The sequence below is a fragment of the Chanodichthys erythropterus genome, chromosome 22, assembly GCF_024489055.1.
Source record: "Chanodichthys erythropterus isolate Z2021 chromosome 22, ASM2448905v1, whole genome shotgun sequence".
In the NCBI taxonomy this organism is placed as follows: Eukaryota; Metazoa; Chordata; class Actinopteri; order Cypriniformes; family Xenocyprididae; genus Chanodichthys; species Chanodichthys erythropterus.
This window is the reverse complement of record NC_090242.1, coordinates 7,161,019-7,233,107: the sequence shown is the minus strand read 5'-3', so window position 1 is coordinate 7,233,107 and position 72,089 is coordinate 7,161,019. Positions and strand designations below refer to the sequence as shown.

Genomic DNA, 72,089 nt, shown 5'->3' with positions numbered 1-72,089 from the left:
CCCCAATAATAAATAAAACGTTTATCAATTATATTCACTCCTCCTTTGTTTGCCCACTGGCCTTCCATAAATTTGAGGGGTTTCTCTGGATAATTTACTAGTGACTTAGCCAATGTGTCACTTTGTCTCTGCCGTCAAATCTTATAAAATTTACGTTTATCATTCTGTTTAAACAAAGAAGACAGTGTTTAAATTAAGACCCTCAGTTGAATTTAGACAAGGGTTTTTAACCCATGAACGGCAATCTTTAATTCCATAATTCCAATTTATATAAATGTTCTTAAAAATACTAATCCAGAGAATAATTAAAATCAACATCATACATGACAAAAGTCATAATTACCATTCCCATGTTCTGTATCGTCTTTTCATAAGATTCAATCCGAAATATCGGCTTGTCAAAATTTGTCATTTCACTTAACCCATCTGTAATGATAAAACACTCATTACAGAGGTTAATGACATATAGAAACTGAGGACAGATTATTTCCCCAAACTAACACATACAAAACATAACGTTCATTCAACCTCACACACACACTCCCACTAGACACATGAATATGAACCTGCTCATTGTCACTGTTTGCTTTTGGATTTAAATCTAAAAAACGCATTTAAATTTCCCATTTTCCTGTAGGTTTTACTCTTATGCAGTCTAAAATTATGTCTCTTCACTATAATTTGTTTTCAGAAAAGTCAGCTGGGTTGTTTTGGTTCTAATCTCATTGCTTTGTTTAAGCTTTAGCAGGCTGATAACAGACAGAGTATCCTTCCCTCTGCCCCAACAGTCTCTCTCTCTTACTGCACTAATAATCTTTTCAACAGAATAAGTCTGTAACTTAGACAGAATTTAATATTAAATTATTATATGGAAACCTTGGTCATTCACAAAGGTTGAAATGTACATTTTTTTTTTTTAACTTCCAAATAAAAGCCATTATCACCATCTAAAATGTTATGCTTGTAGCCATTTCTGAGGTTGTCTTTAGTTTAAATGCTGAATGCACTTATCTGTCTCTTGACTCTTCAAAATCAGTCTTTATCTTTAACCACCACCATGTCTACGAATTATTCTCTCTGCAGGAGTAAAAACTATAATACAGACACATTAGTTCAAAATCAACACAGCCTCATGAATTCAGGGATTCACAGTACTGTTGAATCTAAAACTTCTATACAGTTCTTGCCAACAGGGCAACCAACATCATGTTAATTTTACTCTGGTCTCCCCAGAAATTACGGACAATCACCTCATGGTCTCAGTTGGCTCTTGAAAGCTCCTTCCCATCAGCTCTTTATCAATTATCTTCTCCTCAGGGTCTTGTCCCCTGGCATAGTTGCATCAAGTTGTGGGCTTGTCACAATGAAAAACAAGCCCTCTCAGGAACGCGGTTTCTGGTGAGTGGTATAGAGGAACATTTTTGGGGCGGACTGCTGTATCTCTGACAGCTCCCCCCTTAATGATGCTGCTGGCCTCACAGACATCCGCTCAACTCTCATACCCATCTCACATAAACACCTCCCTCCAGGGTAGATGCCCAGTGGCGGCGGCAACCCCCTGTCTTAGGTTGTCCTCGTCTGGCCAAAGAGGATCTTACCAGTCATTGAGAAATCACCTCGTGCACACTGGTACCCGCTCTTTCCCATTCCAGTTCTTTGACAGTTTTCTTCACCAGAATCAGGTGTTTTCTGGAGCTTAGGGAAGTTGCATTCAAGAGCCACCAGAGCCATTGGACTGCCTAATAGTGTTAAAACATGGAGACAGGTTAATGACAGCAGTATTTAATCACTAAAATCATTAGACTGTGCATTCTCTCAGCAGCAACATATAAGTGCTGAGATTATTCTCAGTGAATTTAATTCTCACTGTCCATTCAGTGTAATGTTCTGCCACATCTGTAACTGGAGCCATCGGCCCTGCACATGGTGGTGACAAAGATCAGACAAAAAAAAAAAAAATACTGGTCATAGAAGAAATTCATCAAAATAGTCATTTCTATCATTCAAGGTCTGTATTACCATTTTAGAGACCTCTTTATACTCATTGAGTTTTACTTTGACAAATTTAACAACAAATTTAACAACTTAACCTCTTAACCTCTTTATGGCAATCATTTCTTTTCACATCTCTGTGTCCATGATTTTCAACTGAGACACTGTGCTTCACTATAAATAGCTTATTATCACTTATGACACAAGCTCAGATAGCAGCTTTTAGCTGACTTTGAGTGAGAGAGAGACTGAGGATTTCAGGACTGGTACTCTGCCTTTTTATAACTTTTAACATCAAACTTTACCTACTGTCTTATAACTCTGGACCAGCTTAAGACTTTGCCAGAATTGACATTCATTTTCAAATAATCATAATTTTTATATTTGTCTTTCACCCATATATTAGGAAACTTAGACACTGTTACTTCCGATCAGGTTGAGTCTCTGTGACACTGGCAGTCTCATTTTTGCCATTTAAACCTTCTGTCATTTTGACCATCAAAAATCAAACATTTAGAACTTAGCGTCATTTAGTTATTCACATTCACAGTAGTGATGTGCTCATCACAAGAAAACATACTGTTCAAATATTTTTCCATAAATTGAAACTTTAAGAACATCCAATCATCCCTATTTTCATCCTCTACTTACTTTTTATATATTTTTGTAAATCACGTTTTAGATTTGTTTTCAGTAATTTTACATTAACCTGTTTTTGTCTATTTAATATACAACTTATTATAGATTTCCCTTCAAAAGGAATTCCTTAAGACTACAATCTTTTGACCTTATTGTTATCTCTTGTTATTTCTCAATTTCACAAGCTCATTCTCAGACAGAGTGGAAGGTTTTTTTTTTTTTTTTTTTTTTCACAATATTTTACAATATGTCCAAGTTTACCACACTGTCTACACTTTTTAGGTGGGTTTTTACAATTACGGGCGAGATGGCCCTTCTCACCACAATTAAAACACTCCTTGTCATTTTTATCACATTGGGCAATCAAATTGAACCATCCCTCAGTTACATCTGGGATTTTTCCATCAGGGGTTAATGGCACCCTGACCATTTTAAAAATATGTGAATAAGCACAAATGGCTAAAAAGTGAATTTTTCTGGTTCTTTCCTGTTTGTAGCCAGTCAGGTTGTTGTTTAATTTTCCAATCAGAATCAAAACCCTGACTAACCATTTTCTCAATAATCTCGGCCAATGTCTTTGAAGGGAGGGCTTCAGAGCAGAGCTGCTTACAGCGTTTACTCTCTTCTACCTCATTATCTGTATCGGGACTGATCAAGTTACTCAATTTGTCGGCCATATTTTAGTCAAAGTTAATACTCACATGAAATAGATGGAGGCGGCGATCTTTAAACAACACAGCTTTGGCTTCTGCTTGATGAAACTGCAAAGTATACTCCAAAATCAGTTACATATACTGGTCCAATCCAATTAGGGTCACAATTTTCTTTTACTTTTCTCGGAATCGTTCCAGATGCATCCCAGGCAAACAAGAAACCCTATATCTATTTAATGTTTCTTTTTATTTTGTAATTAACTAATAACTTTATCCCTAACTGTCTGAATCACTAAGCTCGGGGGTCCCCCTATCTGATGTGGAAGAGACAGAGTTAGGTTCACGGTGCCACTGGAGCCTCCAAATCCAGTGTCTTACACTCCCTGTAGGGGTACCTCTGTACACCACGCAGTGTTTTAAACACTTTGTGTCCCTGTATTGGAGTGCGTCCGATGCGCTGCCTGCCGTCACGTGGCTTCAGCGACTTCTTATACTATCAAATTCAATGATCATCAATATCATGAAGCTAGTATAATTAGTGTACCTCCCCGGCCTCCAAATCCGGTTCTACGGTACTCCTCACTCACGTCTGAGCGAAGCTTTGCCGTTCTCCTTCCCCAATCTCTTCCACTCAGACAGCCCTAACCAAATAATAAAACAGCTTCCGACCTTGTTTGTTGTTTAGCCAGGGATGTCACCAAAGAATGATTGCCCGCACCCTCCACCATAAACTGTTGGGGATAAACAGTTTAGGACCCTTGAAACCAGATATGTTGAATAAAGACCCGGAGTCAAAGTTTAAAAAAATACTAAATTGAAGAAAAATTTAATGAAGAATAGTTTGCAGTTTCATCAGCAGAAGCCAGCTTCAAGTCTCACAAGGAGTTCGTAGGCCGCTCCGCGTACATTCACATTTCCACAACAATTATACTCTAACAGTGTCCACTAACTACGTCATTACTTCAGGTTGGATGATTCTGATTGGCTAAGGAAAATAGACAAGATTAGAAATTTTCCACACGTGGACAGATAGTAAGAAGCATATCTCCCTTCGTCACGGTGATGACGATGGGGACCCTAGATTTAGGTACCGGATGTCCTTTTGGGGTCATGATGTGGCGTCTGCTGGTCTCAAGCAGAATGCCAGTTGTCCAGTACAAAGGGACCTGCACAAAACACTTAGCGCACATACACAGATACACATGATTCACAGCTTCTTCAAGGCTGAAGTTGATCTGAGCTCTGCTCTGAGCAGGAAACTTTCCCAAAACATACTGATAACATGTTCTTTTCTCTTAGTGAAAGGTACAGAGGAAAATAGATCCTTTAATATACATTGAAGAAGTCATTCAAATAATTTAACAGAAATATAAATGTTGATTTATAACTTAAAAGATATATATTGAAGCGGCAGTGGATTCCAGAATCCACCCCTTCACCACTATGTGTCTGCGGATATCTAGAGGGGTTCAGAAGGGCATCGAGGCAGTGAAGTAGATCCATGCAATCCTCGGGGAACCGATCTAGCAAGGCATCTATCAGATGTTGAACATAGCGTTCTCTGGCTTTTATGAAGGCTTGAATGGAGCGGTCGCTTGAATTGGTCACTTTGACATCCTTGTATGTGCCGTCTTTATATCCCGCCTGGAATGTTTCCTCTTCTGGACCGGGGACATCTCGTAAGTGTGTAAATGCCGAGACAGATGCTTGCACTATTGGTCGGATGCTGGAAAGATTGACGTTGTCTTTCTGAAAAACTAAATTCAGTTTTGTCATCACTGGTAGTAGATCGGCCAGTGCATGAGTCAGGGCTATGAAGCTGTAGGTCTGGATTTGACCAAGCAGCCCTTGTGATTGGGTATTTCTTCCCACTGCCTCTTCATTAATTTCCATGGCCACAGCTGCCCAGTTGTGCTTCATGGCCTCCACAGCCCTGTGTAGGGATAGCCAGCGGACTGCGCACGGCTGCTTGAGGCTGACCATGTCCTCATCACTGAGTGCAGCTGTTAATTGGCGGAGCCGGGCTGTTCTGGTGGCAGAGTGTCTGTAGAAGGAGTACACCGAGGAGATTGTGTTTTTGTAAGCTCTGATGTTTTCCACAGCTTTCTCTGCGTCCAGCGCAGCAAGTGCAGCCCTGTGGGCAACGCAGTGCACCTGGATAGAAAAGAGATTTGCTTGCTTAAACAAAGCACCCACCCCACCATACCTTCCCATCATTACACTTGCACCATCTGAACCCAGGCCAATGACACGGGACAGTGCTATATCCATTTTGCGAAGCACCGCAACAACGCGATCTTAAATGCATCTTGCTGTCCCGGAGTCCACATCGTAATTTCCAAGAAAGCATGTCATCAATTATTATTCCAATGAAGTCACTGTTTTTCAGTTTTTCACGGATCTGTTCCACCACGATGTGTTCTAATGCCTTTTCCATATCATCCACAGATTATTCTCAAATTATTCGACCCTCTTGTGAATCCGTTGCGTCGTCCTGCCTTTTCGCAGCACGAACAGAACATTTTTTCGTTACCATCAACTACCTCACATCTTAGCCATGGGAACTTGTCACTCCATTCCGACCGATACGCCCTACACTTCGGCTTTTTCTCCGGTGGTGGCGGAGCTGTCTGGCTCTGGACATCTGAGGCTTCAGGCGTTCCTGATTCAGTATCCTCCTTCGCGTCTGGCCTCTGAAAAAATCTTTTAAGGCTAGTCTGCCTGGGCCTGGCCATATTTGAAACGTCTCTCTATAGTTCGTGGTTTAGGTCTATATTATAGCCTTTAGGCTTGCGCTTTATTTGAAATGCAACATGCGATGTTGTTTAAAAACTTTCAAACGGTCGATTCAGATTGTGTTAGGGGGGCGGGGCCGGAATTATTAAGGGGCTATTATTAAGGGGCTCGCACACCGGACGCGAAGCTCAGCGCTGCGCAGCGCCGCTACATGTCTTAACATTGTTTTCTATTGTTTTCTGGGTGCCGCGGACAGGCGCGTACACTCATAGAAAATAATGTGTTTGAATTTTAAAAACGTGTCGTGGCGCTGCGCGGCGCTGAGCTTCGCGTCCGGTGTGCGAGCCCCTTTAGGCAGTTTTAATCTGACAATTTGACCGGAGAGATTTAATTTTGTCGGACATTTAATTTTTTTCCCGGCCAATGTCCGGTAATTACCGGACAACGGAAACCCTGATTCTGACACCTTTCTATCAGAACCAGCATTAACTTCTTGAGCAGTTTGAGCTACAGGAGCTCGTCTGATGGATCGGACCACACGGGCCAGCCTTCGCTCCCCACGTGCATCAATGAGCCTCGGCCACCCATGACCCTGTCGCCGGTTCACCACTGTTCCTTTCTTGGACACTTTTGATAGATACTGACCACTGCAGACCGGGAACACCCACAAGAGCTGCAGTTTTGGAGATGCTCTGATCCAGTCGTCTAGCCATCACAATTTGGTCCTTGTCAAACTCGCTCAAATCCTTACGCTTGCCTATTTTTCCTGCTTCTAACATCAACTTTGAGGACAAAATGTTCACTTTCTGCCTAATATATCCACCCACTAACAGGTGCCGTGATGAAGAGATGATCAGTGTTATTCACTTCACCTGTCAGTGTCATGATGTTATGCCTGATCGGTGAACGTACTGTAATTGAAATCTACAGACGCAAATATATAAAGTGCTATAAAAGATACACAAAAGTGTATTTTGGATGTTTTCTTTCCATCAGTCCTCTTTCCAACACTTTATGAAAAGCCAAAAAGCACAAAATCCCAAAATTGACAGGTGCATGAAAACAGTGTTTTTGTCTAATTTTCTGCAGGTTCTGCTTCGAATGGCCCACCCTCTGAAACAACACAAACCTCAGGTAAGAGATAAATCTGATATGTCTTGAATGTTTTACCTTTTGCCTTTTTAATTTAGCAGCTACTTACAGTCTGCTCTAAAATGTCTTACTCTATTAGAATCAGAATTAGGTTTAAAATCCTCTAACCCTGTTTAATATTGCTTATTTTATGTGTGCAGCAACAAGATCTGTGATTTTAAAATATAAGGAGCGGATCTGCAGCGAGTATCAGTGTGTGACCGAGTATAACTCACGGCCTGGTGAACATGTGCTGCTGTCTGAGCGCTACACACAACCTCTGATCCTTCAGAGACATAAAGGTCAAAAAGAGAGAGAAGAAGAGATCAGATCCAGTGGAGAAAGCTTCCAGCAGGTCCTCAGTGCCCGGAGCAGTGATGACTCTGTCCATCTGAACTCTCTGTTTGACCCAGATGGACACGGGATTCGTCCCAGTGCCGTTATACTGCAGGGGAATTCTGGGAACGGGAAATCTTTCACTGTGCAGAAGATCATGATGGACTGGGCATCTGGTGACCTCTACAAAGAGCAGATTGATGTTGTGTTCCACTTTAAATGTAAAGAAATAAACCGCATTTGTGGCATAAAGAGTTTGGCGGAGATCTTGAGCTGCAGTTGTAGTTTAACATCAGATCAGATCTCACAGGTACTACAGCATTCACCAGAGAAGATTCTCTTCATCATCGATGGATTTGATGAGCTGAGACTCACTCAGGACATTAATGACATGTCACCACACACTGATCTGCTTCAGAAAGCCCCAGCTGACGTCATTCTTTGTGACCTGCTGAGGGGTCGAATCCTGCCAGAGTCCTTCCTTCTGGTCACCTCCAGATCTACAACCACAGATACACTGAGTAAACTGCTCAAAGGACCTCAGCGTTTCTCTGAGATCATGGGATTTTCAGAAAAGGGGGTAGAGGAGTACTTCCAGAAGTTTTTTCAAAATGAGGAACTTTTCAGGAAGGCTTACACACTTGTGAAGGAGAATGAAACTCTCATCACCGCCTGTTCCATCCCTGTCGTCTGCTGGATCATCTGCACAACTATCAAGGAACGACTCAAAACCGCTGCAGATGTAACAAGTGGACTGGAAACCACCACCTCCATCTACGTTGACTTTGTGTGCATGCTCTTGAAGCATCACTGCCAGGGTTCGAGTCAGTCCATCCCGACCCTGCTGATGAGTCTGGGTCAGCTGGCAGAGAGAGGGATGCTGGAACAGCAAGTCCTGTTGGATGAGAAAAGTGTTTATGAAACAGTTTCAGACCCTGCTGGCAATCCGTTCCTGTGCAAGTTCCTGTTTAAGAGAAGAATCCGCCAGGAGACAATGTTCAGTTTCATGCATCTCAGCTTTCAGGAGTTCTTCACTGCTCTGTACTATGTCCTTTTGGGTGAAAAAGAGTCCAAGAGAAAATTTACACAGCTATTTTCCATTAATAAATACTCAAGTCGTCATCATTTTTTTCCTTCACATTTTTCAGCTGTGGTGCAGTTTGCATTTGGTCTGCTGAATAAGGATGTGAGACGCACACTTGAGGAACATGGTCTCTTTGTTCATTCAAAAACACAGACTCGTCTGAAAGAATGGATTTTGAAAATGGTTCAAAATATTCACACATATTCAGTTAAAGCACTTTTTTTACCTTCACTGTCTCTATGAACTTCATGAAGAGGACTTTGTGAAAAAAGTTATGAAAACCTGGAAAAGAATTCATGCAGATGATCAATTCATAAGAAGAACAGACTGCCAGGCCCTGCTGTACTGCTCTCAGTGCTGTCAGTGCATCGAAGAACTGGATCTTTTTGTGTGCACATTAACACCTGAAAAGTTCCGTATGATTCTGCCTGTTTATCACAAGTTTAAGAAAGTAAGGTAAGTGCTTTGACAGATACATGATGGATCTTATTAATATCTATATAATTCATTCTATTTTTTTTATATTATTCATACAACACTGATATGAATGTATACATACCAGTGATACATATTTAATACATTTTATAAATGTCATTATGTTTTTATGATTTGTTATTGCAAGTTAACTTGATTATTTAGTCTGTACACTCATCTTCTGGATTTGATTTTAAAGCTTGAACGTAGAAGTTTCATCAGACTCTGATCTTGATGAACTGATAAACGCTCTCACAAGAGAACAGAACCTGAGATCAACACGGTAATGTCTCAAAATACATTTTATACATTTAAAGTATTTAATGTACACATGAGTTATCATCCTTCAGTGTGCTTTTGTTTTATGTTCAGTTCATGAATCTTTTTTCTGTCCTTTGATTTGCAGCATTGATGTCCTCTTCATATTTAGAAAATTTGAGTGTTATCTTCATTTGTCAATCAATGAAAAAATCAGGTGAAGAACAGAAAAAACTGTTAACTTTTTCATCAAATAACTGTTTCTCATGATAACCAGATGAACTTGTGTGACGTTTATATTTTGGATAACCAGTTATATCAAAAAGAGATCAAACAATAAAGTACCACACTATCAACTAATGATGGAGATAATGACTGGTGCTCAAAAGTCCATTAATTAATCATCATTTAAAAAAATCACAAAGAGTTATTCAAAACAGCGACTTGTTGGTTTATAGACACAACAACATTGATGCCAATTCTGTTTATTTTTTTAATTTCTTTTATTATAGTATCAAGATAATAACTTCAACACCTTCGCAGTCGCTCAAACTCACCTCTCAGTGTCCAGAGCCAATCAACATTGAGTGGGCCAAACTTACTCAGATAATTCACGAAGAAGATTCAGATGCATTAATGTCAGTTCTTGATTCTTTCTCTAAATTGAAAAAGATAAACATGTCACTGGACTGTCTAAGTAAGATGTGGACTCACTGGATCCTCCAAATCATCCAGAACTGCTCCAGTCTAACAGAACTCGAGTAAGAAAAACATGTGAAATCATCTTCTGTCTTCCTGTATAAATTTGTTTGTTGTTAGGAACTGTGTAGCACATATTTAAACTCATAATCCATCCAAAAATGAGAAATCTGTCATTTATTTTACTCACCCTCATGTTATGACTTACTTTCTTCTGAGGAACACAAAATAACTGTTGATGTCCCAAACAGTTTTGGAAAATACAATGGAATTCAATGGGAATGAAACTGTTTCTTACCAACCTTATTAGAGGTTCAAACGTGAAGCACTGAAACACTATGGTAATTGTTACATTTTCCAAGGATCATCATTCTCCCCTAAACATGATTGGGCTGATAGTGCTCCTGAACCGTTAGGCCTAGACTCAAAGTGTCTTATATCGTTGGAATCCCTGCCTCAATTTTCAGGTGTTTTGGATTTTTTTTAAAAACTACTTTTGTGTTCTATTCCTAGGTTTTTGACCCAATTGGAACCAATCAAGTTGATTGTAAATAGTTATAAAAAAAAAAAAGAGATGATTACGATTCATGGTCCCTAAGGACCACCAAAACGTTCAAAGTGTGCAGAGCCACTTTTACTAAAATGGCTATAACTCATGAACAGAATGAGATATTTTCACCAAACTCAGCACATCTATATAAGAACTTATTTTCTGGTCACATGAAAAAGACGTGGCGACTGGTCACTTGGTGGTACTATAACATGAAAAAACATGAAAACAGCTATAACTACTTCACCGTTAATCCAATCATCAGGTGTCTTCATCCGAGGGGCCACATTGACGCATCTCAAAAAACATGGCCGACATTGGCCACTGAATTTTGAGCAGCTATTATTATTTTTAGATTATTTTAAAAAACAAATTTTGCAAACTAGGCCTAGGTTTTTGGCTCAACCTGTGACTGCGGCACATTTCTCGGGACCCTTTAGGTCAATAGTATCAAAAAATGTTGAACTTTGGCCTTTAGCAGGGTCATTTGAGAAACCAGCATGGCCAAGTCTACCCAAAAGCCTGTCGTTCCTTAACGAAAACTGAGAACTTCTCTTTATTGTGTGAGCACATGATTCTAAAGGAGTGTAAATACTTATGGACATCAGGCCATAGGTGGGGCTATAACTGTTAAAAAAGTGTAAAATGTTGTATTTCTATGGCAAACCCCATGAAATGGCTGAAAAACATTATATTTTCTATGGTAAATTGCCTGTATTGGCTGTAAATTGTCTTTTCCATCTATGATTTAAATGGTTACATGCTTGCTAAATAAAACATATCTTTTTGCGCAAGTGCTTAAAGGCCTTAAAACGCTTGAACCCTGATAATATATATTTCAAATGATCTTTGTGTTCTGCAGAAGAAAGTCTATCATATAGGTTTGGAGTGACATGATCCTCATCCATTTAAATCATTATAGAATTGTTCAAATGAATTATTCAAATTAGAATTATCAGTCCCTAAAATCTAAATAATTTTATCTGTATAATGTGTATCCATGTCTAGGGTATATGCTTGGTTTTTACTGGAGGAAGGAATCCAGATCTTGCAGAGGTCACGCACAAGACCAGCCTGTAGTGTGACATTTGAGGGGTTTGTATTGGTTCTTCATACATTTTGCATCAGTAAATGTCTTATCAATGCAATTTTAAGCTTTAAAAAGGACACCAAAACAACATAAAAGTTTGACTTGTGCAGCATATTCCATGTCTTCTGAAGTCACATAATACCTTTTTGTGAGGAACAAACCAAAAGTTTGAGAATTGTCATTCATAAATGTATTTTTCTTTACATCTTCCCTAGATCTCATAGCTCATTAGCAGTCAATAACAACTTAAATTTTGATCGGTTTCTCACACAAATCATTGTTATAAGACCCTGTAGTGATGCTGTGATTTGTGCTTTTTGATGAAGGTTCATATGCAAGAAGTCAAAGTCTCAAAAATGCACACGCATTCAGGACCGTCGACTTAGATGCAACCAGAAGGTGAAGATTCATCTGAGTTCCTCTGGCTTTTCTATGGAACCTTTGTGAAAGTAAGTTAGGACTAAGATTAAAGGTGCCATCGAATGGAAAATTGAATATACCTTGGCATAGTTAAATAACAAGAGTTCAGTACATGGAAATGACATACAGCGAGTCTCAAACTCCATTGCTTCCTCCTTCTTATTTAAATCTCATTTGTTTAAAAGACCTCCGAAGAACAGGCGAATCTCAACATAACACCGACTGTTACGTAACAGTTAGGATCATTAATATGTACGCCCCTAATATTTGCATATGCCAGCCCATGTTCAAGGCAGACAAGCCAGTATTAACGTCTGGATCTGTGCACAGCTGAATCATCAGACTAGGTAAGCAAGCAAGAACAACCGTAATAAATGGCAGATGATACAATAAGGGTCATTCTACAGAAACGTTTACTTTTGGTATGACAAAATGTCATAAAATGTATTTCTTTTTCTAACATTTAAACTTATACCACATTATTATTATTACACTTTGACTTTATGAATACACATAAATGACTTTCTATTTTTTTGTGCATTTATTTAAAGATAAATTAAATAAAAAAGTAACAATTTTTTGTCACTGGTGTTACCATACTTCTCTGGCATTTTTAAACGTTTTTATGAAATATTATTTCTCATTTTTTTCAGCACATGCAGTCAGAGTTACAGAATAATAATGATAATGCAAAAAAAAAAAAAAAGGAGATTGTGTTTTTTTTTTTTATTTCAATCAGGTTAGTTAAAAGTGTGATTGAATGATTTTAATTCAATTGCGCAACCATGTATTTGCTATAACAATGAAAATATTTGAAAAAAAGTTATAAACATGTAATGATGCAATCCTTGACATCTTAATTCTTGAGTGTAGCAGAATTCAATGAATGTTTAATTATCATGTCACATATGACAATTTAATGTGACAGACAAAAAACAGTAACACCAGTGACGCAATGAATCACCAGTGACGTACACATAGGACCAAAGATCCTTAATTTTTCAACTACAGTTAAGTAGATGAGACTACATTTTTACATCTTGTATACAATCAAAGACTATCATTGACACTTAGTGAATGTAGTCAGTAAAAGTTCATAAACACATAAAATACACTGTCTGTAAAGTCGTTGCACTGAATTTAGCCAAATACCCTTAATTTAGCCATATCTGCCCAAAGGAGGATTAACAATGAGAAAGGAAAGTTATAATCATGTAATCTTAGTACTATTTTATGCAAAAGATCTTAATGAATAGCTTTAAATAAAGTTTATCTGTAAACGGGTAACACCAGTGACAGTTTTCATGAAAAATACATTTTACAAAATGTCTGCTGCAAGGTATCAATCCACATGTTGCCAATCATGATATATTCACTAAATTAAGTAATTTAATCCATTTGTATTCTAGTTTTAATTCCCTAACAATAAAGTAGGTCATACCAGTGACTTCAACTAAAAGCTTCATATGAAATTATGATTTTCTAATTAAAATTTCTGATAACTGAAAAGAGAAGGACTTTCCATTGGCCTTTCTTCATTAATCTTCAGGAAATAGTAAGAAGGAAGTCAAGAGATGTCATCAGTGTAATTTTTTTTTATTTCAAAATAAGGGATTTTTGTTAAAGGTAACACCAGTGACACAACACCAGAAAGGTTGGTATCTCGTGAACACCTTTACACAATCACACATTAAAAAGTGGTATAAAAATATTTAAATTCTGAATATAATTTTGTCAGTGTGTTAATGTCGACCCGAGAAGCGATTGCTACTTTAGAAAGTTAACTAGTCGCAAGTTTGAAGTAAAATGCACTTGGGTTGTCGATGTCAAAACACTTTATAAGCTGTGATACAAATATTAAATAATGTTATGTCATTAGTTTACTCTTAAACTGAATGTTTTTCTGCTTCAATCCAGATGAGTGGGCTATTGTATAGGGCAAATTTTGTATAGGGTGTGAAAATTGTACAGCTGTGGTATTTCTATAGGGTGTGAATTCTGTATAGAAGATGTGTACGTTAGATTTTTGAAAAGCTGGGTAACACTTTAGAATAATGGTCCGTCATTAATAAGTAATTATGCAGGAAATAATGCAGGACTAATGAGTAGTTCTACATTAACACTTCAGCTACTTCTATTAACTAATATAGAAACAAGCTTAACTAATCAGTAAGTAATATCAAATTTAGAAGATAGTTCCTTATGTCACAGACACGTCAGGTTCCACCTCCCTTCAATACCCACAGACTCAGTCATCAGCACTGCAATCACCACCACCTCAAAAACCCCACACTCACACACAGTCACTGTCCGGTCTCGTTTGTACTGCAACTACATGTGTACTTACCTCAAGGACTCCTACTCTATACTTACCTGTCTCCAACGTATCCAGTGTCTCCAGTATTCCTCGTATGCTTCTCCAACTGTGTGTGAGTGTTCCCTGTCTCCAGTCTCCAGCGTGTTCATCCATCTTCATTCTACGATCAACGAAAAGGACAGTATTATTATTCTGCCATCTACTCTGCTTCAGTAATTGCCTTATACTCACCCATTTCTCTGCTGATATCAATAAATATACCATACTTGCTTTTACATCTGCCTCCGAGCCGTCTCTGTTGTAACAGAAGACCGGACCATAACAACAGGATATCAGCATGAGTCAAGCGGACCCGTTTCAAGAGCTCGTGGACGCTTTGTGCCAAGCACTCACCCCACATCCACCGTCACCATCACCTGCTGCTGCTTCCGCATCCACTTCTTCCATTCCTCCACCCGCGATTCACGCCAGTCCCATGGCCAAGCCAGCGCCCTACTCAGGATCGGCGGAGGATTGCAGCGGATTCCTCCTGCAGTGTGAGTTGGTCCTGGAGATGCAACCACATCTCTAACCCACTAATACTGCAAAAATAGCGTTTATCATTTCTCAACTGCAAGGAAAGGCTCTTCACTGGGCAGATTCTCTCTGGACCCAGAAAGGTTCCGTGGTCAAATCATATGCCTCCTTCGTCGCCCATTTCCGTGAGGTCTTTGGTAAACCCCTGGCTGATTCATCTATCGGTGAGAAACTCTATAATTTAAAACAAGGATCCAAGTCTGTGAATGATTATGCCTTGCAGTTCAGAACGCTAGAAGGCTGACCCTGAATCTATGTCTCTATTGCGGTGCTCTTGGGCATGTAATCTCCGCATGCCCAATTTGTCCTCCTCGACCAATGGTGAGTGCCATCATTCCCTCCATTAAGAAGATGAAACCACTCACTACTGTTGTAAACCTTACTGCTGTTGATGTATCTGTTCCAGTGGTGGCACTCCTCGATTCAGGGTCAGCAGGAAACTTAATCTCCGGCTCCCTCTGTCGACAACTCAAACTTAAAAACTCGCCCTCTCCGACTATCTATCAAGTCCACTCCATCACGGGCAAACCCCTGAGCCGTAAGAAGATCAGCCGCTGTGTGGGCTGCTTTTCCAATTGTTTCTCTGAGTTTCCAGTTCTCAAATCTCCACGTTCCAAGAAGATCTCCATCTGCACAACTTCCATCGAAAGCCCCGTAGAGAAACGTTCTGTGGACATTCCATCCTGTTACGCCCCCTTCAGTGGCATCTTCTGCCCGCAACAAGCCTCCACGCTACCTCCACACCGGCCATGGGACTGTGCCATTGATCTGTTACCGGGTGAGCCAGTGCCTAGGGGAAGGATCTACCCCCTGTCAGTGCCGGAGGAGAAGGCCATGGAGGAATATATCGAAGAGGCCCTTAACCAAGGATACATCCGCCCGTCTACTTCCCCTGCTGCCTCAAGCTTCTTCTTCGTGGCAAAAAAGGACGGAGGCTTGCGGCCCTGTATCGATTATCGCTCCCTTAACAAAATCACAGTCAAGTTCCGGTATCCACTTCCCCTCGTCCCAGCGGCCGGATACGCGAGGGGGACGAGTGGAAGACCGCCTTCATTACGCCCACCGGCCATTACGAATACTTGGTCATGCCGTATGGCCTGGTCAACGCCCCCTCCGTATTCCAGGATTTCATTCATGACGTGCTCCGGAAATTCCTCCACAAGTTTGTACTGGTGTACATAGATGACATCCTTATATACTCCCGGAGCCTGGCCGAACAACGCCACCACGTTGCGGAGGTCCTCCCAACGCTTACGGCAATTCCATCTATTCCTCAAGGCAGAAAAGTGCTCCTTTCACCAGCCCTCAGTCCACTTCCTAGGATACATCATAGATCACAGTGGCATCCGGATGGACGAGGGGAAGGTAGAAGTCATCAAATCTTGGCCCATTCCCACAACCATCAAAGAACTCCAACGTTTCCTAGATTTCGCCAATTTCTACCGCCGCTGTATTTAAAGTTTTTTTTTTTTTTTTTTTTTTTATTTATTATTTGTTATTTGTCATGTTCTTTTCTCAGATTGAGCTCCCTGACAATCTGACAGAAATGTCTTGTTGTTGTTCAAAAATGGGTTAAATACATGTGGTTCATGTATGTCTTCTTTAGTCTGTTGGCTCTATAGGTTTCTACTGGCACATGTCACTTACACATTTTGCACTTACTGCAGAGTGTTGAGACTGTTTACATGTTTGTTCCCATATGTACATTTTATGTACTGGTTTTATTTTTGAATGAATATTTTCTAAAATTGTATCATGTTTTTAAGTTATATTATTTCACAATACTTTTTCTGACCATTTTGAATCTTGCCCCTGACAAATAACCCAAATTACAAAAAAAGACTAAAACTAACACTAAAACTAATAAAAACTAAACTAAACTAGCAAACCCACTTTAAAAACTAAACTGAATTTGAAAACAAAAAGTCACAACGAAATAAAATAAAAAAAACTAATGAAAAATCCAAAACTATAGCAATCTTGGTTGTAACTCAGGCATACAATGTTGGATCTGCCCCAAACTTCACAAGTTTTATTAGAGTCCTGGCCTGAAGACATCTATATGCCAATATTCAGTTGCAGTCATAGTGCCACCTGCCAGCAACAGGAAATGGCATGTTTTACACTGTGATTAACTCCTCAAAGACATTTAATAATAACAACATCATATATGGTCAGTCTAATCTTAAGGGCTTAACGACATTTAATTGCAAAGATCTTGAGTTTTCGTTAAAGGGCGTGTCCGTGGCGGACTGACAAATTCTGATGTTTCGCCATGAAAGAGGAAGCTGTTGTAACTCAAGCATACAATGTCCGATCTGCTCCAAACTTCACATGTGTGATGAGAGTCCTGGCCTAAAGACATCTATTTGACAATATTCAGTTAGTCATAGCGCCACCTGCTGGCAACAGGAAATGGTATGCTTTACACTTTAGTTCACTCTCAGAAAAACATTTTAATATGCCATGATGTACCAAACATACTAGAAATATGTTAAATCATGAAACACTTGGCTAAGTGCTAATGTATGCTATTAAAGCCAAGAAACAGGAAGTTCTAGTAAGTCAGGCATACAATGTCAGATCTGCTCCAAACTTCACATGTTTGATAATAGTCCTGGCCTGAGGACATCTACATGGCAATATTCGGTTACGGTCAAAGTGCCACCTGTTGGCAGCAGGAAGTGTGGCACTTTGAAATTACTTGGCTATATTTCTCCTGTATTTACTCGCTTGCATCCATGCCACCCACTGTTCACTGTTTTCCTGATGCCAACGGGTGGCGGTTAGCTCGGGTGCGGGGGCCCTTTCATCGCTGCTTGCAGCTTTAATTACATTATTATAACCATAAATATTGATCAGAATAAAGAAGCGATCATCCATATTCAGGACACAAATTAGCCAGTGACCATTGTTGCTAAATCTAGATGTCACTACTACACCAGGTGAGTTACAAAACAAAATAGCTACACCTGCTGATCTTGTGGACCCATGATCAAATATAATTTTGTCTCCCATTGGTTTATCCTCTGGTTTTGAATGCGTTTTTTGCAACAAAATGTGCTTTTTCGCCCTTACAAAAGTCGAAAAGGTGTTCTCTCTTAAGCCCCTAGCATTAAGTGAAATGCAAGAAAAAAAAATATTCATAACAAACAACTAGCAACCGCCAGTAAATGTGCAACAGACTTGAAGATAATCAACAAAGAAGCCCAAACAGGCATGGTCCCTACAATAAGCAACAAATGCAGATAAAACATTCAAACATATCTTGGACTTATCTTGGAAAGTTCAAGTCAAAAGGCCTTTTCAAACCTTAAACACAAGGCCCTTAATCATGTACCTTGTGTGCTCAAGAAATTCTCTGTCTGTTGATGTATCCATGCAGCACCACTTCTGTAATATGCACGCTTTCCAGCATCTCTTGCTTCTTTTATCTTTGGCCACAGAGCAGCTCGGGTTTCTCTATCAGCTTTGCAGAGGTCTTCGATGAAGCTGATACGTAGCTCTTTGCAAATCGCGTGATCCTTGGTCATTCTCTACAGCGCATCTTGGTGTAATCTCTGAGTAAGCTGAATGATGATGTGCCTTGTTTTGTTTTCTTCACGTCTCCCTGTACGATGAACTGAGTCAACAATGTGGTTGATGTTCAAGGACCATAAAGAGGAGATTTTCACCAGTAAATCAGCGACCGCTTCATGTATATCTTCACCTTTCTTTTCTTTTAGTCCACGAATCAGAAGATTCAACCAGCGTTTGTATCGTTCAAGCTCTAAGACACGTTGCATCAGCTCTGCTTTGACGGCGAAATATTCATAGAATCTGGGACAGGCCTAGAGAGCTCAAGACATACAACGCACCCGGTCTGCCATCTTGCCCGGAATCAGTTGCACACAAAGTTAACTGTGTCCTATGACAAGACCCCTGTTCCAAGATGGTGGCGGTTTTGACACATGTTTAGAACCCCATGGCGACATCTAGTGTATATATCTATGCTGAGGTCAACCTAAAATCAAAATGGAGAAACAACAGTGCGCTTTTAATTCCAATGCGGCACAGACTCAAAGTTTCGTTGAAAAGGTAAAGTTAATGTGACGAGCAGGGCGGGCCATTCTCTCACGGCTCTTGCCTGCCCTGCTCGTCACACTTAAAGCCTGTTTTATTCAGCAAGTTTTCACCTTCGCTCACTCTCGAAGATAAGGAAATATTTTATCATTAAATTGCAGCACATCTTCTGGGTCCTCCAAAAGTCTCTCCACTATTGAACGTCACTCCTCTTTGTTTTGTATAATTAATAAATGTAACGGCATTCTCGAAGGGGCTTTTACACTGTGATTTTTACCATTGGATTTCAAATAGGTTTGAAGTTAGGACACAAGTGGGGTTGTCCTAAAGTAAAGACAGCTTTTAGTATTTTTTTGTCGAGTTAGGACGCTTCTGTAATACTCGTTTCCTATCCATAGTTAAGATACGATTATGCTCTTAAGAAATGTCATTCTGTGATAGCTTTTGTCCTAAATGAGTTCCTAACTGAAATGATGGTTACCAAACAGGTAAGATAGGATTCTCAAGTTAAGATCTTTCTGTAATATGCCCCCCGGAGTCAGAGTTTAAAAAAAAAAATGTTTAAGAATAGTTTGCAGTTTCATCAACAGAAGCTAGCTTAAACTCACAAGGAGTTCGTAGGCCGCTCTGCGTACATTCACATTTCCACAATAATTATACTCTAATAAGAGTCTACTAACTACGTCATTACTTCAGGTTGAATGATTCTGATTGGCTAAGAAAAATAGACAAATTTGGTAATCTTCCACACATGGACAGATAGTCATGACATGGCGTCTGCTGGTCTCAAGCATAGTGCCATTTTATCCAGTACAAAGGACCTGCACAGAACACTTAGTGCACATACACAGATACACGTTTCACAGCTTCTTCAAAGCTGAAGTTGATCTGAGCTCTGCTCTGAGCAGGAAACTTTCCCCAAACATACTAATCAGATGTTCTTATCTCTCAGTGAGAAGTACAGACAATATTCAAAATTATTTTCTAGTGTTTGAAAAGGAAAAGAAATGCTTTAACATGCGTTGAAGAAGTCATTCAAATAATTTAATAGAAAGAATGTCGGTTAATAACTTAAAATATATATATTGAAGCATCAGTGGATTCCAGAATCCAGCCTTTCAGTGTGCAGTGTGGATCTAACCTACTGCTCAGCTTTGTGTATTTATTTCTACATGTTTTATTGTTTTATCTCTTGTCTCTCTCTCTCTTTCTAAGGCCCTGGTTTTGGGACTAATGGTCCAGCTTGATAACTAGGAGAAAACTGCCAAAGCAGCATCTTTACCTAGAGCTGTGGATGGGAATAAAGATATCAACCAAGAATATCTAAAATCATTTAGGTGTGTTGTAATAGTAATAATCATCTATCAATTTATTTGTATATTGCGTTTCACAGTACATATTGTTTCAAAACCTCTTTACAGAGTTTTATATTAATGCTTAATTGCATGTAACAGTTTAGAGCTGAATGATTGTAGTTTATATGTGAAGACAATATAACCTATCAAACATTTGATATTTGCTTTATAGTGTGACCATGTGAGATTATTGTATGTATGCATGCTGAAAATATTGTATATAGTATATGAGATTTTATGTGACGACATGGAGAATTATTAATCTGTAAGGTTTTATATGATTTATAACAATTTGGTGTACTGACAAGCCTGTTTACTATTTGACGATGTTTATCACTGCCACACATAAATATGTATTAATAACGGTTTAAAATTTTGGTTTTCAAGATTTTTGTCACCCATCTCTAGTTTAACGAAAGGCATTTTACAAAATATCTCTAGTCCTCTAGTGTGCAAGCCAAAGGCGACTGTGGGAAGGAATGAAAAAGTCCATTTGATGTTGGATAATGAATAAAAACTTGGAAGAATCCAGGCTACACCAAGAGACTTCACTGTTGGTGTCTTTTAGAAGAGCCGTATTAGAATCTGCAATTCATGTGTTTTGATTTCACAGTATTGAGACTAAAACACAAACTAGGAGAAGGTGGGGTATCACGTCCAGGAACAGTACACCAAAAAAATGAAAAAAATGTAATTTACACACTAATTTCAAACCTGTATGACTTTCTTCTGTGGTTTACACAAATTTTTTAAAACTTTTTCCTCGCAAGTGTTTCTTTAAAAAAAATTGCCAACTACCGCCACTGTTTTTATAATTAAAATCTATTGCAGCTTCATGCTTTCTTTTTTATCATCACTTTAATGTGGATAAGTTTAATGAAAAATAGCAACATTTGAACAAAAAGCTGAGAAAATGTTTTTTTCCCTCCAAAGACTACAACTTGCATAAACTATTATTTCATTGCTTGTTTCTGCTCCGTTTTGCCTGTGTTTTGATCAGGAGATTCAGTACTCTTTCATATTAATAATAATAATAATAATAATAAGATACAATATAACAGTGAAAACATGGAAAACTGGACAATTCTCAAACATAAAATCACAAACATTTTAAATTAAAACTTACAATTGCCAAAAACAAGCCTTTTCTTTTGCATTTAAATCTTTATACAAGAAACTTGTATAAAGACTTGTTTTTATAAAGAACTTGTTTTTCCACTTCCACAAAGATGAAAGCCATTCATTGTTGTTTTCCTTGCTTTACTTTGGGCAAAAAGCCATATGTTGACTGTGAAACACAGCAGAGTTTAATTATATGCATTTATGGTGAAATTGCTAAATTTTTTGTGTCAATCCATGTTTATTTTTATGTGAACAATGCGCTGTCACTTTAAATCAACGTATGCAGCACTGCTGCAGACACACCGCATCTGTGTGAACAACTGCAACTTTTGATATTTTCTTTTTTATTTTTTTTTAAATGTAGGTATATTATTTTTGCATCAAATTACAAAAAAAATAGTTAACACTGCTGTGAGGGTGTTTCTAATACAGCGGCTGTGGGAGTGACGGTGAAAATGTCATCTCTCTTCTGACTGCCGTTATCTCTATTTTTTCATCTTTTTAAAAGTTGTGAAAACACTGTTGTTGAGTTTTTCTTTTGCTATTTGAGCACATGGGAACATAAAAAATATATTTAATGTATTCTCTCATTCACCGCTATGGAATTTTACCTAACTATGACGACTTATGAGAAACACAGATTAGAACACAGTTTAGCCTGTCATAACAAGACATGTGACAATATCACAATATCACAGCATGCAATTCATACATAATTTACAAGGTGGTTAATTCGTAAGAATTCGTACAACCTCACTCGTATGACCCAGTGATGGGTAGGTTTAGGGGCAGGGTTAGGGGTGGTCCTTCTGGTGATGCTTTTTGAAAAATCATACAAATTCTTGTGAGTGAGGTTGTACGAATTGTACAATATGTAAAATATATATGAATTGCCATAATATATGTAAGTGTGGACTCCTATTCAACATATAGATTGAGATGAATCGCATGTCATAGGATATCAGGTCAGTTTCAAATTAATGTGATATAATTTGCAGCTCAAAACTTTACCAGAAGCATTTATCTTAAAGGCACAATATGTAGGATTTTTGGATTAAAATATCCAAAACCATTAGAACAGTGTTATATATTTAGTTGACTTGTGTACGTACATTATCCCAAATGTCTAGATCACTGCATTTATTTGATGGAAACTGATAGAAAAACATTAGGTTGAAGAGATTCCTTATCCTGTGGCTCCCAGGACAACATTAATATCACAGCCTTTATCTTCCAGTTAGTATCATAAATTCATTAGGAATCCTATTCACCTTCAGTGCTTGAACAAATAAATAACAAAATATCAATATCCAGGAGACCAAGACACTGTCTATTAAACACATCAACATCTAAATGTATCTGAGCTCAAGCTTAGAGTAGGTCTATTATTACTACATAGAGAAGTTAATTAATATTATGTAGTCTCTCTCTTTATTCCTTTGATGTCCTTCTAAGTCAGAAAGAAAAGGAACACAGAAATGACTCCTTTTTGCTGTGAGGCAACAGCTCTACTCACTGAGTGTAATGAACTCAGTTGGTGTTTGAGTTCGGGACTTTTATGTTGAAATGTATTCATGTCTTGCTGTGGCGGTACACACGGGCGGTACTGGCAGTACGCTTCTTTGCTTGGACTCATGTCATGCTTGTTTGTGGATTACTGTGCAGATGTGGAATAAACTGTTTGCATTTAGATCCTCATCTCTCTTTATTTGAAACAACACTGCAGACATTAGACACTGAGCCACCGTGCCGCCCTCTATTGCAGTATGTTTATGTTGGTCGTGGCCTAATGGTTAGAGCGTCAGACTGGTAACCCAAAGGTTGTGGGTTTGATTCTCAGTACCGGTAAGAAATGGCTGAGGTGCTCTTGAGCAAGGCACCTAACGGAAGGTTCACACAAACTCTGTTTGCAGTACATATGCGATGCAGGAGCAGGTCGCTACACACAAGCATTATCTAACTCGGCTCCTCCCGACTACAGACGCAGTAGTACAAGCGAATTTTTCAGTCAATTTCTTACATTTTTCTCCATCTAAATTTCACGCCACCCCGTGACGTCATGTGCAAATTGAATAAAACATTGTTTAAATGTAGTAAACGTGATATCTATGAAAGAGTGAAGCCTGTAAAGAGAATTTCAATGCTGACAATCTATGTTGAGCATAGGCATCGAAAAATACGAGATAATCTCCATTCAGTTTTAACCAATAAGAAGCTTACACAACTTTTAGACAAGACTTTCTTATTGTTTTTTTCGTTTACGTTTCCTATACCCCATGAGGCCTTGCGTCAAAATTGGGAGTGTCTTCTGGTTCAAAGTAAACAAGCTGGACGTGACCTGATTTTAATTAAGAAAGCCAGAATAATAGATAAAGTGCAGCTTGGACTAGTTTAATCAGCACATCCTAGCTTAGTCTGTTGCACGTTAGCTAAGCCAGGATGAGTATGTGAGATAGTTGGGATAAGTGCACATTTATGGCATTCTTAAACAGACCAGAGGATCGATCACAGAATGATGCAAAAATGGATTAACCTATGAGTAACAGCTTCTAATGGAAACATATGAAGAGGTGAAACATTTAATCAGTTTTGCCAACTCATTTTCAGAGGAAGTTGCTAAATGCGGGTCGATTTGTTGCTAAAAGTTGCTAAATGATGTTGTGATGTTATTGTGTGGTGACATCATCACGTAGCCATGACACAAAACCGCGTTTTTGCGTACTATACACATAAAAAAAAATATGTGCAGTAACAGATTTTGAGCAATTATAGTTTTAAGCAGTGTATTGGTTAGTCTTGTGTTACACTCTAAGAAAATTCTGTAAAAATAGGACACAATATGAAGGAATTATCCATGCTAATTTTTCACAGGTATTTTACCTGTGTTTTAAATTACACATGGCATTTTGTGTTTTAGGGTCACAACTTAACAGGTAATGTCTTGGCAGAAAATTACCAGTACCTTTTCTGTTTTTCAAAAAATACATAAATAAATTATAAAATGTCTTACAGTGTACCTAACTGAACAATTATAGATATAAGATAATAACATGCTCCAAATAACCAGTGCTCCACTGAAACCATCATAATTAAGGAGTTTCTTGTCATTTTCACAAATTAACAGTTGTAGTTTATTTTATCTGTGTATTTAATCAATCTCATCTATCTGCTCTCATCTCTTTTATTTAGTTTTTTTTTCTAATTGATTTTATCTAATCTACAATCTGATATTCTGATCCATTTTTTTAATCTATCTAATCGTTTATCTATTTTATCTCTCTTATCTATCTATCCTTCTTAAAGAGCAAACATGTCAAGAACATTTTGCAGGCTGGTAAGTGACTGGATTGATGAAAAAACTACTGACATATTTTGTGCTGATTTTAGCATTTAAAAAAGGCTCGTATTTACACTAAACCATGATTGTAACACAATATATTAATCATTGTTATTTTTTCTCTCTAAAGCTCCTGACAAGTGATGAAAGATTGAAACATTGTGGTCTCCCACCTTTTCATGAATGTCCAGTACATTACACTACATAATTATTGATCCGGTGAAGTGGAACTAGAATTTGGAAAGATAAACACATGTGTTACTGTCACAGACTCGTCAGGTTCCACCTCCCTCCAATACCCACGCACTCAATCACCAGACTATTAATCACCGCCACCTGCACATCATCATCTCCGCAATCACCACCACCTCAAAAACCCCACACTCACACACAGTCACTGTCCGGTCTCGTTTGTACTGCTATCAAATGTGTACTGCTTACCTCAAGGACTCCTACTTGCTACGTACCTGCTTCCAACATCTCCAGTGTTTCCTGTATTCCTCGTGTGCTTCTCCAACTGTGTGTGAGTGGTCCTCGTCTCCAGTCTCCAGCTTGTTCATCTCTCCATATTCTACAATCAACAAAAGGACAGTATCATTATTCCATCATCCATTCTTCTACTTCGAATTGCCATTTACTCTCCATTGCTCTGCTAATATCAATAAATATACCATACTTGCTTTTACATCTGTCTCCGAGCCATCTCTGTTGTAACAGAAGACCGGACCATAACAACCAGCATGATATCAGCATGAGTGAAGCGGACCCGTTTCAAGAGCTCGTGGACGCATTGCGCCGAGCACTCATCCCACAACCACCGTCACCATCACCTGCTGCCGCTTCCGCATCCACTTCTTCCACTCCTCCACCTGCGATTCACGCCAGTCCCATGGCCAAGCCGGCGGAGGATTGCAGCGGATTCCTCCTGCAATGTGAGTTGGTCCTGGAGATGCAACCGCAATTGCTTCTCCAAGTTTCCTGTTCTCAAGTCTCCTTGTTCCAAGAATATCTCCATCTGTACTACATCCATTGAAAGCCCCATTGAGAAACGCTCTGTGGACATCCCAACCTGTTACGCCCCCTTCAGCGACGTCTTCTGCCCGCAACGAGCCTCCAAGCTTCCTCCACACCGGCCATGGGACTGTGCAATCGATTTGTTACCGGGTGAGCCAGTGCCTAGGGGAAGGATCTACCCCCTGTCTGTGCCGGAGGAGAAGGCCATGGAGGAATATATTGAAGAGGCCCTTAACCAAGGATACATCCGCCCGTCTACTTCCCCTGCTGCCTCAAGCTTCTTCTTCGTGGCAAAAAAGGATGGAGGCTTGTGGCCCTGTATTGATTATCGCTCTTTAAACAAGATCACAGTCAAGTTCCGGTATCCACTTCCCCTCGTCCCAGCAGCCCTGGAACATCTCCGCGGTGCCACTGTGTTCACCAAGCTGGACCTCTGCAGCGCGTACAACCTCACCCGGATACGCGAGGGGGACAAGTGGAAGACCGCCTTTGTCACGCCCACCGGCCATTATGAATATCTGGTCATGCCCTATGGACTTGTCAACGCCCCCTCCGTATTCCAGGATTTCATTCATGAGGTGCTCCGGGAGTTCCTCCACAAGTTTGTACTAGTGTCCATAGATGACATTCTAATATACTCCCGGAGAATGGCCGAACATCGCCACCACGTTGCGGAGGTCCTCCAACGCTTACGGCAATTCCACCTATTCCTCAAGGCAGAAAAATGCTCCTTTCACCAACCCTCTGTCCACTTCCTGGGGTATATAATTGATCACAGTGGCATCCGGATGGACGAGGGGAAGGTAGAAGCCATCAAATCCTAGCCCATTCCCACAACCATCAAAGAACTCCAAAGATTCCTCGGCTTCGCCAATTTCTACCGTCGCTTCATAAAAAACTACAGCTCCATCGTCCACCCACTAACCAATCTCCTCCGTCACTAGCCCAAGTCTCTGTCCTGGTCCGAAGATGCCATCAACGCCTTCGAAACCCTCAAGAGTGCCTTCACCACCGCTCCCCTCCTCGTCCACCCTGATCCTGACCTGCCATTCGTCGTGGAGGTGGACGCTTCCACCACAAGCGATGCTTTCACAGCAACAGGGGAACCTGTCGGTGACCGTGAGCTCCTGGCCGTCAAGCTTGCCCTGGAGGAATGGAGGCATTGGTTGGAGGGAGCTAACCATCCGTTCCAAGTTCTAACCGACCATAAGAACCTAGAATATCTCGAAGCTGCCAAAAGACTAAAGCTTCGTCAAGCCCGCTGAACCTTGTTCTTCTCCAGGTTCGATTTTACTATCTCCTATCGCCCAGGCTCCAAAAACATTAAGGCGGACGCCTTATCCCGTCTCCACACTCCTGATGAGAAAAACGAAACCCCTGAGACCATCCTCACAAAGTCTATCTTTGTGAGTCCTATCCAGTGGTCTGAAGAGACTATTCCCTCCTCCAATGCCGCCTCCTACGCTCCGCCGGGGTGTCCTCCAGACCACCAATACATTACCCGAGCACGACGCACTCCACTCATCCACGCAGCTCACTCATCACTTGGCACCGGCCACCCGGGGGTCAATGAGACCCTCTCGCTGCTTAAGGAGCGCTTCTGGTGGCCCAACATGGCCAGGGATGTCAGAAGGTACATGCAGGGCTGCAGGGAGTGCGCCATCTCCAAGAGCCCTCGTCATCTGCCAGCCAGCAAGCTCAATCCTCTGCCCGTTCCTGAGCGACCGTGGTCACACCTGGGAGTGGATTTCATCACAGATCTCCCAGCCTCGGATGGCCACACATGTGTACTTGTGGTAGTAGACTGATTTTCCAGGGCCTGCCGTTTGATCCCCCTGAAGGGTCTACCTACTGCCCTAACCACAGCTGAACTCATGTTCAATCACATTTTTCGATATTATGGAATCCCCGAAGATATTGTATCAGACAGAGGGCCCCGATTCATTTCCCGAGTCTGGAAGGCCTTCTTATCCCTCCTGGGTGTGACCGTCAGCCTGTCATCCGGATACCATCCTCAGACGAACGGGCAGACGGAACGTAGGATCCAGGAGATCGGCTGCTTCCTGCGTACCTTCTGTCGCGGCCACCAGGACTCCTGGAGCCAGTATCTGGGTTGGGCCGAGTACGCCCAAAACTCTCTTTGACAGCCATCCACAGGACTAACACCCTTCCAATGCGTACTCGGCTACCAACCCCCTCTGTTCCCCTGGGACGGGGAACCCTCCAACATGCCATCAGTGGACTACTGGTTCCGGGAGAGCGAGAGGGTATGGGACTCAGCTCACCACCAACTGCAGAGAGCCCTGCGCAGACGCAGAATGACAGCACACCTTCGGCGCTCCAACGCTCCTTCCTATCAACCGGGGCAGAAGGTCTGGCTGTCAACCAAGGACATCAGGATGCGTCTGCCCTGCAAGAAGCTGAGTCCTCGCTTCATTGGCCCATTCACCATCACCAGGCAGATCAACCCCCGTCACTTATTGTCTGCAACTCCCACCTGAGTATAAGATTCATCCAACCCTTCATGTATCACCCCTGAAACCTCACCACCCTTCTGTTTCTCCCTCCACAGAACCTGACGTGGCAGCCGCCGAGCCCCCCCTTCCACTCATCCTGGATGACGGAGCTGCATACGAGGTTCGCGAGATACTGGACTCCCGGCGCCGTGGTGGTCTTCTGGAATATCTGGTAGACTGGGAAGGCTATGGCCCCGAGAAGCGCTCATGGGTCCCTAGAAACGATATCCTCGATCCCAATCTGCTGCAAGACTTCCACATCAGCCACCCTGACAGACCTGCCCCACGCCCAAGAGGACGACCATCATGACGTCGGGGTCCTCGGCCCTCAGGAGCGGGCCGTGGAAGGGGGGGTACTGTCACACACGTCAGGTTCCACCTCCCACGTCTCCAGTGTCTCCTGTATTCCTCGTGTGCTTCTCTAACTGTGTGTGAGTGTTCCTCGTCTCCAGTCTCCAGCATGTTCATCTCTCCATATTCTACAATCAACAAAAGGACAGTATCATTATTCCATCCATTCTTCTACTTCAAATTGCCATTTACTCACCATTGCTCTGCTGATATCAATAAATATACCATACTTGCTTTTACATCTGTCTCCGAGCCATCTCTGTTGTAACAGTAACCAATGCCAAATAAAAAACATGTACACATAAAAGAGTGACATACATTATCCTTTATTAAAGGATAGGCTTAATCAAAACAAACTGCAATAATATAACCTCTGACAGCAGTCTTCATAATAACAGTAAAATAACAGTAGGCATACTTACATGAATGACACTATATCTAATATTTTAATGCAGGATCATTAAAATGATGCAACATATTTACATAAGGCCATGGAGTGACTGTAAAACACATTAATTTCTAGTAGGATTGACAGCAGAACTAACAGATAAATCACTAGGATTAATCTTAGACTGGTTGTTAGCTTAATTTTGCTTAATTCACTTTCATGCAACTGAGTCAGGGCTAAATTCAGCCAGGATAACTGGAAAATCCCATCTTAATCCCTTATCTTGCTTTTACTTTTTGTTCAGTACCCCTCCCTCAGTAATCTTATGGGATCCTTGATGATGGTTCCAAATATGATGTGGGTCCATTACTCAAAAAAGGTTTAGATTCACTATATCTTCCGCCTCGATGGCAGTCAAATTTTTGCAAATCAGTAGAAAATCGCTCCTCTTCAGAACATAATAATTATGTCCAACATATGTTGTGATTTTCTGTTTAAACCTGTCTAAACCAGCACATTACTGACTTTTCTCCATCTCTTCCATTCTTATTTTCACTTCTTGTCCTCCACCCGAACTTTGCGCGTCAACAGAACCATGTGATTGCAAATAACCTATTAAAAGTTCAAATCTAGCCGAAATCCCCGGATGTGTTTTTGTTCAGCCTCCTTTATGGAAGCAGCCAGGTATTAAATCGGGTCAATCAAAAATGTCATTTTTATGGGTCCCAGCACATGTTGGAATAGATGGAAATTAAATGGCAGATAAACATGCTAAAAGATCATTGAATAAAAATAATGTAGCAATTGATGTAAAAATTAGTAAAGCAGAAGCAAAGATAATTATAAAGCAAGCTGTTATTAAATCTTGGCAACAAAAATGGGATATGGAGAGGACAGGTCCTAAGAATCCTCAAGAAAGTAGGATTACAAATTAATGAAGTGACTTTAAAAGATAAGAAGTAATAATAACACGATTATGATTAGGACATTCGTCTTTAAATGGAAACTTGTGGGTTTTGTAGATTTTGTGGTGAAATTGAAACAGTGGAGCATATTTTATTACAGTGTAGAGCATATAGTAAAGAGAGACCAATGCTGGAAACAAAGATACAAACAGAAGGGGCAAATAATATGACATTAGAACTGATATTAGGCAATAGAAAATTCAGAAGAATGATAATAAGATATATAATAGATACAGGAAATTTCAGGAGAGTATACGTTTTTTTAAAGATATATGTGTGTATGTATGTATATGTGTATATATAGGTATATATGGATGTAGATACATATATATATATATATATATATATATATATATATATATATATATATATATATATAAATCCTTCCCATTATCACTCCAGTTCAGTTGGTGGCGGTAATGCATCAAAAGTTGGTTTGCACACCGCCTATAAACGTCACAAGAAGAAGAAGAAGAGGCAGAAAGTGAGACTGGCAAAGGAACGAGTGGTACGGCGTGTTAGATTAAACGTAAACAACAAGCGAGGAAAACCCGAAAGTTCTGTAAGGCAGAACAGAGAACAAAAGTTTGCTGTTGTGCAGTCATGGACGAAGATTCTGAAGAATCGATAATGGAGGACAGGGCAGAATTCACGGAGGTATATTCAAGGATGAAAAATTCAAAACGCAAGAAATCTTCTAAGGACCAGGAAGATAGTGGGGACATGGTGGTAACTATACAGGACACGACTAAAAGAAAGACCAAAGCAAGTCAGGAAAATTCAAGAGAACAAATTGTGCAAAAAACTGAGGAGAATGGTTTCAAAGTAATGTTGACATTTGAAAAGAGCTCAGGAAAGCACTTGCATCCAATAGGATTATCTAAAGCGATTGATAAAATCATTGGATCAGTTGTTTTGGCTAAATGTTTAGAACAAGGGAGAGTTCTGATTATAGTGAAAGATGTTGGGCAGAAAAACAAACTACTCAAAATGAAAGAAATGAATGGGGAAAAGATCACAACCAAAGAGATTGGAGTAGCTAAGGCTGAAAAGGGGGTAATATATGGAATCCCAACATATATAACCACTGATGAAATTCATGAAAATATGAAAGGAGGTAAAGTGATTAATGTGAGAAGACTGTATAAGACCAAGGAAGGACAACGACAGGAAAGTGAGAGTATCTTGTTAACATTTGAAGGGAAAATGCCTGAAAAGGTAAAATTGGGATATATTAGCTATCCAGTACGAGTGTATGTCCCAATGCCATTAAGATGTTTTAAGTGTCAACGAATTGGGCATGTGGCTGCAGTGTGTAGGGGAAAAATAAGATGTGTAAAATGTGGAGGAGAACACGAATTTGACAAATGTACGGAGGTAAATGGACTAAAATGCTGTAACTGTGGTGGTCCTCATAGTGCTGCATATGGAGGATGTGAGGTACAAATTAAAGCAAGAGAAGTCCAAAAATATAAGGCTGAGCACAAAGTCACTTATGCTGAAGCAGTGAAGAGTTGTGGAAGTAAAGACAGAAGAGAAGAGGTAAGAGAAAAAAACAAACAAGATTCAAGGAATATAGAAATAGGAAAAACAAAGGAGATGGAATGTAAACATCAGTGTGATACTAAAGAGAATGCACTAATTATGACAAAAGAGAACTTTCTAGCCTTTATTGTAAAGGTAATTAATGTCACTGCTATGTTGCCAAGTAGATCAGCTAAGATCAAAACAATTCTAGAAGCTGCTTCAGAATTTCTAGGGATCTCTGGGATCTCAGCAAATATGATACATGAGATTCTTACTCGATCAATAACCGTAGAAGCTTCCCAGGTATCGGAGTAGATTAATGGTGATAAATATAATTCAGTGGAATGCAAGGAGCCTTGTAGCAAACGGTCAAGAATTCAAAAAATGTGTATTTGATTTAGAATGTAAGCCAAATATTATTTGTGTACAAGAGTCATGGCTCAAGCCAAATTTGCAGTTTATATTACCAGGGTATTCATCTATTCGAAAGGACAGAGTGGGGAAACAAGGAGGAGGGGTAGTAACATTTATAAAAGAAGGAACTATATATAGAGAATTAAATGAGATCAAGGATATTGAATGTGTCATGGTTGAAGTGTATTTAAGAGAAGAATCCATTGTAATTTATAATTTTTATAATCCATGTAAGAAGATTTCAATTAATTTGTTTGAAAAAATTGGAAAAAGAAGTAAGGAATTATGGTGTGGTGATTTTAATGCTCATAATTGGTTGTGGGGGAGTAAAAATATAGATCACAATGGGGAAATAATAGAACAATTTATGGATGATAGAGGTTTAGTATGTTTAAACACAGGAGAAGGCACTAGGTTTAATATAAAAGAGAATACAGTATCAAGTATTGATTTAACACTATTATCAAATGGAATGGCTGAAATATGTGAATGGAAAGTAAGTAGTGAGAGCACAGTTGGAAGTGATCATTTCCCAATTGTTTGTAGAATAAATGTAAATAGTTGTAATACAGAGTGTTTTCTGCAAAGAAAATGGATTTATGAGAAAGCAGATTGGAATTCATTTTCCAAGTATTGTGAAACATACAAGGATACAGTGGTAGAAGATTCAGTAGAAATATTCTGCAACTCAATTACTAATTTAATAATGGAAGCGGCAACTATATATATACCACAAAGAATTGCAGGGAAAAAAAATAAAAATATTCCATGGTGGAAGGAAGGGTGTAGTATAGCAATAAAAGAAAGAAATAAGGCATTTAAACAACTTAGGAAAAATATGAGTATGGGTAATTTGATAGAGTATAAGAAAGCAAGAGCTAATGTAAGAAGAATAATTAAAAATGCTAAGAGAGAAGGATGGAGAGATTTTTGTTCTACTATAGGAAAAGATACTCCTATGGATAAAATATGGAATATGTTAAGAAATATGAGTGGGAGAGGGAGAAAGACAACTCAAATTCCAGTTTTAATTGAAGAGGATACAGTGGCAGTAACAGATATAAGTAAAGCAAACATTTTAGGTAAGGTTTTAGAAAAAGCACATAAAATAGAATTGGGAAAAGAATATGAGTTAAGAAGAAGGGATATTTTAGACAAAAATCCAGAGATAATGAAGAAGAAAAATAGTAACAATAGTTGTATGGATTCAGAGTTTACAATTACAGAATTGAAAATTGCATTACAAAAAAAATAAAATAATGGAAAAAATTATAGTTCATAGACTGTCTTATGAACTAGAAAAGAAGGGTAAATTATGTAAATATCAGTGTGGATTCAGAAATAAAAGATCAACAATGGATGCATTAATTAAAGTTAGTAATGAAATAGAGAAGGCAATTAAAATGAAAGAAATTATGGCAGCAGTATATTTTGATATAGAAAAAGCGTATGATACAGTATGGAGAGAAGGGTTGTTAATTAAAGCATCAAGGATAGGAATAAATGGTAAAATGTATAATTGGTTATCTCAGTTTTTATTTGAACGATCATTTATTGTACAAGTAGGAGCATGTCAGTCATCAGTTTTTAAAGCAGAAAATGGTATTCCACAAGGTAGTGTTATAAGTCCAATTCTTTTTAACATTATGATTAATGATATTTTTGATAATTTAGGATATGGTGTGGGTTGTGCTTTATATGCTGATGATGGGGCTATTTGGAAGAGAGGTCGAAATATATCTCAAGTGATATCAAATATGCAAACAGCTATTAAAAAGGTGGAAAAATGGAGTATAGAATGGAGTTTTAAAATGTCAACAAGTAAGTCATGTTTTATGCTATTTAGTAAGAAAAAAGTTGCTAAAAATATTGATCTTTTATTGTATGGTAAGTCATTAGAACAAGTAAAGGTTTTTAAGTATCTTGGAATGTGGTTAGATGGGAGATGTACCTGGAATAAACATGTTGAGGAAATGGATAAAAAATGCAGGAGGATTTTAAATGTAATGAGGGCAGTAGCGGGAAAAGAATGGGGAGCTGAAAGAGATTCAATGTTAACAATATATCAAGCCTTGATAAGATCTGTAATTGATTATGGATGCATGATCTATGGTTCAGCAGCAGAAACAGTATTAAGAAGATTAGATAGGATCCAATATAGAGCTCTTCGAATATGCTTAGGAGCATCTAAAACAACATCAGTCAATGCCCTATTAGTAGAGACTAATGAAATGCCATTGAGTTTAAGGAGAGCTAAATTGTCTTTGGTATATATGTCAGCTTTAAAGAGTTATACTGGAAAACATATAGCTAAAGATGTTTTAAATAATTGCTGGGAATACAACAACAAAGGGAGAGGATATGGATGGAATATACATCAGTTAGCAGAGAAATATCAGATTTCAAATATAGAATGTAGTGTATCACCTGTGTGGGGAGAGGTCCCAACATGGATAATTCCTGATATTAAAATTGATTTAGAGATCCTAGAGAAGAAAAGGGAATGGGAGGAAATAGGTAAGATTAAATATAATGTAAATAAGTATATTCAGGAAAGATTTTATGCAAGTATGCACATTTATACGGATGGATCCAAAGACCCCAAAACAGGTACTACAGGAGTAGGAGTGTATATTCCAGATTTTAAAATATCCATAACTAAAAGATTAACATCTAATTTGTCAATATATTCTGTTGAAATGATTGCTATTATAATAGGATTAACATGGGTAGAGGAAGTAAATCCAGACAGAGTAGTGATATGCTCTGACTCTGCTTCAGTTTTAACATCGCTATCAACTCATCATTCTTCTAGAGAAGATCTTTTGTGTGAAATATTTACATTATTGTGGCGGATTCAAAGTAAAGGAGTGATAGTTGGATTTTGTTGGGTGCCAGCACATGTAGGAATAGCTGGTAATGAATCTGCTGATGAATTAGCAAAAAATGCTTTAAAAAGGGAAGTCATAGATTTTAATGTTCCTTTAAGTAAAGCTGAAGTTAAAACTATTATTAAGGAAAATATTAATAAAGAATGGCAGGAAAAATGGAATACTGATAATAAGGGAAGGCATTTATATAATATTAAAAAAATGGTAAATACTAAAAGAAATATAAGTGGTAGAAATAGGAAAGAAGAGGTAATAATTACTAGGATGAGACTTGGACATACAGGATTGAATGCTTCATTGTTTATAACTGGAATACATGAGACTGGTCTGTGTGAGAATTGTGGGAAGAAAGAAACAGTGGAGCATGTAATATATGATTGTAAAAGGTATGATGAAGAAAGGAAGGAATTAATATCATTTTTAAACAAAAAAGGAAAGGTAAATAAGGATTTAGAATATTTATTAGGATATGATTTTAATAGAGATAGAGTTGGATACAGGATATTAATAAAATATATATATACTACTGGGCTAAGTGAAAGGATTTAAATATAGAACGTGGATGCTCTAGTCTATACTGGATCTTAGGAGAACACGGATTTAGACTGGAGGAGCTGAACACGCAGCGTCAGGTGGTTCCTGGGAAGAAGGAATAGGATAGAGCATCAATAAATATTTAATTAGATATGCAAGTATATGTGAAAAATTAGATGAGAGCAAAAACAAGGAAGGAATTTAATATAATAAATCATGACTGCATAACAGCAAAAGTAGGTGGCGATATGCACACAGGATGCAACGCGCCAAAAAACTAACGAAGAAGAAGAAGAAGAAGAAGAAGAGGCAGTCAGGTATCAATGAACGTTCCCTGAACCACATTTGTGTGGTATTCATGTTGAAAACCTTTTAAATGAAAACGAAAAGAGGCAGAGTGGTGTTTAACTGGAGTAGAGCGAGCGTTATCAAGTTCGCTGCTGTACCATTTGCTGAATCCTCCCGTCCTCCTGAGCCGAATTTATCCGAACTAACATGAGAAACGCGTCTTGTCAGTTCTCTTTCTGCCGTCCTCTCGAAATCCCAGAAGCGACAGATAACGGAAACACCAGTCTTCAGCGTCATTCTGGCTTTCTACATCCTTGAAAATGAGGTAACTTCACAACTGGCATAAAGTTGTTTTGACGTTTGATATTCGAAAATATCGGGACCGTCTCTAAAGTTACACCCGACATTGGTATGCACGTTTCTAACTTCAATAACATTTGAAGAGAATAATTTACAGTCATAAAACCAACTGAAAAGTGTTCATCAACATGTCAGCTATGATGCAAACCTTTCATATTTGTGATATTTACTGAAATACACTGTCAAATCATATGTAAAAATTGCTATTTTCACTACTATATCAAAAAATATGTGTGCATCATAGCATGCTAGTTTTGACTGTAAATTATTTCCTTCAAATGTTATTGAGCTTTAAATTATGACATTTATGTTTGAGCCCATATTCAGTAGTGAAAAATAGCAATTTTTACATATGATTTGACAGTTTATTTTAATTAATATCAAAAAAACTTGTGCGTCATAGCTGACACAGATGATCACTGTACAGTTGGTCTTATGACTGTAAATTATTCTCTTCAAATGTTATTGAAGTTAGAAACGTGCATACCAATGTCAGATGTAACTTTAGATACAGTCCCATCTTTATATTTGCGAATATCGAATAACGTCGCAAAACTCACGCTAAATAAACTTGTTCTGTTGGTAAGACTCCTAATGCAAGCTTTTAACACTGTGATTTATTTCCATTTAAGTGTAATATAAAATATCCTTAAAGTTCTTAAAATTAACATTCACTTTTATATTATTGTTTATTATTGTTTGTGTTTCTATTCTTGCAGAGAATGAACTGACTGAGATGGACGGTTTTAACAGTAGGCTGTCATCTGGGCATTTTCTAATTTTTTTTTGTCTCATGGTTTTGGGTGTAACATGATTTCATCAGACACGGCGAAAGAACTTAAATTATTCTTTCAAGCTTTATTTTCAGTCTGTAAAGTGCTTTAAACATAGATGCAAACTCCCCATTTTAAAGGGTCATGAAACCCCAAAACACTTTTTTTTTTTTAGATGTAAACAGATATGTATAGGCTGCACATCACTGAAAACACTAAAGGTATTCATTAATGATCATAGGCTGTTTCCCTCAGCACAGCAGCACGTGTGTTGTTTGTATTTTGCTCGCGATGCGGTCTGAACTGGAGTTTGAATACGAACACGTGAAAAATACGATTGTTATTTTGATATACATTTTCTCCCTGCTCATATATTAATATTCATTATTCTGTATAATGAGTGTGTTGTATGTCTGTGTTTCATTTGTTGTTCTATCCCCTCTTCTCCCCCTCTACACTCCCACTTTTCCAGAGCTTTACACGCCCATTTTCACAGAGTTTTTCCAAGTCAGAGGTGTGAACGACCAGGGTAAAACAGGGGGGTTTCATGACCCTTTAAGATAAAAATAGGTCACTTATGGGATTTGCATTGATCCAATGAGAAAGTGTTTTTACACTTACTTTAAAAACTAATGTCTTTAAAGAAGAATATTTTATGTATTTGAGATCTGAGATGTTGGGAACGGTGAAGAGAGAGAGGGCAAACAGTTTGCAGTTTAGCTCAGTATTGTCGTCTAATCAGCCAATATTGTCTTAAATATCCTGCATTACAGTTTTGGATATATACCATATTAAAAATAAATGTAAAAAAATCCCTTAAAGAAACTACAAATTAACATGTAAAGCAAAATTTATTGCGAAGCATGCCCCGCCCCATGATATGTTCTCACCTTTTTCCGCCTTACCTGTTTGCATCCTTGTTTAAAAAAAAAAAAAAGTTAGGGTGAATTAAGGGTGATTGGGACAGTTTTTGGATTTCCATCTTTTACAAGTTTTTTTGCATTAAATTAAAAACATCAGCAGCACAGATTTCTGTAATACTGTAGATGTTAAAGGATTAGTTCACTTTCAAATTAAAATTTCCTGATAATTTACGCACCCCCATGTCCAATATGTCCATGTCTATCTCTGTTCAGTCGAAAAGAAATTAAGGTTTTTGATGAAAACATTCCAGGATTTTTCTTCATATAGTGGACTTCAGTGTTCAATGTTTACATTTTAACCATAAATCTTGAACTAGCTCTCTTCTTCTTCTCTATTAGAATTCCAGCAGTGTAGACGCTGCTAAGTGTATTATTGCCCTCCACAGTTCAAAGTTTGAACTAAATTGTCATATACAATATGCTAGTGCAAGTATATATCAATTAGTTCAAACTTTGACCTGTGGAGGGCAGTAATACACTTAGCAGTGTCTACACTGCTGGAATTCTAATAGAGAAGAAGAAGAGAGCTAGTTCAAGATGAGCATTTATGGTTAAAACCAAGCGACAACCTCCCCCAGTATCTCGTGAAGCCAATACGGAAGTGACTTAAACTGCAATTCATCAACTGGCCGAGAGAGCAGAATCTCATTGAGTCCAATGTTAAAACGGCCAAGTTTACAGCAGAAAAAAAAACATGTTTACAGGTTGGTTCATATTGTGGTTTTGGTCAATACTGCTAATTTTGCCCTTCATGACAACTCTTGAGGGGTTGAATTTTTTTATAACTCATCCGTTTAAAGCTAAGTAAGATTTGCGAAGCTCCCCCTACAGTTTCCTTCAGTGAATCACACTGTCATAAATACTCCTACAACGACTACAACGCTCACCAGCACAGTAGTTTTGCAAATACAGTACAAGAAAGAGGAGGTGGGTAATTTGCAAATACAGTACACTCGATGGAGGTGGGCAATTCTTCGAAATTGTCTTATAAAGTCATAATATATACATTGTTTTTGAATTACCGTAAAGCATTTTGTCACTCTCGCGTGAACGTGAACATGAGGCGAGATTGTGTTGGGTTGATGCAGCTTAAAGGGATAGTTCACCCAAAAATGAAAATTTGATGTTTATCTGCTTACCCCCAGTGCATCCAAGATGTAGGTGACATTTTTTCTTCAGTCGATCACAAATGATGATTTTTAACTGCAACCGCTGCCCTCTGTCATTCAAATAATTGCAGTAGATGTGAACTGCATCTATAAGAGTGAATAAACCTTGCTTAGACAAATCCAAATGAAACCCTGCGGCTCGTGACGACACATTGATGTCCTAAGACACGAAACGATCGGTTTGTGAGAGAAACCGAAAAGTATTTATATCATTTTTTACCTCTAATACACCACTATGTCCACTCTGTTCATGACTCCTTTAGTGATGTCTGATCGCGCTCTGTCAACGGCAGTGATGTCTCGCGCATATACTTCAATGAGTGTCAGACATCACTGCCATTGACAGAGCGCGATCAGACATCACTAAAGGAGTCATGAACGGAGTGGACATAGTGGTGTATTAGAGGTAAAAAATGATATAAATACTTTTCGGTTTCTCACACAAACCGATCGTTTCGTGTCTTAGGACATTAATGTGTCGTCACGAGCCGCAGGGTTTCATTTGGATTTGTCTAAGCAAGGTTTATTCACTCTTATAGATGAAGTTCCCATCTACTGCAATTATTTGAATGACAGAGGGCAGCGGTTGCAGTTAAAAATCATCATTTGTGATCGACTGAAGAAAAAATGTCACCTACATCTTGGATGCACTGGGGGTAAGCAGATAAACCTCAAATTTTCATTTTGGGGTGAACTATCCCTTTAAGTTGCAAGTGCTGTTTTCTGGCATAGACGTGCCAGAGGGGGTAAGTGCACGCCTCAAACACACCACTACAAGTCAATTAACCATCGTAAGGACTTAGAAAACTATTTATGAAGGTAAAAAAAGTTACTTAGTTCTGCTTTAAATTATATTAAGCCTTAAAGTTCTGCATAATTAAGGGCGTGGTCACTTGAGTGACAGGTAGATTGCCGCTGCTGTCTGTGAGCTGTTATGTTACCTCAGCTAATTCCAGCCGCTGAATTTGGCATCTCAGCCGTATTTGTGCTTTTTTCTTGATTATTTTATACAATTATAAAATATGGCTTGCATTAATAGTTGAGACTGATGTGCGTCTGTGTACATGTGCTTGCATGCGGAAGATAAACGGAACACACGTTGTTCGATCGTGGCATTGGCTAAAAGTTTTTTTTCCCTGAGATTTACTACAATGATAATACCAGGAGCGTATAAAACTCCAACAGCACTGCTTGGATATTATAACTAAAACTGCTGCACTATTTTGAAAAATTATACTTTGGACACGGGCTCATTTGTTTGTTTGATACGATCATACTCTGCTCAGATTGCATTATTTCTTGAAGAACAATGATGGAGAGCAGATCATTCAGAAGAAATGTGATGCAAACAATGAATAATATGTCAATATTTCATGGATTTAACACTTTTGTGGACAAAAAGTACTGTATTTTGTTTTGCAATGGATACTCATATTTTACCCAAGTTAGGGGTGTCGCAATATACCGGTATTGACAATAACCGTGAGATTCAAAGCATGAAATATCGATATTGTGTTAATTTAGGGTGTGAAGATATACCGGTATTGACGATAACCACAATATTTAAAATGAATAGGACGCTTATGATATCATGACATGTAAATACTCCAGCGCCAGTACCTGGTTGAGCTCTCAGGTGGCAGTATTGCACCTTAACGCTGACACCTGTCAAACAAGAAGAAGATTCAGCCCGCAGCTATAGAGGGTATGCACGTGACGTCACCGTCGACTGTTACAGCTGCGGTCACACCCACTGAGTGGCAAAAGACTGGCGCTGAGCTTCGCGTCCGGTGTGCGAGCGGGTCAGCGTGAATGTCGCGAAAAACACACAAAACACATCCAAAATGGGAAAGAGCTTTGTGATTGACTGTACAAATAGCTTTGACACAAACCCTGAGGTATACATTTAAAAACTGCAGAAAGCAACAGGGAAAAAAGCAAATGGATCACTGCAATTCACAGAAACAGCTGGACTCCAGGCAGAGAAACATGGATTTGCAGTTATCATTTTGTCAAATTGTTGGATTTTGAGGTAAAATATATATTGTGTTGACAACTCATCAATTAAATATTTTCCATCTTATATTCTGCATAATTTGGTGTTTTTCAATAAACAACACTGACAAAAACTATACTATAAAACTATATATGTTTTGGGGCTGGACAATATGACGATATAACATTGATATAAGTGATCACCCGGATTTAAACCTACCGATATTGTAGTTATACAAAATATTCACAGGCAGATTTGCTTTGTATCTCCCCGCCGTCAAAATCGGGCACATATAAATGTCAGGAAACACGACTCCTGGCTGCATGTCAATATCCATGGATTAGGTTTATTTGACAAGTTGTAAGAAACACTTTCGAGTCCAACCTGTAGTGTAATTTGTTAGTTTTACTCGCGTTTTCACAGTTCCCTCTATTAAATCCAGTCATGCAGCAGGTTCTTTTGCCACTCAGTCCAGCTGAGGGAGCACGCTTTCGGCGGGAAAGTGACGTCGATGCATACCCTCTATTCCGAGCGGGAGAGTGAGAGGCTCTCTGTCAACACCCGAAAAAATTAAAGTAAGCTCGACAGTATGGGAGTTTTTCGGCTCCTTAGACAGCCCAATCCGCAGGATTTGCCTAGCTACATTCAGCGCGAAGGGTGGCAACACCACTAACCTTTATATCCACCTCCCTGTCCATCACCCTGCAGATTACGCCATTTTACAGAGAGTAAATTGCGATTATTTTTCTAGTCATGGAATGGGAAATGTTATATTAACCTGTTAACAGCAATTTTTTTTTTTTTTTTTTTTTCATATATTTAAATAAAGCATGATTCTTTTAATAAGTAGCCTACCACATTTTCTTTACTTGTCTTATTTAGCGTGATGTAGCTATTCATGCAGTTATATGCCCTCAAAATTCAAGATACACGGGCATTTTTTGCCCCGACGATTTTTTGTCATTATATCATATTATAAGATGTAGTTGTTTTACAATATCACACGAGCAAGAGTGCCAAATCAGCACAAATGCAATGTTCCTTCAACTTATTGTTAAATGAACAATGTGAGTTACATTTTAGACACAGTATTGTTAATATAGTTTTTTCCTTTATTTCGCCAACAAAAATGTTTTTGTTATACTGACTGAATCCGCGTTTAGAACGAATGAATCCGAGCTTCGTTCCTGAATGAATCAGTCATTTGAACAACTCTGTTGACTCACTCACTCATTAAGACAGTGACTTGCTGCCACCTACTGGCAGTTTAGTTTAGTTTCATATTTAAGAGACATTTTAATGAAAAAGTTCAAATTAGAAAAAAAATTCCATATTTAAATATTTAATTAAATTTATGTAGAACATTGTAAATGCTGTGTAAATATATTAATGCCACTTCTCATTCTATGTCACCTCTGTATTGCAAAGATGGATTTTGTTGATAATAATTTAATTTGATTGGTAACAGCCATAATGTATAGGCTAGTATTAATTTTTATTTATTCAGGTCTTAAAAGGCCTTAAATTTGACTTTAAAAAATGTGCAGCAACCCTGAAAGAGAAAAACTAAAACAAAGTAAAAATTATTTTTACTTTGTAAAAAAGTACAAATTTATAGAATCCCCCCAAGGATTCTATAAATATTGCGATATATCGATATCACAAAATTTTTTGGCCACAATAACTGTGGTTTGAAAAATCTAATATCGAGACAGCCCTAACCCAAGTGCCACAGATTGGATTCATCTCACAATCACTATTTCATTATGAAGGTATGAAGTCCCATTTGATTTTTCGTGTTGTTATTTGCACACCTGACACAAATTAATTACTGGTGTTGGAGCATCTATATCTAAAAAAAAAAAACATACTGTATATTGACAGTAAACCTTTAGAACTTTCTAATGATAGATTGATAGATGGCTCTTTTGCCTGCTAATATGTTCACGTCGAGCTGGGCGGGCGTGGTTTCAGCAAACAGTCACAGTTATTTCAGTTATCCGGGAGTGATGAGCGGTGACGCGCTGCTAAGATGGCAGCGGCCTCATTTTCGCTTCAAAACTGCTCTTCAGAACTCTATGGGTGACGTCACGGACACTACGTCCATATTGTTTTTACAGTTTATGGTTAAAACGTTTATAATTTTTAAATTTTTTTTAGAAAATGAGTGATGGTTTCTCTAGAGAAGACCCTTATTTCTCGCCTGGGATCGTGTAGAAAGCTTTGAAGCTGCAATGAAACTGTAATTTTGACCTTCAACCGTTTGGATGCCATTAAAGTCCACTATATGGAGAAAAATCCTGGAATGTTTTCATAAAAAAACTTAAATTTCTTTTCAACTGAAGAGAGAAGGACATGGACATCTTGGATGACATGGGGGTGAGTAAATTATCAGGAAAAGTTTATTTGAAAGTGAACTAATCCTTTAACTAACCAATTGAGGAGGAATCAATGTTATATTATATTATTATATATTATATATACACTTTTCTGTAAACTTTGGTAACATTTGGGTGACTGGGACAGCACATCTTTCACTGATTTACTGTATTGCACAAGTTAGTTCATACTTTGATATGCAATATTTCCTTTTCTGTCTATTATGAGTCCATGTTTATTTTGTTTAACTTTATTTCTCAATTTATAAATCCATCTACAATTCATGCAGTACAACAATTGCAATTGAGGTTAAAAAAAAAGGTTTGAAGTCTAAAAGTAAATGAAAACATTTTAAAATCAAGAAAACAAGTAAAAAAAATAATAATAAAAAATAAAAAACACTTCAGGTCCAATTCATATAACAAGATTTAATTTAAATTTAAATTTAAATCACATTTAATCTGCACAAACCATTAACAGAAACATGAATATGTTTTATTATTGCAAAAAAATAAAAATCTGTTAAAAAAGTTTAACTATAATGTTTCTATTTTCCGAATTTGGTCATTTTATTTTATCAAAATCTAGCTAGTTCATGAATATTTTTGTGGTTGATTAGAGCTTGCACAAATAACGAGGTTGGGAACCAATTATCTATTGCAAGGTTAATCATTTTCTTAATTAGCAAAGCCTTTCAGCACTTTCCCAATCACCTAAAATTATGCTGTCCCATCCACTCAAAACGATATAATAGCTAGGAGAATTTTTGGACCGTATTTCTAAAACTATCTGTCATTACCTCAGTTCATGTATCACAGTCAACTTCCTGTTTGATGCCTGCCCCGCCCACCTACATGATGTCACGCCAATGAGGTCATCACATTTAAATGATGTGGTCTCACAGCTAGGGCTCAGCAAAAAAGTTTTTATTTTCACTCATTAAGTGAGAAAATAAATTCTATAGTTATACTGTCCCATTTGACCTCATGTACCAATCACCCTTAATTCAGCTGATGTCAAATCATTACACAAAGCTTGAATATTCATGATATTAAAGGCTAAAATGAACAACATTAATAATAGAGTTATTGGGTGCCTAAAATACATTTTTACCTTGTCATTTAGTGTTTGTCAGTAACAAGGACATTGTCAGATCTGATGCTGGGCCAAATGTCAGCGCTGCAGCTCAGAGTGGAAGCCAGATTACAGCACCTGTGCTCACTAACAATACAATAACAGGCCATGTCAACATCATACATAATACACCTAGTAAGTAAAATGTGTTGTACATTTCATAGATGTTGATCATTTTGACTATGATATATATATATATTTATAATGTTTTGAGTATTTTCATGTTTAATCACAGGTCGTATGCTAAAATGTATTCATTGTTTTATTAGTAAAAGTATCTAATAGATACTTTCTAATAAAATTATATTAATGCTGAATATGTTTTAGATTTAGCTGTTGACATCTTATAATTTATTGACATTTGAGACACCCCAGGTAGGGTAAAACATTAACAAATAGATATCACCATACTTCCCCAGCTGATTGATTACATTAAGAATTGCAAACATTTTTAGTAAGTTTTCTTAAATGTTATGTTTAAATTTGCAAATGAGGCATTATCTAATTAAATATGCACTAATTTGAAAACATTTCTAGAACACAAATCTGAACATTTGTTTAATTTTTAATTTTTTTTTTTTGTTTGTTTTGGTAGAGTTAAAGGTTTTTACAGAGGGGATTCTCTTTTTATCAATTCACACATCAGAAAATACTGTCAACAGCCAGAAAAAATAAAATTTCACCATTTGTTTAGAAATAAAATGTTTTATAAAGTCAGGCAAAGTATATATCAACAAACACCTCTGTAAAAATCTTCAGAATATAGATAGGAATAAAACTGTAAAGTAAGTTCTGAAGTGGACATTTCTGACTCAGCAAGAGAAAAAAAATAATTTTGAGAAAATGGTCTTTAAAGATACACCGATCAGGCATAACATTATGAGCACCTTCCTAATATTGTGTTGATCCCCTTTTGCTGCAAAATAGCCCTGAACCATCATGGACTCCTCAAGACCCCTGAAGGTGTGCTGTGGTATCTGCACCAAGATGTTAGCAGCAGATCCTTTAAGTCCTGTAAGTTGTGAGGTGGATCCATGGATCAGACTTGTTTGTTCAGCACATCCCACAGATGCTCAATTGGATTGTGGGGAATTTGGAGGCCAAATTTGTGGCAGGAGCATTATCCTGCTGAAAGAGGCCACAGCCACCAGGGAATACCGTTTCCATGAAAGGGTGTACATGGTCTGCAACAATGCTTAGGTAGGTGGTACGTGTCAAAGTAACATCCACATGGATGGCAGGACCCAAGGTTTCCCAGCAGAACATTGCCCAAAGCATCACACTGTCTCCGCCGGCTTGCCTTCTTCCATAGTGCATCCTGGTATCATGTGTTCCCCAGGTAAGTGATGCACACACACCCGGCCATCCACGTGATGTAAAAGAAAACGTGATTCACCAGACCAGGCCATCTTCTTCCATTGCTCTGTGGTCCAGTTCTGATGGTCACGTGTCCACTGTTGGCTCTTTCGGCGGTGGACAGGGGTCAGCATGGGCACCCTGACTGGTCTGCAGCTATGCAGCTCCATACACAAAAAAACTGTGATCACTGTGTATTCTGACATCTTTCTATCAGAACCAACATTAAAGGTGCCCTAGAATTGAAAATTTAATTTATCTTGGCATAGTTGAATAACAAGAGTTCAGTACATGGAAATGGCATACAGTGAGTCTCAAACACCATTGTTTCCTCCTTCTTATGTAAATCTTGTTTGTTTAAAGGGCACCTATTATGCAAATTTCACTTTTGCATCTTGTTTGGACATAAATGTGTGTTGGCAGTGTGTGAACACAACCACCGTATCACAGGTATTTAATCAATTAGCTAAAATCATGGGTGAAATATTTGAATATAATAAATCATAACGCGTAATGACCAATTATAATATAGATCGGCCAAAGAGGGAATTATGCACATATATTATGAATTAATTACAACGGATTATATTTAATTACATATATGATTAGTTCTAGTTTAGTAGTTGTTTAGAAAAACCTATCCTAGCTTGTCCAGCAAACTATGGGTTTTCTCATAGACTATTATGAAAGAAATTGTATTCTCTGGCCACGAGAATAAATTCCTATTATAGCATCAAAGCGTAAAGCAGTGTTGCAGAAACGAAACGTGACTTGGTTTTCTGAGTGAGCAGAACAATCGAGAATGAATATAATGTATTTAATATATTAAACTATTAATACAGAGGTTATACATCTAAATATGCACAAAGTATATACATATATATATATATATATATATATATATATATATATATATATATATAAGCAAAAGTAAAGACAGGAAAAGAGAGAAGACAAGTAGCAAAACTTACAGACAGTCCTTGAGAGCCAGCAAAGAATCAGTATCACTTTGTTAGGTCATATGACTTTATCGCATCTAAGATAGACAGAAGCGGTACTTGCATGAGTTTGCGCGTTTTGAGTTTCAAAAAGATACAGGTGACGGTTCAGTGTGGCTGCAGTTTGTTGGCTTCTTCTGTTTCCACGGGAAGATTTGAACTGAGGACTTGAAAGTTTGTTTCGCCGGTGAAGGTCGTTCTGTAGAAGAAGAGCGCGTGATGGAAGCGCGGTCGCTGAGATTTCCGGGAGAGACGTGCACGAGATGGCTAGGGACAATTCAGAAACAATCGAAAGACAAAGGAGAAATGCGTGTGGTTGTCTTATGGAAAAACAAGCCAACACGCCTCCTTGGGTGAAACAGCCAATGGTAGGGGTGCAGTCTCGGCGGGCAAACTTTTTCTTTGTCTCTATTTATGGCTACATTTGCATGAATTATGAAGTGTCAGATCGGAATGTATTTTCTCCAAAGTACCATTAAAAATAGAACAATGCATTTTACAGTAATGTGACATACATTGATGGATAAGGCATAAAGAGAGCTTTACAAAGAAACCAAACTTGTCAGGTGGCAGAAACAAAAAAGGGAAGATGGAGTTTATACTCTATAATTTTTTTGTTTAGAATAAAAACTAACACAACTACAGTCATAGCTAAACTTATCCACTAGGGGTACATATATGTAACTTGAAATACACAACGGGTACACTTTGGCACAGTCATATTTTCAGAATAACTGTACATAGGCCTACAATCTCCATGTGTGTGTGTGTGGTGTGTGTGTGTGTGTGGTGTGTAAGCAGGCTGAATCAGCGCTTATTTAATGATGCCCCAAAATAGGCAGTTAAAAAAATGAATTAAAAAAAATCTATGGGGTATTTTGAGCTGAAACTTCACAGACACATTCAGGGAACACCTTAGACTTATATTACATCTTGTAAAAAAACATTCGATGGCACCTTTAACTTCTTGAGCAGTTTGAGCTACAGTAGCTCGTCTGTTGGATCGGACCACACGGGCCAGCCTTCGCTCCCCACGTGCATCAATGAGTCTTGGCCGCCCATGACCCTGTTGCTGGTTCACCACTGTTCCTTCCTTGGAGCACTTTTGATAGATACTGACCACTGCAGACCGGGAACACCCACAAGAGCTGCAGTTTTGGAGATGCTCTGACCCAGTCGTCTAGCCATCACAGTTTGGCCCTTGTCAAACTCACTCAAATCCTTACGCTTGCCCATTTTTCCTGCTTCTAACATCAACTTTGAGGACAAAATGTTCACTTGCTGCCTAATATATCCACCCACTAACAGGTGCCGTGATGAAGAGATAATCAGTGTTAATCACTTGACTTGTCAGTGCTCATAATGTTATGCCTGATCAGTGAATGTACTGTAATTGAAATCTACAGACGCAGATATATAAAGTGCTATAAAAGATACACAAAAGTGTATTTTGTATGTTTTCTTTCAATCAGTCCTCTTTCCAACACTTTATGAAAAGCCAAAAAGCGCAAATTCCCAAAATTGACAGGTGCATGTTTTTGTCTAATTTTCTGCAGGTTCTACTTCGAATGGCCCACCCTCTGAAACAACACAAACCTCAGGTAATAAATAAATCTGATATGTCTTGAATGTTTTACCTTTTAATTTAGCAGCTACTTACAGTCTGCTCTAAAATGTCTTACTCTATTAGAATCAGAATTAGTTTTAAATGCACTAACCCTGTTTAACATTGCTTATTTTATGTGTGCAGCAACAAGATCTGTAATGTTAAAATATAAGGAGCTGATCTGCAATGAGTATCAGTGTGTGACCGAGTATAACTCACTGCCTGGTGAACAAGTGCTGCTGTCTGAGCGCTACACACAACCTCTGATCCTTCAGAGACATAGAGATCAAAAAGAGAGAGAAGAAGAGATCAGATCCAGTGGAGAAAGCTTCCAGAAGGTCCTCAGCGCCCGAAGCAGTGATGACTTTGTCCATCTGAACTCTCTGTTCGACCCAGATGGAAAAGGGATTCGTCCCAGTGCTGTTATACTGCAGGGGAATTCTGGGAATGGGAAATCTTTCACTGTGCAGAAGATCATGATGGACTGGGCATCTGGTGACCTCTACAAAGGGCGGTTTGATGTTGTGTTCCACTTAAAGTGTAAAGAAATAAACCGCATTTGTGGCATAAAGAGTTTGGTGGAGATCTTGAGCTGCAGTTGTAGTTTAACATCAGATCAGATCTCACAGGTACTACAGCATTCACCAGAGAAGATGCTCTTCATCATCGATGGATTTGATGAGCTGAGACTCACTCAGGACATTAATGACATGTCACCACACACTGATCTGCTTCAGAAAGCCCCAGCTGAGGTCATTCTTTGTGACCTGCTGAGGGGTCGAATCCTCCCACAGTCCTTCCTTCTGGTCACCTCCAGATCTACAGCCACATATACACTGAGTAAACTGCTCAAAGGACCTCAGCGTTTCTCTGAGATCATGGGATTTTCAGAAAAGGGGGTAGAGGAGTACTTCCAGAAGTTTTTTCAAAATGAGGAACTTTTCAGGAAGGCTTACAAACTTGTGAAGGAGAATGAAACTCTCATCACCGCCTGTTCCATCCCTGTCGTCTGCTGGATCATCTGCACAACTATCAAGGAACGACTCAAAACCGCTGCAGATGTAACAAGTGGACTGGAAACCACCACCTCCATCTACGTTGACTTTGTGTGCACTCTCTTGAAGCATCACTGCCAGGGTTTGAGTCAGTCCATCCCGACCCTGCTGAGGAGTCTGGGTCAGCTGGCAGAGAGAGGGATGCTGGAACAGCAAGTCCTGTTGGATAAAAAAAGTGTTTATGAAACAGTTTCTGACCCTGCTGGCAGTCCATTCCTGTGCAAGATCCTGTTTAAGAGAAGAATCCACCAGGAGACGATGTTCAGTTTCATGCATCTCAGCTTTCAGGAGTTCTTCACTGCTCTGTACTATGTCTTACTGGATGAAGAAGAGTCCCAGAGAAAATTTACACAGCTATTTCCCATTGATGAAAAATCAAATCATTATGATATTCGTCGTTCACATTTTTCAGCTGTGGTGCAGTTTGCATTTGGTCTGCTGAATAAGGATGTGAGATGCACACTTGAGGAACATGATCTCTTTGTTCATTCAAAAACACAGACTCGTCTGAAAGAATGGATTCTGAAAATGGGTCATATTAAAGATTCACATAACAGACTTTTGTACCTTCACTGTCTCTATGAACTTCATGAAGAGGACTTTGTGAAAAAAGCTATGGAAACCTGGAAAAGAATTGATGTAGATGATCAGTTCATAAGAAGAACAGACTGCCAGGTCCTGCTGTACTGCTCTCAGTGTTGTGTGTGCATTGAAGAACTGAATCTTATTCGGTGCAGGTTATCATCTGAAAATTTCCGTATGATTCTGGCTGTTTATCACAAGTTTAAGAAAGTAAGGTAAGTACTTTGTTCCAAAACAGATACATGATGGATATAATTAATATCTGTATAATTCATTCAATTTTTTTAGATTATTCATACATCAATGGTTGGTTAATCAGTGATACATATTTTATACATTTTAAAAATGTCGTTATGTTTTTATTATTTGTTATTGCAAGTTAACTTGATTTAGTCTGTACACTCATCTTCTGGATTTGATTTTACAGGTTGAACGTAGAAGTTTCAACAGACTCTGATCTTGATCTTGATGAACTGATGTACGCTCTTACAAGAGAACAGACCCTGAGATCACAGAGGTAATGTCTCAAAATACATTTTATACATTTAAAGTATTTTTTGTACACATGAGTTATCATCCTTCAGTGTGCTTTTGTTTTATGTTTAGTTCATCTTTTTTTCTGTCCTTTGAATTGCAGCATTGATGTCTACTTCATATTCAGAAAATTTGAGGATTGTTCTCTTGATTTGTCAATTGATGAAGAAATCAGGTGGAGAAAAAGTGACTGTTTTTTTCTGTTCATCAAATATCTGTTTCTCATGATAACCAGATGAACTTGTCACGATTATATTTTGGATAACCAGTTATATCATCTCCTTGTTCAATAACCATAATAGCATAATCTAGCAGTACATGTGTATGTATAAACCTTTTTTCTCTCATTGTGCAGAACAAACTATCTAATACCTTCAGATTATAATTATGGTAGTAATAATGCATCTAAATTGGTAACCCAATTCTCACCTTCCATGGACTCCGTTTCCCATCATCCCTCCTGTCACTCACCTGCTTACACTCAGTAATCACTCACACCTGTTAGCCATCTACTCATCACCACAGCAGTATAAAGGCACACACTTCACCACTGCACTTTGTTAGGTTTCGATCATGAGAAAGACTAACTTACCCGCTCCACTAACCTGTATGCTCCAGTGCTCCATCGTCTATCCTGCTCCTTTGTGTCTCCAGCGTCCTCTAGATCCCACACCCTGCTACACTCACTGAAGTGTGTGCCCTGCTGCTCTGCTCCACGATCACCATTCTCCAAAGTGACTGTCAATATTCTCGCTCCATACTTCTTAACAACTCTGATTATCATACTCGCCATCATCTCTGTGTCTTCTCAAGCATTGTTAATAAACTCCTATTCAAGAAGAAAAAGTGAATTGAAAGTTATTCAAAACAATGACTTGTTGGTTTTTAGACAATATTGATGCCAATTCTGACTTATTTATTTTTTATTATAGTATCTGCATAGAAACTTCAGCATCTTTGGAGTCGCTCACTCTCACCTTTCAGTGCCGAGAGCCAATCAACATTGAGTGGGCCAAACTTATACAGATAATTCACCAAGAAGATTCAGATGCATTAATGTCAGTTCTTGATTCTTTCTCTGAACTGAAAAAGATGAAAATGTCACTGGACTGTCTAAATAAGATGTGGACTCATTGGATCCTCCAAATCATCCAGAACTGCTCCAGTCTAACAGAACTCGAGTAAGAAAAACATGTGAAATCATCTTCTGTCTTGTTCCTATATGAATGTGTCTGTTGTTATGAACTGTGTAGCACATATTTAAACTGATAATCCATCCATGAGAAATCTGTCATTTATTTTAAACACCCTCATGTTGTGTCAAACCTGTATGACTTTCTTTCTTTTGAGGAACACAAAATAACCTATTGACAGAATGGTGATGTCCCAAACAGTTTAGGATCCCATCCTCATTCTGAACAGCTTTTGCTTCTGCCACTGTCCATTGAATCGATCGTTAAAGATTTTTCCAAAAACAAAATTTGGCGAACTAGTCCTAGGTTTTTGGCTCAACTTCCATAACTGTGGCACAATTCTCGGGAATCTCTACGTCAATAGTTATCAAAAAAAGTTTGAACTTTGGCCTTTGGTTTTAGGAACACAGGTTTTTGGGTAGCTAATCACAGGTTAACCAGTGATACATATTTTATACATTTTAAAAATGTCATTATGTGTTTATTGTTTGTTATTGCAAGTTAACTTGATTTAGTCTGTACGCTCATCTTCTGGATTTGATTTTACAGCTTGTACGTACTAGTTTCATCAGACTCTGATCTTGTTGTTGATGAACTGATAAACACTCTCACAAGAGAACAGACCCTGAGATCATTGAGGTAATGTCTCAAAATACATTTTATACATTTAAAGTATTTTATGTACACATGAGTTATCATCCTTCAGTGTGCTTTTGTTTTATGTTCAGTTCATGAATCTTTTTTCTATCCTTTGATTTGCAGCATTGATGTCTACTTCATATTTAGAAAATTTGATAATTATTCTCTTCATTTGACAAACAATGAAGAAATCAGGTGAAGAAAAAATTAATTGAAAGTTATTCAAAACAATGACTTGTTGGTTTTTAGACAACATTGATGCCAATTCTGATTTATTTATTTTTTATTATAGTATCTGCATAGAAACTTCAGCATCTTTCGATTCGCTCACTCTCACCTTTCAATGCCCAGAGCCAATCAACATTGAGTGGGCCAAACTTATACAGATAATTCACCAAGGAGATTCAGATGCATTAATGTCAGTTCTTGATTCTTTCTCTGAACTGAAAAAGATAAACATGAAACTACACTGTCTTAGTAAGATGTGGACTCACTGTATCCTCCAAATCACCCAGAACTGCTCCAGTTTAACAGAACTCAAGTAAGAAAAACATGTGAAATCATCTTCTGTCTTGTTCCTATATGAATTTGTCTGTTAGGAACTGTGTAGCACATATTTAAACTGATAATCCATCCATGAGAAATCTGTCCTTTATTTTAAACACCCTCATGTTGTGTCAAACCTGTATGACTTACTTTCTTTTGAGGAACACAAAATAACCTATTTACAGAATGGTGATGTCCCAAACAGTTTAGGATCCCATCCTCATTCTGAACAACTTTTGCCTCTGCCAACTGTCCATTGAATCGTTCGTTAAAGATTATTTCTATTTTTTTTTTTTTGTTGTTGTTAACATCTGTTTATTGAATTTTCTTCTGTGAACAGTACTATAAAACAATAAGCAACTGTGCAAATTAAGAAACCCAACCCAACCCACCCCCTGGTAGACTCAAGGGAAGAGAAGAAAAATAATAAATAAATACATAAAGTAAAATAAAATAATATTTACAAAGATTTTAGAAAATATTACACAACATTAAAAGACAAATGCCATAAATTAAGTTTTCACATTAGATCCATGTATACGAGAAGTTGAGAATTACATCGAGATAATGTCCAACAAATATACCGCCCAGATTCGTCTGTCCATTGTGTGAGGAGGATTCCAACGGTTGACTAGCAACTTTTTTGCTGCAGTGAGAGCAGCTAACAGTAAACATCTTTGATGGACGGACAAGGTGACGTCCCAGAAGTCATTCATGAAAAATTAAGATCCTTAGCCCAAACAGTTGTAATAGATAAAGGTTTGTATGAATGCTCAAGAAGAAAAAGATAGATGGTTGAAGCAGAAGAGGGAAATTCCTCAGAGGGAAGGATTAGTTTGCGCAAAGGGTGAATAGGTAGTTGAGAGTTCCAGGGCGCCCCATATGCCCGTAGGGCCGATCTAATGCATAAATACATAAAAAAGGAAGTGCCTGGCAGATTATATTGAGTTTTGAGATTCTGGAAGGATTGTAAACCATTATCATCATAGATATCTACCAGAGTGTTTACTTTATGATGAGTCCATTGCGGACAATGGAATGCCTGAGTATTGCCTGACAAAAGATTATTGTTGTGGAAAATTGGCGAATGCTTATGCCATATTGTAACTAGTTGTAAACGTCTTTCAACATCCCTCCATGTGGAGAGGAGATGGGTTACAATTTGACCAAACCTAGATTTTACACTGCCTAAGTGGAACCCCCGAAAAAACAAGATGCTTCAATTTATATGGATAAACAATAGATTCCTCAATTGCTCTCCAAGATACAGAAGCATCAGGGTCAAACCAAACTGATAAAGGGCGGAGGGAAAAGGCTTGAGCATACAGTCTAAAATTATGGAAAGAAAGACCTCCATTTAATCTACTTCATTGTAAGGTAGTCAGTTTAATACAAGGGTGTTTACCATCCCATATATACCATGAAACACATGCATCAAGTTTGTTCCAGTAGCCAACTGGTGGAGCGAGAGGAATCATGGAAGAAAAGTAAAATTAAAAATGAATTCTCCCACGTATTACTGATATACAAGCCTAAAGGGAAGTAGGGAGACGAGACCAATTTTCCAAATCTGAGGATATTTTGGCTAGAATAATATTACAGTTTTTTGAAATAATTTTTTGCAGGGAAGGAAAAACATTATCCCCAAGTACTTAAAGTTTTGAACCAATGGAATAGATACATAAAGGGAAATGGGATCAAATTTAGAATTGAGGGGAAGTAGACATGACTTACTCCAATTAATTTTAAACCCAGAGAGAGATCCAAAATGGTCAAATAAGTTCAGTACTTGAGGAATAGAATGTGATGGCTTCTTCAAAAACAATAAGATATCATCAGCGAATAAAGAAATATGATGATGAGTATTCCTTATAATTATGGGAGAAATAGTTTCAGATCGTCGGACCGCTTGAGCCAAGGGTTCCAAGGATAAGGCAAATAACAGAGGAGAAAGTGGGCAACCCTGACGATTACCTCAATGTATAAAGAATGGGTTAGAGCAAACAGAACCTGTCAGAACAGTGGCTGCTGGATTGACGTACAAAACTTTTATTATGTTTATGAAACTCGATCCTAGACCCAGATGCTGTAGAACCACCCATAAACAGTTCCATTCTAGCTGGTCGAAAGCTTTCGTTGCATCTAGAGATAATACTGCACAAGGGGAGGACAAACTATTAGTTGAATTAATAATATGATATAACCTGCGTAAGTTATCCGAAGCTGAGCGAGATTTAATGAACCCTGTTGGGTCATGATGAACTAACCTGTTCATAAATTTCTCTAGACGACAAGATAATACCTTAGCATATTAACATCAGTCTCTATCAAAGAAAGTGGCCAGTAAATAGAACAGGAAGTCGGATCTTTATCTTTTTTTAACAAGAGAGAAATAACAGCTGTATTAATAGATGGGTGAAATGAGCCTTAAGTAACTGAAAAATTTAACATCTAACATGAAGGGGCCTAAATCCAACCAAAGATTAGTATACAATTCGACTGGAATACCATCTAAACTTGGGGATATCCCCTTGTTCATAGAACAGATTGCTGACTCCAGCTCCTAAAGGTTGGACAGAAAAGATGCAAAAGAGCCAGGGTCACCAACAGCAGAAGAATTATAGAGATTAGAGTAAAAAGAATTAAAAGAAATATTGATGTCTTTTGGGTCTGTCATAATGAGCCCGGATTGGGATATCACTGCTGAAATATTAGCAAACTTTTCACTGTTGCGTATTCTTCGAGCTAAAAGGTGGCTTGGTCTACTTCCTTGAAAATAGTAATTCTGCCTGCATTTTTGTATCAGGAATTCTGCCCTGGATCTCAGTAATGAATTTAGTTCGGACCTAACCGCCATAATTTTGCTATTGTCTGAGTGTATTGTCTGAGAAACAACGTTGATTGTCTCTAGTCAGATTCTGGAGCTGTAATTCCAGTTCAACTATCTTTTTATGCCGTTTTTTCTGAAGGAAAGAGGCGTACGAAATTGGGTTATTCCTTATAAATCCTTTAACTGCATTCCGAAGTGGTCGCGGATCATCCACAGAGCCTTGGTTAATTTCAATAAACTCAGCGAATTTATTTCTGAATTGACTGCAAAAGTTTTCATCCTGTAACAATTTAGGGTTTAATCGCCATCTAGTCACACGAGATGGCCGAGGAATCAAAGATAATCTGCACAAATTTCCATCATGATCCGACAAAGATAAGGAACAGATATTTTTTGCTACTCATAAATCCTATTAGCGAATTGACTATATTATCATTTCTACCTCTTTATCTTCAGTGAGGCGAATGCACTACCAATGATGTTAAACTCCTCATTCTCTAGCAGGCGTCAGTCTGGCCACTGTTACACACGTAGTGAGAGTGGATGTCTGTTTATCACAGCCGACACGAAACAAAATGCTTCACGAAAAATAAAGCGCAGTTGATGAAAGAACGACAAGGAAGAACAAAAGATGAACATACAGTACACAGGAATAATTACAAACAAGAGTTTCTTGTTTGTAATTGTGTACAATTTTGCTTAAAAATGTGATAGGACATCACATTTGGCCTCTACTCTATGGCAGTTCATTGACTTTTCAACTGACCATTAAATCATGCAGGAAAAGAAAGACACTTTTATGTTGATAGTGGGCTTCCCTGGAGTTGTTGGAGCCATTGGTGAACTCATGACGACATATTGCTCTAACTGTAAATGAGGAGACATATATCATTAGAAAAAGATTCCACACCATCAATCTAATATCACTAATTTGTGATAATTTTGCACAATGCAAAGCTATTGCTTTTAAATCAATTTAAATATTAAAAGATTTGTGTGTTATTTGTGTTATTGCTTTTTATAATAACATTAAATGATTGGTGTTGTGCTGCTGTGACTTCACCCTTGCAGACTCGCTATTGGCTGATTCAGAGGTTAAGGGCGGCCATTTTGAGTTGACATCATTGTAGTCCTTAGTTCACAACACTTAAGTCAGCACTTAAGAATCCGTCTTACACTTAACTAAAAGTTGCTTTTAGCTTCTTTATAAAAGTCTCCTACTCTTAGAAAAGTCCTACTCTTTACTAAGAATTTTTTGACACTTAAGTCAAAACTTAAGACTATTCTTAAAGGTGATGATATACGGGGCAACTTTTTGAGCAATGTTGCTGGGCAATGTTGCCGTCAACGGGCAACCTGATGAGACAAGGGCGTAGATTTGGTTTCAACATTGGGGGGGTTGAACGTTGGTATGCTGTCTGTTTTTTTTTATTTTTTTTTTTTATAATAATCTGTTTTGTGTGTAACGTTTATTGGATAATTTATTTTCTATCTATCTATCTTTCTATCTATCTATCTATCTATCTGTCTATCTATCTGTCTATCTATCTATCTATCTATCTATCTATCATAACTTTATGAAATTTATGTATAATCATTCATCAAATTCTAACATAACTGTAATTTTAAAAAGAAAGAAATTATGTTAAATATTAACACAGCCAGTAGGTGGCAGCGATTCGTTTTTTTTTTTTTGAGTCAGTCACTTAAATCGTTCATTCAGCCAATTCGTTCAAAAGTCAGATTAATTTAGGAAGAAAACAAACACCGATGTGAATACTTTTGTCATTGATAAATACAGACACTATTAAAACATGAACTAACAAAACAGACGGCTGTTTTGGTAACTGGTTGCAGTTACACTGTTAGGTATGGCTGAATTGCAATGGACTAGCTAGCTAAAATATATGTGGAGTGTACCTAGCTATTACAATATTCTCATACCTCCTTCTCAGTACATGCTTTATTCTTTTTAACGTCTCTCTTTGACCAGCAGTTTAATATAGTCGGCTGGGAAGCGGTTCTCTTCATTTTTGAGCTACCCGTACTCTCTCATTCAAACAGTAGAGCGCCATTCGCGTTGTTTTGGTGAAAGTGCGACACGCATTGGTTGGACGTTACCAATCGGTTCAATGGAGGGGGAGGTATTTTTTTCTCTAATTTATTATGACGAACTCATATTTCAATAGAAACGAAATTATTGCTTCAAAATAAATTAATTCTACATATTTTTCATCTGATCTATGGTGATTTTTATGTTGAAATATTGGGGGGGTTGTAACTGAAGCATTTGAATATTGGGGGGGTTACCTCCCCCCCATCCCCCCCAAAAACTACGCCCCTGTGATGAGACACAGGGCAACTAATTAAGGCAACAGACAGTTGGCAGCAACTAATCATAGAGGAGCAAATCTATTGCCAACTCAATAAATACTTTATTATAAACACTTGTTAGGCACTTTATTTTAACTTTTCACATATTTTCTTCTTTTTTATTAAAAATAAATGCCTTTCCGATCTGATTGTGACAGGAAAAGGGAGAAGAGCGAGTTCGGCAAAAGGCAGATTCGAACCCGCGTCGATCGCATCAAAAGCTATTCAAATGTCAAACGTCCTACAGCCTACGCTACAACAGACGTTAAAAATTCCGTCTTTTTAGTATTTAACTGAAATCATTCAATAGCTTTATTACAGCATACACACATTACTTTCGGACAGTTGTTGGTATTTTAAGCAATATATGAGGTAAATTCCCTGTTTTGTGTTGACGCATGACAACTTACTAGCGTAAAAAGATAAAAGTTCACACTCCTTTTCTCCGCTTCACTGCCGCTGAGGGGCCGCCATCTTGTTTGAATTTTTTCTGAAATCTCCGAACCGGCCACGTGATCGGCTGCTAACATTCTGATTGGAGGATCTCAAAAAATTGCCCACGATCGATCTAACGTATCCAGATATATATATTTGTTGCTCAGTCTCAGTGGGAAAGTGCCCAAGCAACGTTGCTCGGCAACATTGCTCAAAAAGTTGCCCCGTGTATCATCACCTTAAGAGCATTTCTAAGTTTTATACATACGGGCCCAGATCTATCTAGGATATGCGACATTACAGAATTCGTGTCTACACCCAATACAATTTCAAAATCTGAAAATTTAAAGAGATAAGTAGACAAAACAGAGAAAAAAGTAGGGTCAGGAGTACAAAGGGCATAAACTGAAATAAATACACTATTCCTATTCTCCACTATTGTTTTTATGTGTTATTCTACCGTCTGTATCACAACCTTTATCTAAAATAGTAATATTTAAAGTCCTCCGCACCAATATTAGGACACCCTTATTTTTAGCATATGAATGAGAATTTAGCAGAAGATGAATGAGATACCACTTCATAAAACTTTATTATTACACCTGTGTACATCCTCCTCTTTCAGTTGGGATTCTTGAACTAACACTATATCAATCTTTCTTCTTCGCAAAAAATCCAGAAAACCTGTACGTTTGTGTGGGCCATTTAGGCCATTAATATTACAACTTAGAATATTAAGGTCAGTCATAGATATCAAACAGAATTACTGCATAATAAGACAAAATACAAATTTGAAAACAAAACCAGTTGAGTCTACCATCAAACCACCCAAAGGTTCACCTTGAATGAGAATGACCTTCAGCGTTGCAGGATAGAGAAGAAAATTTTGGATGCCTGCCTCTCTCATTTCCTTCCTAACTGGCGCGAATGCACTTCTTCTTTTTGCGGTGGCCGGAGAAAAATCTGAAAAGGAAGACAGCGTTGCTACGTCGGATGTTTTCACCGGGGCGTGAAGTCTGGCGGCCCACAAAATGAGCACCCTGTCTGTGTACCGCAACAGTTTAAAGATGAAAACCCATGGTTTAGCGTGATCTGAGGAGAGCCTTGTGTACATGCGATACGCTCGTTCCACTTCAATCTCTTTGCCCGCCAGAGATGGGAGCCACGTCGGTAGCGATCTTTTCAAAAAGATCTTTTCATAGGGTCGTCCTTTTCGGACCCTTCAGGCAATCCAACCAGACGCAGATTACTGCACCTATTGTGATCCTGTAAGTCTACGACCTGTTGCTCGACTGAACAACTGACGTGAGAAGCGAATTCGTTCCGCATCACCGTCAACTCAGTTCTTAGAATGTCCTCAGAGTGCGCAACAGTGTTCGCCATCTTATCCACCATATCACCCGTGGTCGGTGGCTTGGGTTTCTTCTTAATCGGAGAAGCCTATGGAGAAATCTCCTGTTTCCGATTGTAAGCCATCAGGAATAGTATTATTAATGAAGTAAATTTAAAATGAAAAAAAAAATCAGCAAAAAGAGGCCAAACATACGGAGCTCTACTCAAGTGCGACTAGGTTCATGAGCACGTCACGTGACTCCCCCCTTAAAGATTATTTCAAAAACAAAATTTGGTGAACTAGTCCTAGGTTTTTGGCTCAACTTCCATAACTGTGGCACAATTCTCGGGACTCTCTAGGTCAATAGTTTGAACTTTGGTTTTAGGAACACAGGTTTTTGGGTAGCTAATTAGTGGTTAACCAGTGATACATATTTTATACATTTTAAAAATGTCATTACGTTTTTATTGTTTGTTATTGCAAGTTAACTTGATTTAGTCTGTACACTCATCTTCTGGATTTGATTTTACAGGTTGAATGTAGAAGTTTCAACAGGCTCTGATCTTGTTGTTGATGAACTGATAAACGCTCTCACAAGAGAACAGACCCTGAGATCATTGAGGTAATGTCTCAAAATACATTTTATACATTTAAAGTATTTTATGTACACATGAGTTATCATCCTTCAGTGTGATTTTGTTTTATGTTCAGTTCATGAATCTTTTTTCTATCCTTTGATTTGCAGCATTGATGTCTACTTCACATTTAGAAAATTTGATAAATATTCTCTTCATTTGTCAAACAATGAAGAAATCAGGTGAAGAAAAAGTGAATTGAAAGTTATTCAAAACAATGACTTGTTGGTTTATAGACAACATTGATGCCAATTCTGATTTATTTTTTTATTATAGTATCTGCATAGAAACTTCAGCATCTTTGGAGTCGCTCACTCTCACCTTTCAATGCCCAGAGCCAATCAACATTGAGTGGGCCAAACTTACTCAGATAATTCACCAAGGAAATTCAGATGCATTAATGTCAGTTTTCTGTTCTTTCTCTAAACTGAAAAAGATGGAAATGAAACTACTCTGTCTAAGTGAGATGTGGTCTCACTGTATCCTCCAAATCATCCAGAACTGCTCCAGTCTAACAGAACTCGAGTAAGAAAAACATGTGAAATCATCTTGTGTCTTGTTCCTGTATGAATTTGTCTGTTGTTAGGAACTGTGTAGCACATATTTAAACTGATGGTTCATCCAAAAATGAGAAATCTGTCATTTATTTTTCTCACCCTCATGTTATGATTTACTTTCTTCTGAGGAACACAAAATAACTGTTGATGTCCCAAACAGTTTTGGAAAATACAATGGAATTCAATGGGAATGAAACTGTTTTCTTACCAACTTTATTAGAGGTTCAAACGTGAGGCACTGAAACACTATTGTAATTGTTAAATTTTCCAAGGATCATCATTCTCCCCTAAATGTGATTGGGCTGGTAGTGCTCACACCGTCTACAGCGTCACCAAGTCTCGTCTGATCCGCCTGACTTCAAAAGTATGAAATGGCTCATAACTGCTGAACCGTTAGGCCTAGTCTCAAAGTGTCTTATATCGTTGGAATCCCTGCCTCAATTTTCAGGTGTTTTGGAATTATTTTGTGAACTAGTCCTAGTGTGTCCTGATCAGAACCAATCAAGTGCAGTGAGATTCTCTGGAGTCTGATTGTCAATAGTTATAAAAAAAAAAAAAGAGATGAAATTCTGATTCACGGTCCTTAAGGTCCGCCAAAACATTCAAAGTGTGCGGAGCCACTTTTACTAAAAAGGCTATAACTCGTGAACAGAATGAGATTTTTTCACCAAACTCAGCGCACCTATGTAAGAACTTATTTTGTGGTCATGTGAAAAAGGACATGGCGACTGGTCACTTGATGGTGCTATAACAAGAAAAAAACTTTAAAACAGCTATAACTACTTCACCATTAGTCCAATCGTCAGGTAAAACTGAGAACTTTATTGTGTGAGCACATGAGGCACATGATTCTAAAGAAGTGTGAATACTTTTAGGGAGATGAAAAGGTAATAATTAAAATAAATAATGTGATGTATTTCTTTGGCAAATCCCATGAAATGGCTGAAAAATCATGTTTTCTATGGTAAATTGGCTGTATTGGCTGTAAATTGTCTTTTCCATCTTTTATTTAAATGGTTACATCATCCTTGCTAAATAAAATATTATATCTTTTTTCACAAGTGCTTAAAGGCCTTAAACGCTTGAACCCGATAACTGCTGTGCGCAGCTTTATTTCAAATGATCTTTGTGTTCTGCAGAAGAAAGTCATACAGGTTTGGAGTGACATGGCCCTCATCCATTTAAATCATTACAGAATTGTTCAAATGAATGTGTGAAAAACAAAGTATAAAGTATAGAATTATAAGTCCCTAAAATCTAAATAATTTTATCTGTATAATGTTTATCCATGTCTAGGGTAGATGCTGACATTTTCCTGGAGGAAGGAATCCAGATCTTGCAGAGGTCACGCCCAAGACCAGGATGTAGTGTGACATTTCACGGGTTTGTATTGGTTCATATTCATACATTTTGCATCAGTAAATGTCTTATCAATGCAATTTCAAGCTTTAAAAAGGACACAAAAACACCATAAAAATGTATACTATATACTCAGTTTGAGTATAGTTCTGTGTAAATGCAGAGATAAACAGTGCTATTTCAACAGATATTTCATAATCTAGAATGACAAAAACAAACAATTCTGATAACATACCAGTTGAGAAATGCAATAAAATACAATGTTTTGTTTGTTATATTCCAATATTCCAGCGAATATTATTCAGTTATTTAATGTTATCCAGTGAATTAATCTGCATTCTTTAGCCTATTAAACATCTTATAAATCTACTAAAACTGTAGTTTAAAATGAAATATTACATTTCTGCAAAGTTGATATGACTCTTTAATTTATTTGCTCCATTTGAAAACATTAGACATTCTACATTTATTTTGCTTATTGTTCACATAAGTGTTTCTGCTAATGCTTTTTATAAATAAAATCATTTTTGAAATATGAAGATTAAAATTAACAATACAACAATGAAGCAGACTTACAGTGGGTACGGAAAGTATTCAGACCCCTTTAAATTTTCACTCTTTGTTATATTGCAGCCATTTGCTAAAATCATTTAAGTTCATTTTTTTCCTCATTAATGTACACACAGCACCCCATATTGACAGAAAAACACAGAATTGTTGACATTTTTTGCAGATTTATTAAAAAAGAAAAACTGAAATATCACATGGTCCTAAGTATTCAGACCCTTTGCTCAGTATTTAGCAGAAGCACCCTTTTGATCTAATACAGCTATGAGTCTTTTTGGGAAAGACGCAACAAGTTTTTCACACCTGGATTTGGGGATCCTCTGCCATTCCTCCTTGCAGATCCTCTCCAGTTCTGTCAGGTTGGATGGTAAACGTTGGTGGACAGCCATTTTTAGGTCTCTCCAGAGATGCTCAACTGGGTTTAAGTCAGGGCTCTGGCTGGGCCATTCAAGAACAGTCACAGAGTTGTTGTGAAGCCACTCCTTCATTATTTTAGCTGTGTGCTTGGGGTCATTGTCTTGTTGGAAGGTAAACCTTCGGCCCAGTCTGAGGTCCTGAGCACTCTGGAGAAGGTTTTCGTCCAGGATATCCCTGTACTTGGCCGCATTCATCTTTCCCTCGATTGCAACCAGTCGTCCTGTCGCTGCAGCTGAAAAACACCCCCACAGCATGATGCTGCCACCACCATGCTTCACTGTTGGGACTGTATTGGACAGGTGATGAGCAGTGCCTGGTTTTCTCCACACATACCGCTTAGAATTAAGGCCAAAAAGTTCTATCTTGGTCTCATCAGACCAGAGAATCTTATTTCTCACCATCTTGGCAAACTCCATGCGGGCTTTCATGTGTCTTGCACTGAGGAGAGGCTTTCATCGGGCCACTCTGCCATAAAGCCCCGACTGGTGGAGGGCTGCAGTGATGGTTGACTTTCCACAACTTTCTCCAATCTCCGGACTGCATCTCTGGAGCTCAGCCACAGTGATCTTTGGGTTCTTCTTTACCTCTCTCACCAAGGCTCTTCTCCCCCGATAGCTCAGTTTGGCTGGACGGCCAGCTCTAGGAAGGGTTCTGGTCATCCCAAACGTCTTCCATTTAAAGATTATGGAGGCCACTGTGCTCTTAGGAACCTTAAGTACAGCAGATATTTTTTTGTAACCTTGGCCAGATCTGTGCCTTGCCACAATTCTGTCTCTGAGCTCTTCAGGCAGTTCCTTTGAACTCATGATTCTCATTTGCTCTGACATGCACTGTGAGCTGTAAGGTCTTATATAGACAGGTGTGTGGCTTTCCTAATCAAGTCCAATCAGTATAATCAAACACAGCTGGACTCAAATGAAGGTGTAGAACCATCTCAAGGATGATCAGAAGAAATGGACAGCACCTGAGTTAAATATATGAGTGTCACAGCAAAGGGTCTGAGGGTATGCATCGACATCACTTTCCCGCCGAAAGCGTGCTCCCTCAGCTGGACTGAGTGGCAAAAGAACCTGCTGTGTGACTGGATTTAATAGAGGGAACTGTGAAAACGCGAGTAAAACTAATAAATTACACTAAAGGTTGGAATTGAATGTGTTCTTACAACTTGTCAAATAAACCTAATCCATGGATATTGACATGCAGCCAGGAGTCGTGTTTCCTGACATTTATATGTGCCTGATTTCGACGGTGGGGAGACACATAAAGCAAATTTGCCTGTTAATATTTTATATAACTACAATATAGGTAGGTTTAAATCCACTTAATCATTTATATCAATGTTATATCGTCATATTGTCCAGCCCTAAAACATATATAGTTTTATAGTGTAGTTTTTGTCAGTGTTGTATATTGAAAAACACCCAATTATGCAGAATATAAGATGGAAAATATGTGGTGTTTTGAGTTTTGCGATCATTCCAGCAAACTTTGTCCTCCCTGCCAGAAATAAATTAAATCTATTTCTATATTATTTTTGTGTTTTTGCGCACATATTGCCGTTCATATCCTATATAGACTATAGGAAAAATGTCAGTTTTCATTTGCCGAGTTGTCCAATCGTGTCTCGCCCAAAGCTTAGAACAACTTCGGATTTGAGCGAGACAGGTATGTTGTAACCCAGCTAACCAAAATACGTGACTGTTACGTAACTGCAACGTAATTTGGTGACCAAACTTTCGTCGTGGCGACGTAACTAGTTACGTTGTGGCAACCGGAAAAGTGAAATTCCCGGATACGTTGCCACAACGTAACTTTGTGACGTTGTCAGTTAGTAACTGCGACGTCGTGGCAACGTTGTGTATCAATAGTTGTGTGCTGGTAATCATTTGGTAATTTTTATATTTATTTGTTTTTCTATGGGCGGACATGCAGTAGTTTAACCTAATTTATGTCCTTATTTGCCCAAACTAATTTAAAGGCTATTCCAACAGCTGTGAATGATGAATGCAGACCTCAAAATGAATTAAATTCATTTATTGTGAAAAACACACAGAACATGATCAAAACTCTAAATAAAAATAATAAAATACACTCAAACTATAAATAAAAACATATAGCCTACAGCGAAACATAAAATAAAAGCATTCAAGACGTTTTGCACTCAGTATTATTAAAAACATATGCTATGCTAGCGTAACATTTTGCTAACATATATTTCAGACGATCAAGGAAAGATACCATATAATCACAGAGGTAAAAATATTAACAAAAGTACTTAGTAGACTGTGGGTAATGTTACTTAACCAATCTGACGCAGTTGTTGAACTTTATTGCTATAAAACTGACGAGAAACACGGAGAAACGTTGACGCTGTCCTCTCCAGCAGCTTGAATGTTTTCCCGGTTGCCATGGCAACTCTAACGGCCACCAGCACTAACGTAAACATAACAATAAAAAAAAGGTTTTGTGTCTTTCCAAAGTTAACTTTATACATTTTTATAAAAGCCATTTATTCGTTGTCACCTCGGAAAAATAAATTCTTCTCTCAGAAAAATTAACTTCACTCACTTGTCAACATACTATGGGCACGCGCGCACTCCATTTGTGGAGGCGCGCGCTGTATGTCACGTCACTATATAAAAAGCAGTCATCTATATTCTGACTTAAGGGACATTTTAGTCTTGTGTCTGACGTTTAATTACACATTTTAAATGGCAAATTCTGTTAATAATAACATATAAAGAAGGTGTAAATGATGGTGGTAATGAAATTACCAGCACATGACGTTGCTGTTACGTTGCCAGTAAGTCATGGAATGACCATTATATTACCAATAGAGTACGTATCTGCAACGTCCTTGGTTTTCTTATAACATTAGGAGAGCGTACTGACGACGTTGTGATATGGTAATTTGATGGTAATAATATTACGGGCATACAACGTTGTAGTTACGTTACTAGTAAGTCATGGAATGACCATTATATTACGAATAGAGTACGTATCTGGAACGTCCTTGGTAATCTTATAACGTTAGGAGATCGTACTGACGACGTTGTGAGATGGTAATCTGAAGGTAATGAAATTACTGGCATGCGACGTCGTAGTTACGTTGTCAGTTAGTAAGTCATTAAATTACCAAAAAGTACGAATACATTACGTAACTGTTACGTCGTGTGTTAGCTGGGAAATGATCTCTGAAGCAAAGGGTTTAAATATAAGAGATTAAGTCAATATTTTGATCAGTGTCGGTGAATGACATGTTTTAATGCTGAATTGAGTCACTTAGTGTGTTTGAATACTGTTATTTTTGTGCATATTCTGGGTTTCGTGTTAATGAGCTCTTAATGTGCTGGTTCAAGTTGCCGCCCGGACGCCATTTTGAACAGCGGGTTTCTATAGTAATATGGTTCTTAAATATAATTAAAAAGGGTGGATTACGTTCATAAGATATTGTGCAGTTAACTTAAAGTACATTGTCTCTATCTGTCTAAAATTGTGTATTTGTAGTCACGTGTGTACTTGAAATATTTGATAGCAGATGCAGTTATAGTGTTAATGGGGGCAGGGGTTCACTTTTCTATCTTCTCACACTCCTCACAGAGACCACAGAACTGAGAGTGTGTTGATGCTTAATTCCTGTCCTGTCTTTAATAAACTGCAGGTATGTCATATTGCAACAACAAAAAAAATATTACCATTATACGATCATATGTCATTGTGATGTTAGATTGAAACATACTGTAATGTATTTTCAAGGAATCAAATAATATATACACATTGAACATTTTGTTATATGCGTTTATTATATCTATTTACCTGATTTAATGTGTCTAAGATGTGTTGTATGTAATTTGTGATGCATTTTGTGAAAGGAAATGAACGAAAAGAGACATTGTAAAAAGAAAAATGTTTTATTAGGAAATGTTATGAGAACAGTTTCGGATTTGAGCGAGACAGAGACCACAGAACTGAGAGTGTGTTGATGCTTAATTCCTGTCCTGTCTTTAATAAACTGCAGACGAGGTCCCCCAAAGAGTTGGTGTCGGTGGTTCATTTGTGGTGCTGGGCGAGATCCGCTACAAATATTTAATTGATGAGTTGTCAACATAATATATAACAATACAATATATACGGTATGATTTTACCTCAAAATCCAACAATTTGACACAAAATGATAACTGCAAATCCATGTTTCTCTGCCTGGAGTCGAGCTGTTTCTGTGAATTGCAGTGATCCATTTGCTTTTTTCCCCTGTTGCTTTCTGCAGTTTTTAAATATATAGCCTACCTCAGGGTTTGTGTCAAAGCTATTTGTACAGTCAATCACAAAGCTCTTTCCCGTTTTGGATGTGTTTTGTGTGTTTTTGCGACATTCACGCTGAAAACCAATGCTGCCGCTCTCGGGGCTCGCACACCGGACGCGAAGCTCAGCGCCGTGCCACGTCTTTAAAATTCGAACGCATTGTTTTCTATGAGTGTATGCTACGCACACTGTTCTGTTTGACATTGTTAATAAAGAGTCTTCTGTGCAGTCACAACATGTCTGTCTTTTTATTTCTTGCTTTTACCTGTGCTAGGTTTCTTCTCTTTTATTTTAATTGTATAGTACTCCACACATAACTTAACACAGTGCCATCTAGTGGCTTTCTTAAGTAACAACAATCAAATATCATCACATCCCCCTTTCTTTAAAGAAAACATCAAAAAATAAACTTAATGTATTTATATAACACATTCAAACTTGCACTTATTAAACAGCTAATGAAACTTATAAACTAAAAAAAAATAATAACATTTCCTCCTATATTTAAAGCAATTTCTTACAGGTTCAATCTATCAGGTTTTTTAATATGTCTTGTAGATCTTCTAAGTGCAACTGTGTGACTGTTTGATGTTTGAGTATCTGTGTGCAAATCAGTTTTGCGGTCAGTTGTTTTGGACAGCGCAGTTGAGTCAGACACAGCATTGCTTTGATCCAAGTCTTCTACTTCTTTCTCAGTCTTTAGCAGATCACGTCTGTTACGTCTGAGGATTTGTCCATCATCTGTTTTCACCGTATAAGATCTTGGAGCTACTTCTTGCATAACTGTAGCCTTTTTGCTCCAGTTCTCATCACTCCTGATTCTGACAACGTCATCCATCACCAGTGGTCGCAGACGTTTTGCAGACCTGTCATAGTAGAACTTTTGTTTTTCTTTCAATTGCTTGAGTTTCTGCTCCATTGTGACATGCCCTTTTTGTTTTGAACAAGATGGCAGTGTGGTGCGAAGTTTCCGATTCATCAGCATCTCAGCTGGAGCCATACCACACTCCAATGGAGAGGTTCTGTAATTGAGCAAAGCAAGGTATGGATCAGACTTGCTGTCAGCAGCCTTTTTCAGAAGTTGCTTGAGAATATGAACACCTTTCTCAGCCTTGCCATTTGACTGAGCATACTCTGGACTAGAAGTGACATGTTTGAAGTCATATTGCACTGAAAACTCTTGCCATTCTTTGCTGCTGAAGCATGGGCCATTGTCACTGATGACAGTCTGTGGTATGCCATGTCTTGCAAAAATTGATTTTGCATGTGTAATTACGCACTTTGTAGACATGCTAGATAGTAAAGCCAATTCAGGATAATTTGAGTAGTAGTCGATCACCACTAGATAATTATTGCCTTTCAGATGGAAGAGATCCATTCCAACCTTCTCCCAGGGTGATGCTGGTAAGTCTGGAATTATCATTGGCTCTTTGATTTGCTTATTTCTGAATTTCTGACACGTGTCACACTGTCTCACCAGATTTTCGATGTCTTTGTTCATTCCAGGCCAGAAAACTGTATCTCTCGCTCTCCTCTTACATTTTTCTACACCGAGATGACCTTCATGAATTCTGTATAGTATGTCTTGTCTCAAGCTTTGTGGAATGACGATTCTGTTTTGTTTCAGGAGAATTCCATCCACAACACAAAGATCACCTCTGATGTCATTGTATTTTGGAGATGAACCCCTCAGCCATCCATTATCCATGTTGTCAATGACAGCTTGCAATTCAGTGTCTTTTTTGGTTTCCTCTGCTATTTGCTTTGACTTTGCATCTGACACAGGAAAAGCAGTACGTACCATGTTCACATGAATCTTAACATCTTCTTCTGTTGCACTCTCACTGCTTCTTATGGGTGCTCGTGAGAGGGTATCTGCCAGCACTAAGTATTTGCCAGGCGTATAAACCAAATCGAAATCGTACCTCTGCAATTTCATCATTAGTCTTTGAATCCTTGGTGTCATTTCATTCAGATTCTTTTTTACTATTGCAATTAGTGGACGATGATCTGTTTCAGCAGTGAAGGTGGGAAGACCATATACATAGTTATGAAATTTCTCCAGCCCAAAGACTAATCCTAAGCACTCTTTCTCGATTTGTGCATATCGACACTCAGAATCAGTCATGGATCTGCTTGCATACGCTACTGGTTTCCAGATATCATCATCAGCTTGCAATAAAACTGCACCAAGACCATTCTTGGAGGCATCTGTGGACACTTTGGTTTTCTTAGTTGGATCAAAGAACTGCAATATGGGTGCAGAGGTCAACGTTAATTTCAACTGCTGCCATTCAGCCTCATGTTCATCTGTCCACACAAAGTCTGTTGTCTTTTGTAGGAGTTCTCGTAGGCATGATGTTTTTGCCGAAAGATACGGAATGAACTTTCCTATGTAGTTCACCATTCCCATCACACGCTGTACTTCTTTTCTGTCTGTAGGACTTTTCATTTCTAGAATGGCATTGATCTTCTCGTTGTCTGGCTGTATCCCTTGACTTGACAGCTTATCTCCCAGAAACACAAGTTCTTGCACACCAAACTGACATTTGTTTTTGTTTAGTTTCAATCCACTCGATCTGATTTTCTGCAGCACTTTGGTCAGTCTGTTATTATGCTCCTGAAGTGAAGATCCCCAAATGATGATGTCATCTATGTATGCTCTGACTCCTTCAAGTCCTTCAATGATGTTCTCCATCGCTCTGTGGAATATTTCTGATGCAGAGACAATTCCAAATGGTAGTCTGAGAAACGAATATCTACCAAATGGAGTGTTGAAGGTACAGTACTTTGAGCTGTTCTTGTCCAGACGTATTTGCCAAAATCCTTGTGAGGCATCAAGCTTTGTGAAATATTTGGCACCTGTCATTTCATTCATTATTTCTTCGCGCTTTGGTATTTGATAGTGCTCACGCTTTATGTTGTCGTTCAGATCTTTTGGATCCATGCACACTCTTAAATCTCCATTCTTTTTCTTCACACACACCATGGAGTTCACCCAGTCCGTTGGCTCTTCAACTCTTTTGATTACTCCTAATGTGGTCATCCTGTCTAATTCTTTCTTTAGACGATCCTTGAGAGGTGCTGGGACCCGACGTGCAGAATGCACCACAGGTTGTGCACTTTCTTTCAGCTGGATCTTGTAAACATAAGGTAAGACACCAAATCCTTTGAAAACATCTGCAAAGCTCTGCATTATGTCATCCACAGAGTTACTTGTGCTCAACACTGAGTTGTCATGGTTAATGTGGTACACCCTTTTGACAAGATTCAAGCTCTCGCAGGCTTTGTCACCAAGCAGGGACTCCAGGTTCTCAGCAACAACAGAGAACAGTAAATGATGCACTTTGTTTTTCACTGCTACTTTTAGCTTGCATATTCCTAACGAGTCAATGCTTTGTCCATTGTAGTCCTTGAGCAGTATTGACTTTCTCTTGATTTTTGGCTTGTCTGTCATTTTTTTGATGTCTGACATGCTGATTAAGTTTGCTTTTGCACCAGTGTCAAGCTTGAGAGTGACCAGCGCTCCATTAATCTCCAGTGGTGCTATCCATTTGTCATTTTTGACAGCATCCTCTTGACTTTGTGCATCAATTGATACCTGTCCATTATATATGTTCTCAGATTCTAGCATATTTTCACAGTTTACCATGCCGACGAAAAATGTGTCGCTCAGGTCAGTTTCTTCTATCATTTTGACAGATCGCTCTTTTTGTCTCACTTTTCCTTTAGAAAAACACTGTTTTGCGAAATGAGTTCCTCTGGCTTTTCTATGGAGACTTTGTGAAAGTAAATTAAGACTAAGATTAACACAAAGAACACACCAGTAACAGTGTGAACTGTAATATGACACCAACCAGTGATTTTTATTTTTTGACTTATACAATTCCACTTGAATATTGTATATTAAATGTACAAGCTTTCAGTGCGACAGCATATGATCATAGTGTTTAGTGTGGATCTAACCTACTGCTCAGCTTTGTGTATTTATTTCTACATGATTTATTGTTTTATCTCTTGTCTCTCTCCATTTCTAAGGCACTTGTTTTGGGACTAATGGTCCAGCTTGATAACTACGAGAAAACTGCCAAAGCAGCATCTTTACCTGGAGCTGAGGATGGGAATAAAGACATCAACCAAGAATATCTAAAATCATTTAGGTGTGTTGTAATAGTAATGGTCATCTATCAATTTATTTGTATATTGCGTGTCACAATACATATTGTTTCAAAGCATCTTTACAGAGTTTTATATTGATGCTTGTGTTTAACAGTTTAGATCTGAATGATTGAAGTTTATATATGAAGAAAATATAACCT

The 72,089-nt window shown here is 38.2% G+C and overlaps 2 protein-coding genes and 1 pseudogene across 2 annotated transcripts; 2 read left to right on the top strand and 1 right to left on the bottom strand.

Annotated features, from left to right (window-relative positions):
- The window catches only part of LOC137012379 (NACHT, LRR and PYD domains-containing protein 1 homolog), a 23,843-nt pseudogene extending 11,254 nt beyond the window's left edge, over window positions 1-12,589 (top strand).
- On the bottom strand, window positions 3,329-6,124 carry LOC137012380 (zinc finger protein 862-like). The gene has a single exon (XM_067375544.1). The coding sequence runs from the start codon at window positions 5,553-5,555 to the stop codon at window positions 4,611-4,613; it is 945 nt and encodes a 314-aa protein (XP_067231645.1). The 5' UTR covers window positions 5,556-6,124; the 3' UTR covers window positions 3,329-4,610.
- A 22,775-nt stretch (window positions 12,590-35,364) lies between the features above and the next one.
- LOC137012194 (NACHT, LRR and PYD domains-containing protein 1 homolog) lies at window positions 35,365-69,169 on the top strand. Its single transcript, XM_067375333.1, has 17 exons — window positions 35,365-36,044; window positions 36,799-36,831; window positions 44,445-44,588; window positions 48,364-48,408; window positions 48,558-50,265; window positions 50,478-50,567; window positions 50,688-50,759; window positions 51,517-51,765; window positions 52,327-52,416; window positions 52,540-52,611; window positions 52,709-52,957; window positions 60,466-60,555; window positions 60,679-60,750; window positions 60,845-61,093; window positions 62,422-62,508; window positions 68,719-68,812; window positions 69,134-69,169. The coding sequence occupies exons 2-17, from the start codon at window positions 36,816-36,818 to the stop codon at window positions 69,167-69,169; spliced, it is 3,363 nt and encodes a 1,120-aa protein (XP_067231434.1). The 5' UTR covers window positions 35,365-36,044; window positions 36,799-36,815.
- Window positions 69,170-72,089: the final 2,920 nt, after the last annotated feature.

What these genes read in the sequence shown, in the direction of transcription:
- LOC137012380 (XM_067375544.1), bottom strand. Translation starts at nt 5,555, where the DNA reads ATGGATATAGCACTGTCCCGTGTCATTGGCCTGGGTTCAGATGGTGCA.
- LOC137012194 (XM_067375333.1), top strand. An exon ending in CAGACCCTGAGATCACAGAG is followed by an intron (nt 50,568 to 50,687) that starts GTAATGTCTCAA and finishes TTTGAATTGCAG; the next exon opens with CATTGATGTCTACTTCATAT. An exon ending in TCCAGTTTAACAGAACTCAA is followed by an intron (nt 52,958 to 60,465) that starts GTAAGAAAAACA and finishes TTGATTTTACAG; the next exon opens with GTTGAATGTAGAAGTTTCAA.